This window comes from Muntiacus reevesi, chromosome 3 (genome assembly GCF_963930625.1).
Source record: "Muntiacus reevesi chromosome 3, mMunRee1.1, whole genome shotgun sequence".
In the NCBI taxonomy this organism is placed as follows: domain Eukaryota; kingdom Metazoa; phylum Chordata; class Mammalia; order Artiodactyla; family Cervidae; genus Muntiacus; species Muntiacus reevesi.
Genome location: NC_089251.1, coordinates 214778024 through 214850112, shown reverse-complemented (window position 1 = coordinate 214850112; position 72089 = coordinate 214778024).

Below are 72089 nucleotides of genomic sequence, written 5' to 3'. Positions count from 1 at the left end.
AACCACATGTCCCCAAAAGTGCAATGATATATCTTCAAAAGAATGATTCTCCTTTGACACTTTTTTATCAACCTTCAGCAATAACCCCAAATCTTCTTTTCTTCCTGATAAGCATAGTAAATCTTCATTAATTATAATTTATTTATAAACTATATTTATTTACACAATTTTTATATTATTCAACTTAACATAATTTTCTGTTTGCAAATATGATGTATCTTGGATTAGTAGGGAATGTACAGTAATTTCCTCATTAAAAATATATACAGGGTCTTCCCTGGCAATCCAGTTATTAAAACTTCACCTTCCAATGCAAGGGGTACAGGTTCAATCTCTGGTTAGGGAACTAAGATACCACATGCCTTGTAGCCAAAAAAACAACACATGGAACAGAAGCAATATTGTAACAAATTCAATGAATTTTACATATATATATATATATATATATATATATATGTATGTATGTACACACACACACACACATATATATATACACTCAGATATAATTTTATTATTTTTACTTAATGATTTTATTCACTTATGCACAACATTTTCAGAAACTAAATTCCTTAAGTAAGGGATAAGTGACTATAATTTATTTCCTTTGTCACTCAATAGTGTGTATGCTGTTCAAGTATAATTCTCAGAAGGTTGTAAACAAACATTTCAAAGATTTTATTTGGCTCCATAACAATAAGGGAACCAGTAAGATGTTAAAACTAGTTCAAAACACATTTTAAGAAATGGAGACTTATGTCATCTGTTAGTCACAGTAATGCTGAAAATATTTTGCAACTAGATACAAAACTGATTAATGTCATATAAGCAATCAACTCTAACATTTGCAGTTACTTTGTCTTCTGGGGAGAAATAATTTTACACTACTATTGAACAGGAGTCAGTTTTCTGACTTTCAGTCAAGAAACAATTGCGTTAATACCAGTTTTTTGCAAGCTAACCACTTTTCTTACAGATTTGAAAAGTATGTTAATAAATAGTTAAAAGACAGTTTAATGAAGATAACCACGTTTAGACAATTAGATAATCCTCAGTCAGGTTAGGTGCCCTAATCAGCGCTCAATGTGACATTGAAGGGAATTTACCCACCCCCAAAGTGAGGAATAAAAGTCTATGTTTTGAGAGTGTTTATGTTTATATGATTATAGAGGTTGGGATGACAGATGAAGGCAAGGCAGTTATTGCTTTCAATAAAAGACCCTGATACTGGGAAAAATTGAAGGCGGGAGGAGAAGGGGACGATAGAGGTTGAGTGGATGGCATCACCAACTCAATGGGTATGAGTTTGAGTATACTCCGGGAGTAGGTGATGGACAAGGAGGCCTGGTCTGCTGCAGTCCATGAGGTCACAAAGAGTCAGACACAACTGAGCGACTGAACTGAACTGAACTGAAGGATTATCACACCTCAGAGTCAAAATTAAAGGCAATTTTGTCATGCAAAAAGGTATTTTCAAGAATGTAACAAGACTAAAAACATTTGGAAACAAGAGAGGTGTTCTTGTATCTATTCATTTAACCTATTGAAGAGAAGTCTAGAGAACAGGGTTGTTGCATTTCATCTAAGGAACATCCCAAAGAAGATAAATGGAATAATAGCCACTGCCACCTACAGCCCTGGTGGATTAAGGAGGTGACGGCGGACAGCATGGAGGAGGCAGGCAGTCAGGTGTATGTAGTGGCAGATGAGCTCTTTCCATTCAGGGGAAAGCCAAGACCTCAGGATCTTCTGCCTAATTTTTCTTCTGGTGTCCTGATAGAGTCAGCATGGTAGAATATCCCCATGCATCCCTAAAGACAGCAAGCCACATAGGAAAATCTGGGCTGTATAATCTATTCAGGCAGAGAGTGTCTGGATTCTTCTCAGTTAATGCTGTTTTACCGTTTTTGTGGACAGTGGTGGGATCCAAAAGTTCTCACCCACCATTGTAGGGTATCAGTCAGGTACAGGCAAAAAAAATCTCTGTAACTTACTTGGGTCAAGGGCAGAATGGGACTCACACTCAGGTCTCAGTATGCTCACTTCGTAAACAGAGAGCGCCAAGATGTGCTTGGTTTATTTTAATTGTCCTTTAAACTTTTGGGGGCCATACACCATGTGGGATTTTAGTTCCCCGGTCAGGGATGGAATCTACGCTCCCTGCAGTAAACGTGCAGAGTCTTAACCACTGGACTGCCAGGGAAGCCCTGAGATGTGTTTGATTAAAAGGAGGGCTGCCAGCACCCTGACTAGGCTGAGAAGGACTGACTGTCCCCTAGCCACAGATTTCAGCAGAAGGAATCAGCAGGTGGCTTTGTGATGGGGGGCCAAGAGAACTTAGACGACAACAGGCAGTGCTTCAGATGAAGGACCAGGTCAGCCATGCTGCAGGGAAATCCAGGGATGAGGAGGACTCCAAGGAGGGCTGGGGATAAAGGTTAAAAAAAAAAGCTACAGGACTTAGAACTTGTCTCTTTTCTAAAGCTCAGGCCTCCATATGCTCAGATACCATCTAGGAGAAGAAGATTGGAATAAAATTCTGAAATTTTATCCAACATTGTCTATACACTTACCTAAAAAGAGTTTTAAATATAAATCAGACTAATTTTACTGAATTAGAGGGTTTTTCTTCCCCTTTCCTTCTCTAGCTCAGATGGATCAGAACATGTGAAAAAAATCAGATTGCTATGGCGATTAATTGATATTATTTTTTAGATTAATTTTCTTTGGAGTATTTTCAGTGTTGTGTTAGTTTCTGCTGTTCAACAAAGTGAACCAATCATATGTATACATATATCTACTCTTAAGATTATTTTCCCATATAGGTCATTACAGAATATTGAGTAGAGTTCCTTGTGCTATATACTAGGTTCTTAGTAGCTTCTATTTTGTATATAGTAGTATGTATGTGACAATTCCAATCTCCCAATTTATCTCCCTCTCCCCCCTTTGTAACTATAATTTTGTTCTCAACATCTGTGACTATTTCTATTTTGTAAATAGGTTCATTTGTGCCATATTTTTAGATTTCTCATATAAGCAATATCACATATGTCTTTCTATGTCTGACTTATTTCACTCAGTATGATCATATTTAGGTCCATTCATGTCACTGAAAATAGCATTATTTCACTCTTTTTATATCTGAGTAATATTCCATTGCATATATGTGCTACATCTGCTTTATCTATTCCTCTGTCGATGGATATTTAGATTGCTTCCATGTCTTATTTATATTCCTTTATATATTTGAACATGCTTAATTAAACATACAGTCCTGCTACTAATCTATTCAGTTTTCTCCAGTGCCTTACACTTTACTTTTTCCTTAAAAAAAAAAAAAACGGAGGTGGGGTGGGGGAGGAACAGAAGAACAAAGGAAGAAGGGAGAAAAGGACTAAGGAAAGAAGGAAAATGAAGGGAGGAAGGGAGAGAGAGAGGGAGTGAGAAGGAGAGGGAGATGGGGAGAAGGAAAGGAGGAATGAAGGAAAGGAAGGAAGGGAAGTTCTGGGCAGTTTTAGTTAGTTGGGGCTTAGTTGGGAGCAGTCTTCCTAACTGTTTTCAAAGCAAACCGTTGCCTATATATACACATACTGCTCATTCAAACTGAGTAATCTACATGTCCTCTTCATATTCGAGTATGATGCAAGTTTGGAAGTACAGTATAGTTCCTTCTGAAGTTTGAGAAATTAGAGGAGGTGACGCTGTACCAAGCATCTTGGTTGAGATTTCCAAATGGGACATGTGTTCAGAAGGACAAGTCCCTTGTCCTTGCACTGCCACATGTAGTGTGAGCAAGCAATAGGAGGAGCCTAGACTCACTGTGAAATTGGAGAGGACTCTGAATGCTCACAGCCTTTATGGCCTCACATGGACGCTGAGGCTACTGAGGGAAGAGTCAGTTACTTGTTCAGCTGTGGCTCAATTAGGCAAATGTATTGTCAAAAAAAAAAAAAAAAAAAAAAAACCTAGTGTGGGTTGGATCATTAGATCCCTACTAGGGCCTTCTGGAGGTAAAGCTGCTTCCCTTAGGGTGGAGCACATTCCAGGGAGACTTCACCCATGCCATTCATAGGTAGGGCCTCTACTGAGCAGACAAGATGAGCACATCATTAGTGCCAGAATTAAAGAAGGAATGCAGAGACCAGCAGAAATGTAAAGCAATCCAGAAGCAAAGGAAAAGAGGGAGAATGAGAAAAAAACTCAAAACCTGGGAAAGAATTTTAAACTAGAATAAGACTGAACTACAGACTTGAATGAGAATTCAATCCCTGCATTATATAGAAATTAAGCCCAGAAATGCCTAAATTAAATTACCACAATAAGCAAGCATATAACTCTGAATCAGAGTTTTTAAATAAAAAATAATACCCTTTTTCCCCCAGTACTCAAATTGTCATCAGAGTTGTAATTATTAGCTATCATATACTTGCATTTCTTATCTAACTATATGAAATAAAACCCAAATTCTACTTCAGCTGCTTATATCACTATACCCACCTTTGTGTATGTGATATTCTTCACAAGCATTAAGAATGTAGTGAAGGAGTCTGAACCTAATAAAGCATCACTATCTGTTAAATATTTTAACTTGAAGTATTTGAAGGGTTTTTTCTTTTTCAAATTTTAATAGTAATGCACAGCAGTGTGTGAGAACCATTGACCACAAAGTAAATTAAAACACTATAACTGAGAGATAATTGTATTTGTACTAAACCATAAAAAAAATCCAGTATCTACCTGAGAAATAAAAATTATATTTCAGTTCAGTTCAGTCACTCAGTAGCGTCCGACTCTTTGCGACCCCATGAACCACAGCACGCCAGGCCTCCCTGTCCATCACCAACACCCAGAGTTTACCCAAACTCATGTCCATTGAGTCAGTGACGCCATCCAACCATCTCATCCTCTGTTGTCCCCTCTTCCTCTTGCCCTCAATCTTTCCCAGCATCAGGGTCTTTTCAAATGAGTCAGCTCTTTGCATCAAGTGGCCAAAGTATTGGAGTTTCAGCTTCAACATCAGTCCTTCCAATGAACACCTTGGACTGATCTCCTTTAAGATGGACTGGTTGGATCTCCTTGCAGTCCAAGGGACTCTCAAGAGTCTTTTCCAACACCACAGTTCAAAAGCATCAATTCTTTGGTGCTCAGCTTTCTTTATAGTCCAACTCTCACATCCATACATGACTACTGGAAAAACCATAGTTTTGACTAGATGGACCTTTGTTGACAAAGTAATGTCTCTGCTTTTTAATATGCTGTCTAATTTGGTCATAACTTTCTTTCCAAGGAGTAAGTGTCTTTTAATTTCGTGGCTAAAATCACCATCTGCACTGATTTTGGGGCCAAAAAGAAAATAAAGTCAGCCACTGTTTCCCCATCTATTTGCCATGAAGTGATGGGAGTGGATGCCATGATCTTAGTTTTCTGAAGGCTGAGCTATTTAGGACAGGGGAAAAAAAGGAAAACAAGAGAGGGGACAACTTGACAAAACAAAGCAGCATATAACTAAATGCGAAAGATTTGATTTGCTGAAGATCAGCAACTCATCCCTGTTTTGAAAATTAATAACCCAGAGCCTCATTTTTTATTAAGACTACACATGCTGTATCTTTACACAAAACTATACAATCAGTAATTCCCTTTTTAGCTGCTGCCAATAGCTGGTAAGAATAGAATTTCTTTTCCCACACACAGTAGGCTATCTTACATTAATAGAAGGACGCTACTTTGTATAAATCAAATCGTGGCTTGTTTATTTTGTATTAAAATAGATTGAGGTCAGGAGGAGAAGGGGACGACAGAGGATGAGATGGTTGAATGGCATCACCGACTCAATGGACATGAGTTTGGGTAAACTCCAGGAGTTGATGATGGACAGGGAGGCCTGGCATGCTGCGGTTCATGGGGTCGCAAAGAATCAGACATGACTGAGCGACTGAACTGAACTGACACTGTAGCATGTTTTAGTACTTCATTGTTTTTTATGGTGTAATGATATTCTGTTGTACAGATATATACATTTTGCTTTTTCCATGTGTCTGTTGATGGGCGATTGAGTTGTTTCTGCCTTTGGCTGTTGTGAATAGAATGTCCGTAAAAATTATGTGTGCCAGTTTTTATTTGAGTACCTATTTTCAATTTTTGGATGTACACATTGAAATGGAATTTCTATGTTATATGACAATTCTGTGTTTATCTTCTTGAGGAACTACCAGAGGCTGTGTCATTTAACATTCCTACCAGCAATGTAGGAGGGATCTGATTTCTTCACATCCTCACCAAAGTTTTATTTTCTGTCTTAAAAAAAATTATGTTCATCTTAGTAGGCGTGAAGTGGTATCTTATTGCTGTTTTGATTTGCGTTTCACTAATGACCAATGATGCTAAAAATCTTTTCATAAGCTTACTAGTCATCTAATATATCTTATTTGGAGAAGTACCTATTCAAGTCTTTTGCTCATACTTTAGTTGAATTGGTTGCTTTCTGCTGTTATTGTTGTTGAGCCATACAACTTTGAACTTGAAAGTAAATTAGAAATCATCTTGATAAACATGCTAGTGTTGCAAATAGGAAACTATATGACTTGACCAGATTCACCTGTTATTAGTGAACCTGGAACTCAGATACAGGTGTCCTGTCCCCTACATGATAAAGCCCTCTCTAGCCATATGCTTCTGTTCGCAATATCGTAAAATTAACATAGGTTTTTAAGATGGTTGACTGGGATTAGGAGCACAGTACATAATGTTGAAAGAATGATGACCACCTGAAGCGATCTAAATATTTTACAATTATGAGCACATATTTTGGCTTAGAAACAAGATTTAATGTTTAATTAAGGAGTTAAAGGAGTACATGTAAAACACAACATCTGGATCCTTCAAATATGTAAACTATGTAGTTTATCATTTTGCGATTGAGGCAGTTACCAAAAAAATGCAAATCACACAAATTTTAATGATTACAGCCTAAGTCTAGAGTTTAAAATATCTAACACAAAAACAAAATAAAAATGGGAGATTAATTTATGCTATAACATATAAATAATTAAAAATTAGTTAATTCTTGTCACTTTTAATTTGCCATTAAGCCTTTTTATTCTGTTTCTAAAAATTTTTTCAATTAGTTCTAAAGCAGTGAAGAAAGGCACAAAATAAAGGAACAGCTTAAATTCACTCTTTAAAAAAATGGTTGATAGCTCTCTTGAGTTCAGACTTCTTTTGGTAAAGTATTAAGTGTAGTCCAAGGAGGCCAGGCCTATCCCACTCAGGGCTCTAAAGCCAACTCTGCTGCTTTGTATCCATCAGAGTGTGGAGGGAACATTAGAAACATTCAGGCCAAAGGTCTAAAGCCACTGAGATGGGAGATAAAAGATGGAGCTAATCAGATGCTTAGATGGTCCAGGAACCAAAGCATGGATTTAGGATGAAAGCAGTCGGCTATTTCAGCCACAGAAAACAGAAGAGAGCATGACCTTGGGGCTGGCAAGGGAATGCACCAAGCCCAGAATTTCTCAGAGGTCAGGGATTACAACCGTGGACCATTGATAAAAATAAGGACAGGAGTAAATTGCCTTAGTGCTTTGTGACCTGAAAGGTATATTTGCTGAGCTATTCTTCCCTGTATAAGAGAGATCATAGTTTATCTCAGCTATGAAAAAGCATTCTTACATTTTCTCCTGGAGTCTTCTTTCATTTTTCCATAACTTGAACATAATCAAAATTTGTTCTTACGTTTATGTGAGAAAGTCTTATTAATTATCAGCAGTTATTCTTCATCTTGGATTTTTTCATAATTTGAACAGTATAAATAGAATTTGGGGGCTGTTCATGCATTCACAGTGGTATCTTCTTTTTGAGGGATAGAGGGAAGAGGAGCAGCAAGAGAAATTAGCGATGCTACCTGTGAACTGGAGTTCAATGGGAATCATATTTCTTCTAGTTAGATAGTTCATTTGCTTTGAAGACAAGGGAGTAAACTGTGTAGAAACTCAATGTACCATTGAGCTCTTATAAATCTCTCCCCATAGATTATGTAGACTATTAGTTTTAAACAGTGGCTCTGCCTTCTAAATACAAAATATGTTTCCATTTGATATCTGGCTGTATGACAATAAAATCATGTATTTGGTTGCCGGAATTAAACTATGAACACATTTGTTTTACTATGGCGGGTAGTATAATTCATTCATATATTTTCTCTGCTACCTTTGCAGGCATTATTTTACTTTTACATTTAAGTAGTTGTCTTGTGTCCAATTTATAGATAATTAATTCATAGATTTTATTACATAAATCTCCCTACCACTTCTCTCTTTGTCAGCTAAAATGTAGTGCAGAAGGAAGGAGTATAAAATATGCAAACCTGGGATGTATCCATTTTTGCTCCCCCCAAAATGATGGTATGTTACATGTGCAAATCCAATATTGAGATATTTCTTGCTGTATAGAAACAGTTTGTTTAGACTTGTTGTTCAGTCACTCTGTCATGTCTGACTCTTTGCGACCCCATGGACTGCAGCACCCCAGGTTTCGCTATATGTCCTTCACCATCTCCCAGAGCTTGTGCAAACTCATGTCCATTAAGTCACTGATGCCATCCAACCATCTCATCCTCTATCATCCCCTTCTGCCTTCAATCTTTCCCAGCATCAGGATCTTTTCTAATGAGTCAGCACTTTTCACATCAGGTAACCAAAGTATTGGAGCTTCAACTTCATCATCTGTCCTTGCAATGAATATTCAGGGTTGATTTCCTTTAGGATTGACTGGTTTGATCTCCTTGCAGTCCAAGGGACTCTCAAGAGTCTTCTCCAATACTACAGTTCAAAAGCATCAATTCTTCAGCACTTAGCTTTCTTTATAGTCCAACTCGTACATCCATACATGACTACTGAAAAAACCAAAACTTTGACTAGACGGACCTTTGTCAGCATAGTAATGTCTCTGCTCTTTAATACGCTATCTAGGTTTGTCATAGCTTTTATCCCAAGGTCAAGTGTCTTTTAATTTCATGGCTGCAGTCACCATCTACAGTGATTTTGGAGCTCCTCAAAATAAAATCTCACTGTTTCCGTTGTTTCCCCATCCATTTGCCATGAAGTGATGGAAACAGTTGTCATGATCTTAGTCTTTTGAATGTTGAGTTTTAAGCCAGTGTTTTCACTCCCCACTTTCATCTTCATTAAGAAACTCTTTACTTCCTGTTTGCTTTCTGCCATGAGGTGGTTTCCTATGCATATCTGAGGTTATTGATATTTCTCCTGGCAATCTTGATTCCAGCTTGTGCTTCATCCAGCCTGATATTTGTTCAGAATGTCCACTTTCAAAGAAGATGAGCCTTTCTCTGGTTCATAGGTAAATTCTGATTTTCCTAAAGTTTCAGCCCTTTCTGATAGGAATTTCTGTGATGACAGAGCATTCCATTTCCACACTGTGCAATATAGCAGCCATTAGCCTCATGGGGCTATTGAGTACTTGAAATGTGACCAGTAAACCAGCAACTCTGTATTCTGAATTTTATTAAATTTTGATTAATATGAACTTAAATTTAAATAGACACATTCAGCTATTTAAATCTTAGCCAACAGATGGAAAGAGAGCATTGCTGGCAAGTGAAATGGTCTGTTCTCCCACTAGACAATGTCCTACCTAGCATGGGTGCATGAAACTTGGACACTAAAATTCTCTCACCATCAGTAGTAATATGTTAGAGCAAGGCTCCAGCATGACTTTGAGTTTTCTGGTAAATGAGATAATGAATTTTTCATATTGTTTAAGCCACTTAAAATGTGTGTCTTATTTGCAGAGGAAATCACCATAGTTAATATAAACATCTTTTTTATTTGATTGTCAGAAGTATATACTGGGTTGGTCAAATATTTGTTCAAGGTTTTCTATAAGATGGTATGGAAACACCTGAACAAACTTTTTGGCCAACCCAATATCTTTCTTATGGTAGGGGTAGAGTACTTATGTAGTAATGACAATAATAGTAAATATCATATTCGTAAATATACTCATAAATGTTTCCTAAACTTAAATTGATCTTAAGATCTTACGAATAGGTAACACAAATGAAAATATACCATTTTGTAGATGAATAAATTAAAATTAGGGGAGGTTAATGAGTTCAAACAACTCTTTAAGTAATGGGGATGTATCTCAATCTTGGGTCTTATTTTTTTTTTTCAAGATAATACTCTTTTTAATTAGGTTAATTATCTCTGTAATTATCCTCTGTGTAAGTGGATTTTAAGAATAGAACACATATCATTTAGATATTTGTGTATTTAATGGCCTAATTGTTTTTGTATACAGCATATCTCTAGTTATTCATAAAAACAGGACTTTTTTGCCTCTTGAATAATCTTGCACAGGCCACAATCTATGCAACAAGATGTGACAGTTTGAACTTTGAATTAAAAAAAAAAATTTACTTGAAAACTTTACACTGTAAATTGATGGGACAAAAAATGTGTACCACTGAGAAACTAATTAGCATTTTAATTTAATCAACCAAGTAAAAAATATTTAAAACAAGTGAATATATATAGCATCTATAATCCTATCATCTTCTCACAACTGTATGTTTCACATATTATATTACAAAATATTTTGTATACATTCCAATGTACATACATTTGTTTTATTTTCCTTAATTTTTCTACATCTATGGGAATGTTTCATACAAACTTTTAAATTCTTCCTTTTGACTCATTAGTAGCATTTCATTATATGTAGATAATTTGTGGTATTTTATGATTTGATTTTCTTTCTGAGTTTTCAGAATCTCATTCTCAACAATCACCTTTTACACTGTGATCTCAAATTGCTGGTATTTCAGTACGATTATCAAGATTTGTCTCTATGAATATTTCATGTGTTCTCTGTCTCATTTTGTCCCTCTGATGCTCATATTTTTCTAGCTGATCCTCCTTATCCACCATGTCCTATCTTAGAGGTTAGCTCCTTTGGTAGACACTGTGACTTACTCAGTAGCCAAATCCTACTTGATTTTACTTAAGAGTAGAAGTTCCTTGATTTCAGAAGTGATATACAATTTGCTAGTACTTTCCACTAGTACAGGGGTATAATCATTATGAAATTAAGCTAATCATGAAAATCCCATTCCCTTATGTTAGAACCTCACTTTATCATCCTCTCACTGATGAGACCTAAGACATTATTCTGGCAAAAGCACTAGAGTATTCCCCTGATGAAAAAACAGAATCAGCAGAGGAAATCAGAAATCTGTGGTCCCACTCCATTCTTTTTTTTCTTGATTATTATGGCTTTGACATGCAGTAACCATCCTTACCAGGACTGAAAAGCCAGCGTGCTGGAGATGGCAGAGTAGGAAACAGAATGATATGTTTTATATCACTGGCTTCTTGCTAATATCACTGAGCTTTGGTTCCAAATCTGGTATTGCCTACCGTTTATTTTCTGGTTAATTAAGTTTATTTTAAATTGTTATTTTGTCTAATGACTAAATATCTTTATTTGTAAAATCATTAATGCCTTTATAGTCAATTTTATTCTGATCTGTTCATTACATTTGAATAAACTACTCTGGATTCTCAGGTCTGGGCTGGGTATCACTCCAATGTAATTCAATGGCAGAAGTCTGTTCTTTATAAAGGAAGTCATCTTAGAATATTAAAATTGTCTATTTGTCTAAATGAATGACATACTATTTCCTGTTACTGTTAGAGTACATGGAATTTATCTTTTTCAATATTCTCTCCTTGAGCATCTAACCTAGTTCCTAAGCCACAAGAAATATCAATTAAAATATTGATGTGGGAAAAAAGTTGAATTATTTGGTCATTTTCTTTCATTTTTTATTGTTATAGATTATTGTATAATAAAGGTTATATATCTATAACCTAGGACAAACTTTTAGTATTAGAATTACTATATAAAAGTTATACACATTGTACATGTTTACCTTAGGACTCTTATTTGACACCTTGTGCTACCCAGAATTAGATCAAACTCAAGATTAAGGATATAATCCTCCAGACTGCCAAGTGTAACATCATTCACAAATGTGGGGGTTCCCATAGCAACCCTTATATTTGATCATTTTGCTCACAGTACTTAGGAAAGCACTGTACTTACCATTAATTTTATTTGGGAGAAGAATAAGAAGTAGAAACCCACTTGGGGCAGAATATGGAACTGGGAGGAAGGTGCTAGAGACAAAGTTACTGTGTCTGAAGGGATATGTCACCCTCCTGACACTGAAGTATAGCAAAATGTGAACGATGCAGCCAAACCGGGATGTTCATTTAGCTTTGGGGTCCAGAGATTTTATCCAGGGTCCTTTAGTCAGGCATGATGGATTGAGTTGCAGCACCCATGGTTGAACTAAATCTCTAGCCACAGCTCCTGGACATCAGGCTGATTTCACTTGACCCAAAACCTCAACTATTTAATTACCCAGTTAGTAATGGTGGAGTGGCCAATTCCTACAGTGGGCTATCTCTTTAGCCTAAATTAGCAGTCAGGATCTGAGGAGCCCACCACATGTCATCTTGTTAGCACCAGCTATTTGGTTTCACAGACCCACCATGACTAACACAGAGGCTCCATTCACTCAGGAAATGTCAAAGGTTTAGAAATTACCTCCCAGGAGCCAGGACCAAGACCAGAACTCTTGAGTAAACTTAATTCTTTGCGAGACATCTGTCTAATTATCTCTTTTCTTTCCCCCTTCTTTTTTCTCTAGTAACAGATGTTGAACTCTTATAAGTGACAGTTTTTCTCTCTCTGATAGTGATAGAGAAACACTAAATGACAAAGAGAACTTTCAGAAAAGAGCAGTCGAGGAAGTGGGAAGCCTACAGACTGGGTCATGATCCTGTAACCATTTCTTTCTGTCTAGTGACATGTTCAATTAATAGACTTCCAGACCATGCCCAACATCACTGTATATACCCGTGAGTGAGAAAACAGCTTAGCAATGCTAAAAGAGAGGGTATATTCCCTCTGTGGCCAAGAGGTTACAATGCAGTCAGTGCATCTGGGCTTATCCTCATGGCTTGACTCAGGACACAGAATTGTGGTCCAGAACTATGAATGGCTCTTTCCAGCTGGCTTAAAGTTTGAAAGTCCATCAGACTCGTGTGGGCTGGTCCAACAATGCTAATGCCTTGCCATTGGGGCAGTAAATAAGAACATTAGAATCTGGATACTCTGAAATGGTATCAAGAGAAAGGTCAGCCATCTGGCTACTACATCAGGTCTTAGTAGTTTTAATTGACCCTTCTTTCTGTCCTGTTTTTCCATTTATGAGCCCACAATTGACATTTCAACTGGTATAATGTGGACTATGTCTGAGAAATCACTGTCCCAAGAACTGGAAAGGGGATTTTCAAATGCTTATTTCTTTATAAAGGCATATTTTCTCATTAGCACATTTATTTTTTGGTCAATATCCTTCACAAGTCCACATAATAGAGAAAACAGGTTTTATTTTCTTTTATCTAAAAGATTAATAAAAATGGTACAAAGAATAATAAAGACTGTGGACTCGTTAGTAGAATTGGTTTAAAAATATTTCTCTGGACATCTTTAATCCCTAGGTTTATGAGCCATAAAATAGGGACAAGAATAGGCTACACTTTAAAACATTGTTAGAAGTGTTAGCTAACACAGCTGAGGCCAGGGCTGATGCTGGCTTACTGATGGGTGGGCGTGGTATGTGATGTATATGTGATGTATAGTGCTTACCTTAAATTAATAGGTAGGGAAAAATATTATTGTATATCCTCAATTACATGCATCAGTTCAGTTCAGTTTGGTCGCTCAGTCATGTCTAACTCTTTCGATCCTATGGACTTGAAATATTTCAAGCCCCATCACAGTAGGCTGTGGGGGCTCTGGTTGTCCTGGAGTTGGTGTCCCCCCAGCTATGAGGCTATAATGGGCTCACTGGTGGGCGGGACTGGGACCCTGAGGATTCTGGAGCTGGTGTCTGTCCCTGATGAGCAAAGGTAGGTCCTGAGATCTTCAGCTTCACTGCTGTGGGTCTTCTGGCTACACTCTGGTGTGTAAGATCAGGTTCGGGGCCCCCCGGTGGGATGCACCCTGCCCAGAGGTTGCTGTGGGCTTGGGAGTCATAAGGTGGTCTGTCTGCTGGTGAACAGGACTATGTCCATGCACAATTAGTCACTTGGCCTCGAGCTCTCAAAATGGCAACTTCCAGTATCTTTGTCCACACTATGAGTACCAGTTGCCTCCAGCCACTCTGGAAAATTCTCCAAGATCAGCAAACAGGTGGGTCTGACCCAGTCTCCTTTCAAATTACTGCTTCTGTTCTGTGTCTCTGAACCTGTGAGATCTGGTATGTGCCCTTTAAGGGTGAGTCTCTATTTCCCACAGTTCTCTGGGACCTCCAAAAATAAGTCCCACTCCCCCCAAAGCCAAGCATACTAGGGGTTCATCTTCCTGGTACCGGACTCCCAAGCTGGGGACTATGATGTGGGCTTCAGATGCCTTGCTCCTTAGAGACAACCTCTGCAATTGTGATTATTTTCACATCTGTGGGCCATCCACCTGGGGTTATGGGACTTGACTCTCTTGTGACTCTACCCTCCCTACCTATCTTGTTGTGATTCCTTCTTTTTATCTTTGGCTATAGAAGATCTCTTCTGGTAGGCTTCAGTCTTTTTCATTGATAGTTTTTCTTTAAATAGCTGTAATTTTGGCATGCCCATGAGAAGAGGTGAACTTCGGGTCTTTCTACTCTACCATCTTGGAACTAACCCTCCACCTTAGATATTTTTGAACTCTGGTATTTCATAAATACTTTATAAAATCTTGCTAGGATACTGAGTAGTGTCTCACTGAATTTGGAGAATATTTCTGTAGACTCTTGCCACCCATGATCATTGTATATCTCTAAATTTAGGTATACTATTACGATTTCCATGGAGTTTGCATTTTTTATCTTAGAAATCTTGTAGGATTTTGTTGTGGTAGTTTATACCTAGTATCGTATAATGGTTGTTACATTGCAAATGGTGTTATTTAAATAAAATTTTTAAAAATCTGATGTTTTCTAAGGTGGAAGCAAAAGATGCATGCCACTCAGACATACTTTTAAGAATGAAGAGATGCAGAGTTGACCCCTGGGTTGGGAAGATCCCCTGGAAGAAAGCATGGCAAGCTGCTCCAGTGTTCTTGCCTGGAGAATCCTATGGACAGAGGAGCCTGATGGGCTATGAGGGCAGCAAAGGGTCAGACATGACTGAAGCAACTTAGTAGGCAAGCATGTAGCAGTCTCGAGTTGTTGCACTTTGGGGATCCATTTCAGTGACTGAGTTAAATATACACTCTCCCTAGACAGGTCCCAGTCAATGACTAAATATGATTAACATTTTAAGGCATGGTGTCCATAGCCCTTGAACTCCATGTTACGCTGCCTACAGGTTTTTTTCAGAGCTGTATCACAGTTAAAGGCTCTATATTTCCTAAAAATAGGGCTTAATTAAAACATTAACATAAAGTTATAATCTGAGGTGTTCCCATTCTGCTTCTTAAATAATCTGTATCCTCTCTGTCATCAGCACTTCTGTCATCAGAGTGCATGATATGACATCACGCTGGTTTTTACCAGAGGGAATAAAGCTTCCATGAACCACGGTCAAAAAGCATCTGACTACATTACTGTCTCAAGTCCACTTTGCCTTTCTCAACCTAGGACATATTTTTAGATCCAATTCAAATGGACGTATTCTGCCAAGGAACTTGAGTTCATACTGTTACTAAAACATAGGGAACTTACAAGAAAATGCATGAGTGATTATTGAAGTGTACTCATACATTTTCATACTGCCAAATAGAAAAATAATCCAGGTTAATAAAGCCAGTGGACAAAAATGCTGAACAAAAAATTCAGTTTACATCTAGGTTACTGATGCAAACATGTGTTCCCACATATGGCTTTAAATATTTCAAGACATTTGGGTTGATATTTACACCCTACAATGTGTGAATCTTCCATATGGTGGTCTTATATTATACATAGTATTTCAGTAATATGGTAAGAGGTTGGTAGAAGTTTTCATTTCAAATGCTAGTAGATGCATTCATGTATACATACACACACACACCAGAAACACACAAGCTTGTAAAGGTTAGCGTGAGTCTTCAAGTCCAAGAAAATAGCCCAGCTTATCAGCCTAAGTAGGTACTGAAGAGATATATTTCTCTTGGGCTATTTTATTTAAAGGATACAGTTTCATCTCTGCCACCCATACCTGTCTTCTGTGTTAATGGCAGGAAGTAGTTCAAGATTTGTCTTGTTGCCTGAAAACTAGTTAGCAATGCTTCACTGCATCGTTTTTTTCTTACTTTCCATATACTAAAGGAGAAAATATAATTAATATGACTTTTATTTAAATGAGTCAATAAGTAAGAAGCTCCACTTTGAGAGAAAGTTCTACAGAAATGGTAAAAGAGTGAAAAATGATTGGTTTGTTTAGTCAGGGGCTATAGATAAGTGCAGCGAGCAACTCACACAGAGAATAGCATTTTCTAGTTTCTTTTCCTGGTCAACGCCCCTGAGAACTACAGCATGACAATCCTTGACCATGGAGAAATGGCAAGAAATATATGATGTGTTTCAATTTTAAAGGAACTTTTCAATTAGCAAAAACATGACTAGAAGATTTTTAAAAATCAATGTCTTAAAGATTTAATGCAGAATCCATCTCAAAATCTTGCAGACGTGTTTTGAATACTCATCATCCAAATGTTCAAAAATAGATTTTTTGACTAAAATGTCCTGTCAAAATGCACACAAACATTATTTCTGATTCTTTTTGTGCTTTGTTGACCTTTGTAACCAGGAATTCTTAAAAATAAGTGGTTAGACAGAGTGCATCAGTAGATGATATACATCAAGAGAGACAGATAGAGATAGAAATATAAAGCTCTGTTTCTTCACTGATAAGTGTAATTCTAACTCATCAACACCTCTTGGGAAGCAAAAATTAGACTTCTCAGTTTACCATAATGTTAACTATTCTTCCTTGCTTGGGAAAATTATAGAAACACTTGTACCACATGTTTGACAATTAGTAAGTGACCAGGATGCAGTCACCTTTTCTGCAGAAACTCACACACATTGATTGGAATTCCTCTACACAAGAAAATGCATTGACACTGTAAGGGTCAAGACCAACTGCAAAAATTTTACATCACATGCAAAGTAATACCTCCTAATTCCCTGGTTTTTCTATAGTGATGGAAGAGGTATTGAACAGATCTTGGGAGGAGCAAAAAGCATTACCTAACTTGCCTGGAGAATTCCATGGACAGAGGAGCCTGGAAGGCTACAGTCCATGGGGTCCCAAAGAGTCAGACATGACTGAATGACTGCACATGCATGCATACTGTAGCCAGGATTCCTCACCTAATGGTAATAATTCACCTCTGGTATAAGTGACAGTACTTGACATTATTGTGTTTGCTTTTAGCAAGCCCTAAAGAAGAAAATGTAACCTAAATAGGAAATGGTGCCAGGATCATAACTAAGATAATCTCTTTTAACAAATGGGCAGGAGTTAAAAGAAAAGGACAATGTTGTTACATGTAATCTCCTTTATTTTGCCCCTGGCTAAATAAAAACAATAACAGAAATTGAGTTTAAACCTATATTAAAAATAACAAAGAAAAAATAAATTTCTCTCAGGTTAATCATTACCAAATGCTCCTATCTATAAATGGTATGGCCCAGTGCTACAGAATTTGCTACTCTAATCTGATGTTTTAATGGTTTACATAAGCTGAAGAGTTAATTCAGGATATATGAGAGATGCTAACTCCTCTTCCCAATCTGTCTTAACATTAAATTCCCATTCTTGGTAATATATTATGAATGTTTGGAAATAGCAATCATTAAACTAATTGCTATATGATATACGGTTACGATCTCACTTTCCGTTAGATCTTAATCTTGTTTTTCTATTTTTGAACATTAATGAAATAAAATCATTAATATGTTTATTTTTCTTAGGCACATTTTCACTTTTTTCCTCCATAGATATGTGATGTATAGTGCTTACCTTAAATTAATATGTAGGGGAAAATATTATTGTATATTCTCAATTACATGCATCAGTTCAGTTCAGTTCAGTCGCTCAGTCATGTCTGACTCTTTCGACCCCATGGACTGCAGCACGCCAGGCCTTGCTGTCCGTTGCCAACTCCCGGAGTTTACTCAGACTCATGTCTATTGAGTCGGTGATGCCATACAACCATCTCATCTTCTGTCATCCTCTTCTCCCGCCTTCAATCTTTCCCAGCATCAGGGTCTTTTGAAATGAGTCAGCTCTTCATATCAGGTGGCTAAAGTATTGGAGTTTCAGCTTCAACATCAGTCCTTCCAATGAATATTCAGGACTGATTTACTTTAGGATAGACTGGTTGGATCTCCTTGCAGTCCAAGGGACACTCAAGAGTCTTCTCCAACATCGCAGTTCAAAAGCATCAATTCTTGGGCACTCAGCTTTCTTTATAGTCCAACTCTCACATCCATACATGACCACTGGAAAAACCATAGCTTTGACTAGACAGATCTTTGTTGGCAAAGTAATGTCTTTGCTTTTTAATATGCTGTCTAGGTTGGTCATAACGTTTCTTCCAAGGAGCATAATGACACACACACACACACATATATATATATACATATATATGTATATATACATATATATATATATATATATATATATTGCTTTGGTCCTAATGCATGTTGAAAAGGTAGGGTGCAATTTGACTATGCTAAAGTTATAATACTGACAAAAAAGTTTCACATAATCTTTGATATGTGAAATGTGATGAAAGTGAAAGAGGAGAGTGAAACAATTGGCTTAAAACTCAACATTCAGAAAACTAAGATCATGGCATCTGGTCCCATCACTTCATGGTAAATAGATGGGAAAACAGTGAGAGACTTTATTTTTGGGGGCTCCAAAATCACCACAGATGGTGAACTGCAGCCATGAAATTAAAAGACCCTTGCTCCTTGGAAGAAAAGTTATGACCATCCTAGACAGCATATTAAAAAGCAGAGACATTACTCTGCCAACAAAGGTCCATCTAGTCAAAGGTGTTATTTTTCCAGTAGTCAGGTATGGATGTGAGTGTTGGACTATAAAGAAAGCCGAGCACCAAAGAATTGATGCTTTTGAACTGTGCTGTTGGAGAAGATTCTTGAGAGTCCCTTGCATAGCAACAAGATCCAACCAGTCCATCCTAAAGGAAATCAGTCCTGAATATTCATTGGAAGGACTGATGTTAAAGCTGAAACTCCAATACTTTGGCAACCTGATATGAAGAGCTGACTCATTTCAAAAGACCCTGATGTTGGGAAAGATTGAAGGTGGGAGAAGAGGACGACAGAAGATGAGATGGTTGGATGGCATCACTGAGTCGATGGACATGAGTTTGAGAAAACTCCGGGAGTTGGTGATGGACAGGGAGGCCTGGCGTGCTGCAGTCTATGGGGTCACGAAGAGTCAGACATGACTGAGCGACTGCACTGAACTGAAATTTGCAGTGTTATACTAGTTTCAGGTGTATGTCATAATAATCCAATATTTTTATAGACTATATTCTAATAGTTGTTTTAAAATATTCTCTTTTGCCTATGCTGTACATCACATCTTTGTACCATATATTTCATACATAGTAATTAGTACTTCTTAATTTCCTTCACCTATTTTAACTTTCCCTGTATGCCTCTCCCCTCTGACAACCAAGATTCTATTCTCTATAGTTCTCGTCTCTGATTTCACAATTATGTCGAAACACATAGTATTTGTCTTTCTCTGTCTTACATTTTTACTAATCATAATACCCTTTAAGTCCATTCTTGTTGAAAATTGCATAATTTCATTCTTTTATATGGATGAGTAATATTCTATCCTATATATACACATCTTCTTTATACACCTGTTGATGAACACATTCCTATCTTCCTATTTTTTTTCTCCCATTTTTAGCAAAATGACTAGAAACAGGTTTTATTTTCTATCCTCACATGTTCTCTGAAGTTCACTCTAATTATATTTTCTACCTCATCATTCTATTTAAAATACTATCATCAATATTCCCATCTAAGTGACTGAAGTCAATTCACTTGACCTGTAAGTAGGATGTGAAGTTGTTGCCCAAATCTTTCTCTTTTATATACTTTCTCACACTTCTACCAAAACTGTACATTTTTGGGGTATTTATCCTATCTCAATGGTCATTTTATCCCAGTTTTCTTTTCTGGTTCTTTCTCTTCTCCCCACTCTCTAAAGTGGACTGTTCCAAGTCTCAGTCTTTGGTCTTCTCTTCTTGACAGTCTCACCTCTTCTCTTGTCAATTCCATCTATTCTAATAGCTTTAAAAATTAGTGTATACCAGAGACTTCTAAAATTGCATCTCCCACCCAAGTGCTATACTAGCTTGCAGACCTATAAATCTGGTTGTCTACTAATATACTCTACTGGATATCCAACTGACATTTCAGACTCAGCATATTCCAAAATGAATTCTCAATTACATCTTCCCAAGTTTGTTCCAGTTATAGACCCTCCCTCACCATTTTTCCAGTACTTATGCCAGCATATGTGGACTCATCCTTGGAATCTTCATTTTCTTTCCCAACCTACAACCAATCTGTGAGAAAATCTGTTATTCCTATCTTCAAAATATATCCAAAATTCAAACACTTCCACTGCTACTGCAGCTGAACAGGACTCTGGAGGCCTTCTGGGCACTGAAGCCTTTCTGTTTCCCCCATTTCTTACAGGCAAGACTCCAGCCCTCATGACCTTCCCTTAGTTCCAAAGGGCAGATCTGAACAGTTGTTAATCAAGGAAGGAGCAGCCAAGAAACCACATGGAGCAAGATTAAAGGGACCAGGGAAGTTCATCAATATTAGGAGACCAACAACCTGAGATGCTGCACACCTCCTAACCTTGTCAACAACCCCACTCTTGAGCTGTTACTATGAACCTGCTCATCAGATCCTCCCAGGTTGGGACACAGTTTTCAGAGGCAGGAGCCTGCTGTATCCCCCTTTGCCTGGCAAAGCAATAAAGTTTTTCTTTTCTACTTCAAAATTCTGTCTCTGAGATTTGATTAGGCACTGGTGCACAGAGGCTGAACTTTTGGCATCACTACCACAAAATTTTTTCCCAGGATTACAATAGCCTCCCAACTGATTGCTTTACTCAGAGATTTGTCCATTAGAATCTAATCTCAACCCAAGAGCTACAGTTTGATAGGAAACACTTTCCAAATTAACTCTTGTTGGAGGCAAGTGATGGTGAGGAGCAATGCATCTCTGGGTAAGGGAGAAGTTGGGCTGTGCTGCAGTCTTGGGAAAAGTCACTCAATTCCATAAGAATCTCTGAAACTACAATGGGCTTTCTAAGTTTTCCCAAGGTGGTGAGGAGTGTCAGGACCTTTATCTTCCTCAATCATTCATTGAATGTAGGTTTGCTCCAGAGACAGAGTAAGATCATGGATGAAAAATTGTCTTCAGTTGAGGGCAAATACAGGAAAGTTTGGCAGCTGAAAACGACCAAAGCGCAACCAGCAACTATAGAACAAGCCCTCCAGTTCTGAAGGGGTATGTGCTGGGAACATCACTGTATACACAACACAACCAATTGAAAATCACAGTAGAGTCAGTAAGTAGAATTTATCTAAAGTCTAATTTGAGAATAGAATATTGCTTAGGATAGCTGTGTGACAAAATACAAATTCTATCCCTTCTTTATGGACTTCAACTATACTGTGTTTACAAAACTTGTGAATTCTAAGGTTCTTTCAAACAGAGCATGTGATTAATGATTCAAGACAGCATAGGTCTCTTAAAATACCAACTATGTGATGTGGATTTAATAACTTCAGTGGTTTCAGGAAAGTTCCCTTATTACCAGATATCTTTTTACACTGCTTCTTTCTGCATGAAATCACTTTCAAAAGTAGTCATTAATTTTTTAGCCTATATTTTCCTTTGTTTAAACACACACACACCCTAAAAAAGAAAACTCATTGACTTTTTTGGCTAATTTGCTTTTTCTGAACATTACCATTCAATAAAGACTATTGACCCTTTATGTACCAAGCACTGTGAGAGATTATGAGCTTACTGGGGTAAAGTGCTAAACACATAGAATTTCAAGAAACTCTGCAATTTAGTAATGAGAAAATAATGAAAAGCAGATTATTTCCCGTGCAGTCTGATATGTGCATTGACAGAAATTTGCCCAGGGACTTGGTCAAAGGTCACCAGAGAGAAATCCTGGAGGACTAGTAGGGTTAATCAGTTGAAGACCAGAGGTGGAGATAATATTTCAGACAGAAAAAGCTGTGTCTGCAAAGGTTGAGATGTCAGAGAGAACTCAGAACACATTGGAAATTGCAAGGGACCAAGAGGCCTGGGGCAGAGAGCCTGAGGGAGGCAAAACCGTGGTGAGAGGAAGGCTGGACTCAGTGGCAGGAAGAGTACAATTGTACCCAGAAAATTACTTTTCCAAATCAGAATTTCTTTAGGGGTAAGAGGTACGCTTGGAAGCAAAAGTAAGTTGGAAGATGAGAATCAGAAATGGTGGAATTGTTTTCTTTATGAATAGTTTACAGCACATTGAAAAAAGTGTGAATCTTCCTTTTCTTTATACCTGAGTTATCTTGGTGTTTAACCTTATTTGTGTGTGTATATATGACTATAGCCTATACAAAGAACTCTGTGAAAAAATAGATCTTCCCTTATAAAATGTCACATATGTGTGTATGTAAAATTGTATATACTTAATTTCAATATGTTTATAGATTTCCTGAAGCTCATCCACAGTTGCTTTAGGACACTGAATTAAGAATCCCATATCTGATAGTTCTGCATCAATTTTGTAAGACTAGAACCACTATATTTCACAACTACTCCCTTCCCCACCGCCCAAAGTACACAGTAATGTCTCCTGTTGCCAATCCATTCATTTGGTGACACCCAGAATCATGATGTATTACATTACTCGGTTTCTGGGCAGGGCCAGATGTATATCATCTTGGTCACATAGCCCCTCATCTATGAGCATATAAACTACCAGGAAGTCGTGCTTTTCCTTATGTCTGCTCTAAATCACTCAGATGGCATCATTGCTGTATTTCCACCTATTTTGTCCTCACTTGATTTGGAAGCAAACAGCTTAGAGAGTCATTTACCTGTTGTAAGTGCAGGTGTTTAAAACAGGAGCCCATAATTTATAGCTATGAGATGTCACAGTGAGTTTACTTGGGGGTGGAGGGATAGATTTTGTCAGTGTCACTGATGAAAACTCAATTTAAAAATTACTTTTACTCTTGGATTTTACTCCCGTTGGCACCTGAAATAGCTATCCTTTTATTCTTGTGCAATAGAAATCTTTTGTTAAACTGAGAAAGTTGAAGGTTTTTCTTTGTCTTTGTTTCTCCTCTGCTATTTCTATGAACTCTTCAGTGTTTGGGCTTAATTTTCACCCCTAGGTGCATAGTCATTTGATTAAGTTTTTGGTGCATTTTCCTTATCTATTTTTAATAATTTTATGAGATTATAGTTGATTTGCAGTGTTGTGTTATTAATAGTTTCAGGAGTAACCAAAGTGATTTGTGTGTGTGTATGTGTATATATATATATATATATATACATATATATATATATATATATCATTATTTTTAACTTTTTGTTTTGTATTAGGGTATAGGTGATTAACCCTGGAGTAGGAAATGGCAACCCACTCCAGTATTCTTGCTTGGAAAATTCCATAGACAGGAAAGCCTGGTGGGCTGTAATCTATGGAGGCTCAAAGAATAGGACACAACAGAGTGACTGGCACGGAGCACATAGTTGATTGACAATGTTGTGACGGTAATCATTCTTTTTCATTAGATTATTACCATGCGGTACTTAATTCTCTCTGCAGTAGAAGTGTGGAGTCCTAACCACTGGACTCCCAGGAAATTCCCAGTTATCTATCTTATACATAGTAATGTGTGTATATTAAACCCAAGCTCCTGATTTATCCCTTCCCCAATATTTCCCCTTTGGTAATAAATACCTATCTTTTAAAACAAGGATTGGATGATGTAAAATTGTAAAACTACTATTTAACATAAAAGTGAATACATATTTTCCAAATTCAAAAAAATGCCACTTCACTGACAAGTACTTTAATCACTAAAATGTAAACCAACAGTGATAGAAACTTAAGAAGTCTCCCCCATCTACAAATAACCTACTATTTTCCTCAGTGAAAGGAAGGCTGAAAAGATTTAGGAAATGAGGGAGATGTGTTCTGATGATCATGTTTGCAAACATCAGGCATAATTGGAGGGGTTTGTTGGTGGACTTCAGTTAAAAGAAAAATGTCCATTAGCTGAAATATCAGTAAGAGTAATGTGTATATATTTCATTCTGTTAGCTGGAACCAAGTGTCTGACTACGAGAAAAGTTGCTTGTATAGAGTGATTATAAAATCTCTCAGAAAACTTCTTAACCCAAAATATGCTCATCTTACCTTCTTTGTTCTAGAGATAATGCTTTCAGATAAGAATAATCCTCAGAAATTACTAGGAGATAGTTAATGTAAACCCATTCATAACCATATTGAAATTAATTTATTAGGTTTATCAGTTTCATCCTACAAAACCTGTGGACATATGAGTTAAGAGCTATCAAGAACAGTATTTTACTTGAGAAAAGACCCAGTGTGAGTTTTCTGATCCCTAAGGACATTTCAAAATGAAGGTAAAACAAGAAATAAAGAAAAACTTGATTCATACCATTTACACAAAGTGTTTTCTTATCAGACTCTTCGATATATATACATATATATATATATATATATATATACTCATATATCTGTATATTCATCTTTCTATTTATTCACTCAACATTGATTGATGACCAGCGACCTTCTTATGAGCTAAGAAAAGTCTTGTGGTGCCATGGAGCTTACACTAGGTTTTAAAGTATGCAATCACACATCATCAGAATAATCAGAATATCACAATCCTCACTTAATCATTTTAAGCTGTGTACTTACATTAACCACGGCATGTTAAGTTAGCCTGTAAACCACACTGAGGCAAGTATTCAGGTATCAAGTCATGTACATCATTATGTTTACCATTTTTAGAAATTACACCAAATGAGTGAATTAGATATTAGTAAGTCCGTCTGGTCAAGGCTATGGTTTTTCCAGTGGTCATGTATGGATGTGAGAGTTGGACTGTGAAGAAAACTGAGTGCCGAAAAATTGATGCTTTTGAACTGTGGTGTTGGAGAAGACTCTTGAGAGTCCCTTGGACTGCAAGGAGATCCAACCAGTCCATCCTAAAGGAGATCAGTCCTGGGTGTTCATTGGAAGGACTGATGCTGAAGCTGAAACTCCAATACTTTGGCCACCTCATGCGAAGAGTTGACTCATTGGAAAAGACCCTGATGCTGGGAGGGATTGGGGGCAGGAGGAGAAGGGGACGGCAGAGGATGAGATGGCTGGATGGCATCACTGACTCGACGGGCATGAGTTTGAGTAAACTCTGGGAGTTTGTGATGGACAGGGAGGCCTGGCATGCTGGGATTCATGGGGTCGCAAAGAGTCGGACATGACTGAGCGACTGAAATGAACTGAACTGAACTAATGTCTTCAATTCTGAAATAAAAAAATAAAATTTGTTCTTACACAAATTAATAATTCATGATTCCATTCCATGAGCCAAACAGAATCTTAACCACAGGCAACTTTGGATCTTTCCCTGCCAGGGCTTTGTCTAAGTTTTGAATGATGGAAGCTTACATGCCACCAAAATATTGGTAAGATGGGAAGTCAGCTGGGAACCATGTATTAGCTCAAATAACCTCTTCATTCATGCAGTTGCATCTCTCCTTCATGAGTTATAAGCTATGTTTTAGGGCATAGGAATTAATCCCAAGCTTGCTTCCTGTTCTAAGGCACAGAATCATTGTAAGGTCATCTTTGGTTCCATCAACCATGTTTTCCTGGAGAGTGATGCAGCCTAGCCTGTTTCTTGATTCTAAATGGGAAGTGAAAAAAATTTCCCCCTGATCTTGGGATCCATTTTGACCCTGTTTATGCTCCCATCAGATCCTGATTTACTCTTCCACTGTACATATAAAATGAAAAATAACAACAACAACATTGTTTTCAAACATTCTAGTAGTTCAGTTGCTCAGTCGTGTCCAACTCTTTGTGACCCCATGGACTGCAACAAGTCAGGCTTCCCTGTCCATCACCAACTCCTGGAGCTTACTCAAACTCATGCCCATCGAGTCGGTGATGCCATCCAGCCATCTCATCCCCTGTCGTCCCCTCCTCCTCCTGCCTTCATAAAAGTCTTTTCCAATGAGTCAGTTGTTTGCATCAGATCAGATGGCCAAGGTATTGGAGTTTTAGCTTCAGCATCAGTCCTTCCAGTGAATATTCAGGACTGATTTCCTTGAGGATTGACTGGTTTCATCTCCCTGCAGTCCAAGGGACTCTCAAGAGTCTTCTCCAACACCGCAGCTCAGAAGCATCAATTATTCAGCACTCAATGGCAGAAGAAGTGATATGATCCCTAAGAAAAAAGAAACAAAAAGACTAGTCCAACAGTCACCCCAACTTTCCCACTATTATTCATGATTTAAAATTGTTTAATTCCTTTAACCTTTAGATTCTTATATAGTGAAAGTTGCACAGTCAAGTCCAACTCTTTGCAATCCTATGGACTATACAGTTCATGGACTTCTCCAGGCCAGAATATTGGAGTGGGTAGCCTTTCTCTTCTCTAGGGGATCTTCCCAATCCAGGGATTGAACCTGGGTCTCCTGCCTTGCTGGTGGATTCTTTACCAACTGAGCCACAAGGGAAGTCCAGATTCTTATATAGTAGGAATAATATTAGCACCTACCTCATCAGATTGCTGTACAAATTTAATTTGATAATTTAAAAACTTATTTTAGTGTGTAGCACAAAGAAAAATTTAATAGATATTATCTCATGTCATTATCACTCTTTTAGTAGTAATAATTATTATAATTACTTATCATTATTTTCATAGCTCTTTGCTGAGTGTTGCTATATCTTGGTGATATCCAGAGATAGAATCCTTTTATAGAATGGATCCTCTTCCATTTACCCTTCACGAGTCATTCTCTCATTTGCATTTGGAATTGTTTTCTTATGAATGAAAAAGTAAAGTTTAAGAAGTTTAACTAATGGTAACACTAGAAGGGTTAAAATATCTAAATTCCCAAATTCATCTGAAAATATTGATCACCTTATATTGATAATAATAAAGTTAAATGATAAAATCACAAAACTTAGGAAAACATTGAGTAATTCTTTAGTCTACTGCATTATCTTCATGTGGAACAACATGTGAAAACATCACATTCCAGAGAAATAAGGATCAAATATATATTTAAATGTCTTTAGAAAAGGAGATGAATAATTGCCCTCAACAAACCATTCTAGCATTTTACAAAACTAACCTCTAAACTAAAGGAGCTTCTGCTACTCTTCACAGGCTATGGTTTTCCTCTCAAAATACAAGAAAACCAGCAGTTCCTTCTGTGAATGCAAGAAGACACAAAAGCAAAATCTATTGCTCCCATTAATAAATACACTTTTAACTTCTATCCAAACATTTGCAAATAATGGCAGACATATAGAGTATGACTAATTTTATTTTATTTTTTTCACTTATTTTTCTTAGTTGGAGGCTAATTACTTTACACTGTTGTAGTGGTTTTTCCATACATTGACATGAATCAGCCATGGTATTTTAATTTTAATAGTAATAAATGTTAGGTCTCTTGTATTTCTTAACTGTTAAATTTCTTAGCTCTTACATTTAGTGATTCATTCACTGCATGGAATTTTGGATATTCTTATCTTTTATTTTACAGATTATTTAGAAACCAATTTAGTTCATTTCAGTTCAGCTGCTCAGTCATGTCAAACTCTTTGCGACCCCATGGACTGCAGCATGCCAGGCTTCCCTGTCCGTCACCAACTCCCGGAGTTTACTCAAACTCATGTCCATTGAGTCAGTGATGCCATCCAACCATCTCATCCTCTGTCATCCCCTTCTCCTCCCGCCTTCAATATTTCCCAGCATCAGGGTCTTTTCAAATGAGTCAGTTCTTCATATCAGGTGGCCCAAGTATTGGAGCTTCAGCTTCAGCATCAGTCCTTCCAATGAATATTCAGGACTGATTTCCTTTAGGATGGACTGGTTGGATCTCCTTGCTGTCCAAGGGAATCTCAAGAGTGTTCTCCAACACCACAGTTCAAAAGCATCAGTTCTTCAGTGCTCAGATTTTTCTATAGTCCTATTCTTACATCCATACATGACCACTGGAAAAACCATACCTTTGACTAGATGGACCTTTGTTGGCAAAGTAATGTCTATGTTTCTTAATATGTTTTTATGGGAACTCCCACATTTGTGAATGATGTCTAAAGGCTTGGGTGCACTTGGCAGTCTAGCGGATTATACCCTTAATTTGAGTTTGACCTAACTCTGGGTAGCACATGGTATCAAATAAGAGTCCTACAGTAAACATGTACACAAATGTATATAACCTTTTATATAGTAATTCTAATGCTAAAAGTTTGTCCTAGGTTATAGATATATAATCATTATTATAAAATAATTTATAGTAATAGAATAATTTATAACAATAAAAAATGAAAGAAAATGACCAAATAATACAACTTTTTTCCCACATCAATATTTTAATTGATATTTCTTGTGGCTTAGGAACTAGGTTAGATGCTCAAGGATAGAATATCGAAAAAGATAAATTCCATATACTCTAACAGTAACATAGGAAATAGTATGTCATTCATTTAGACAAACAGACAATTTTAATATTCTAAGATGACTTCCTTTATAAAGAATAAACTTCTGCCATTGAATCACATAGGAGTGATACCCAGCCCGGACCTGGGAATCCAGAGTAAGTTATTCAAATATAATGAATAGATCAGAATAAAATTGACTATAAAGGCATTAATGATTTTACAAATAAAGATATTTAGTCATTAGATAAAACAACAATTGGTAAGGATGGTTGCTGCATGTCAAAGCCATAATAATCAAGGAAAAAAAGAATGGAGTGGGACCACAGATTTCTGATTTCTTCTGCAGATTCTGTCTTTTCATCAGGAGAATAGTGCATTTGCCAGAATGATGTATTAGGTCTCATCAGTGAGAGGATGATAAAGTGAGGTTCTGACATAAGGGAATGGGATTTTCATGATTAGCTTAATTTGATGATGATTATACCCCGGTACTAGTGAAAAGTACTAGCAAATTGTATATCACTTCTGAAATCAAGGAACCTCCACTCTTAAGTAAAATCAAGTAGGATTTGGTTACTGAGTAAGTCACAGTGTCTACCAAAGGAATTAACCTCTAAGATAGGACATGGTGGATGAGGAGGATCAGCTAGAAAAATATGAGCAGCAGAGGGACAAAATGAGACAGAAAACACATGAAATATTCGTAAAAACAAATCTTGATAATCGTACTGAAATACCAACAATTTGAGATCACATTGTAAAAGGTGATTGTTGAGAATGAGATTCTGAAAACTCAGAAAGAATCAAATCATAAAATACCACAAATTATGTACGTATAATGAAATGTTACTAATGAGTCAAAAGGAAGAATTTAAGACTGTATGAAACATGCCCATAGATGTAGATAAATTAAGGAAAATGAAACAAGTGTATGTACTTTGGAAACAAAATATTGTGCAATATATGAAACAGATACAGTTGTGAGAAGATGATAGGATTGTAGATGCTGAATATATTCACTTATTTTAAATATTTTTTACTTGGTTGATTAAATTAAATGCTAATTAGTTTCTCAGTGGTACACATTTTTTTGCCCCATCAATTTACAATGTAAAGTTTTGAAGTAAATTTTGTTTTTTAATTCAAAGTTCAAGCTGTCACATCTTGTTGTATAGATTGTGCACTGTGCAAGATCATTCAAGAGGGAAGTGGTTATTCTGCTCACTTTACTGTTTGTCTGGATTCAGGATTACAGCTGCCTGGAAAGTTTCCACTTTTAATTCCCATAATGTTATCGCATGGGTTAGCCACAGACTGCCCATGATGGAAGATCACCTTATTATTTGAAATGAGATTTGAAGATATTCATTTTCCATACTCTCATCTTTTCACTCAACTAGCGTGGCTTTTCAAAGTTAACTATAAAGCTCACAAACACACAAAATGAGTGTGCTTGAAGTCACACAAAGACAGAACAGTAGCAAAGTTCATAGCACAATATTCTTATTGGGGAATGAGAAATCTTCTAAAGGAGAAATATATGTCAGGCAACTGTGGTTCCTTGAATAACCTCCAGAGATTCCTACAGATGCTCTTCGCAGAGAGCTCTTTTTTCTGTTCATTTTAAAATTATTTCCTAAACTTCCTTAAATTCTTTATAGTGCCACTTGACCTACAAAAAAAGGTGTTGAAATAGAAGGTTTTTTTTTCCCTTCTAACTAAATGAGAAGGGCAAGATTTGTGGAAGTTTTTCAAGAAAGGAATGAACTTGGTATTATGGTGAATTATGTGAATCAAAGGACCAAAATATAATTTAGTTTCTGCTCTTCCTATTTAATCCTTTTAGTTCCAGTCTTTGCAACTCATCTTCTGCACTTTCCTTGAGCAGTCAGAATCCTTCTTTGCTTTGAGCTGGTGGCATGACTAGCTGAGTACAGTCACAACATGGAGAAAATCCTTCTTTGGGGGCTCACATAAGAAGATATGATAAAAACTTTATCAAGTAGAATGAAAAATATCCTAGAAGGTATGCACATCATTTTTTGAAGTAGATGCCTTTTCTCTCCAAGGTGATCCTTGCCTTTTAAACTGCCTCTACTGTTCCTACAGAGAAGTTTTAGTCTGAACAAGATCAACTTCATAGCTGATCTGAATTAGAAATTTTCAGATATTGGTATTTTTCTGAAAGTTGTTTAGATTCGCCTCAAAAGTTGGTAATCTAACCAACTAATAGCCTCAGTCAGTTCTGTCCCCATATGGAAAAAGTAAAATCAATAATTCTACATTTATTAAATGCTTACTAAGTGCAATGACATATTTAAGCACCTTATATATAGTTACTCACTGAATAAAACACCATATGAAGCAATATTGGCACCCACAATTTCCATATGAAAAATTGAGGCATGTAAAGGTTAAATAATGTGTCTACAGCCAACTAAAATTTAAGTGATGGAGTTAAATCCAAACCTGAAAGTTTAGCACAGAAACTGACATGTAATGACAGGTTCGCTTGATCAGACTGAATATTATATTTAAGACAAAGATTTATAGAAATTTATATATAATCAATATTAATCTTCTAACTAGTGTTTAAATTACTTCTATATTAACCCCTCCAAGCATACACTGTTTCTAGAAATTTCTTGTAAATCTGAAAGTTTCATAGAGTTGGAAAAAAGTTAACTATTTCTTGTGTTTAAACTGCCTCGTTAACTTAGGCAAGCATGAGAAAGATAGTGGACTGGTTGCGGTCTCTGTCCTTTCTAATGAAATGAAAAATGCCAGTAATGTACTATCTAAAGAGCTGCATCCACATGACATATCTCATGTAGATGCAAGGTTTTGATTTATTATTTGGTGACGCAGACGGGAAAGAATATGCCTACAATGCAGGAGACCAGGATTTGATCCCTAGGTCGGGAAGGTCTGCTGGAGAAGGGAACAGTTACTCATTCCAGTATTCTGGCCTGGAGAATTCCATGGGGTCACAAAGAGTTGGACACGACTGAGCTACTAACACTTTCACTTTTTCACTTCTTTGCTGAAAACTGTTTATTCTCAAGACTGGAGAGATCCCACATGCTTCCAGTGGCATTTGTGCAGTTTGTAGCAACACCTTCATTAAAAGATTTAGTGAAAACTCTGATTTTCAGAGGGCAAGTATAAATGATAAAACCTTAAAACGTATCTGAAATATGAGGTTACCTGTAAATTAGCAGGAATATGGTACTATCTGTAGACAAACATGTGGTACTAGTGTTTACAATTTTGTATCATAGAAAAGAGCCTTGAAGCTAAGGAGATAACTGCTGTGTTACAGAAACTGGATGGGAATGTGTCTTTACTTACAACTCTTCTCCAGAAATTATGTACAGATTCTATCAGCAGTAACTATGCTCTTTTGTAACAGATATTAGAATGAGTGGGCAAAATGAAACCCCACATAAATAAACACTCTTCTTATACACTCACGTGGCCTTATGAATTAATTTAACAATGTCCTAGTAACTCCTGTTTTCAGTCATTCTCTTCTTCCCTTGTATGTGGGCTATTGGAATAATTGAACTTTCTACCTACAATCTCTGCTTCGCATTCAGCTTCCACATATCTGCCTGTGTTGTGTCTGAATTATGTATCTTATCTGATCTTTTCAGTGCTAAAAACTGTCAATGGAAGCTTGATCGCCTTATAGGATCCCACATTTTTAATATGGAAATCAAGAAGCTTTATATGTAGCTCCAACCCCCTCCTGTCTTCAGTTTCTAAAGATTCTGTAAGTCTCTTTATTCACTTCATAATTCACCCAGCAATATTAGAACAGTACGATAAAGCTAAATGTACAGACTCTCCTGAAGAATGCCAGGTGGAGCTGTATGATCACGATGTCAGACTTTTTATAGGTAGTGAGTCATGGCCAGGATTATCAGAAAGTAGACAAGAAGTCAGATGTATTAATTGCCTTAAGGCTGTGGTTTGCTGACACTAGCAACATTCCAATCAATTATTTACTTGTTTGTCTTTCTTACTAAGTGGTGAGTTCCCCCAATGATAGAGCTGGTCTTGTTCAACTTTCTATTCTCAGTGTCTAATCTGAGCATGGCACATAGTGGGCACTTAATAAATTCTGCACAGATGAATGTGTGAATGAACAAATTAATAAAAAATAATTATAAAATTTGGGGGAAATCCCAAGATTTACAAACATAGAAACATGCCACTGAAACATACATAGTCAAAAATACTTTGAAAAGTAGACATTCTTTTTTGTGTTTTTCTTTTCATTTATTTATTTTTGGCTGTGCTAGGTCTTCGTTGCTAAGCAGGCTCCTCTCCAGCTGTGGAGAGCAGGGTCTACTCCTAGGCTTCTCATTCCAGTGACTTCTCTTATTGTGAAGAACAGGCTCTGGGAGCACAGGCTTCAGTAGTAGCAGCACGTGGGCTCAGCGGTTGCATCTCATGGACTCTAGAGCAAAGGCTTAGTAGCTCTGGTGGACAGGTTTAAGTGCTCTGTGGTATGTGGTATCTTCCTGGACCAGGGATCAAACCCATGTCTCCTGCATTGGCAGGCAGATTCTTTACCACTGAGCCATCAGGGAAGCCTTAAAATTAGACATTCTTTATGAATTAACTGACGCTACATGAAATAGGTGAAGTCAAAGAATTCTGCAAAGTTCTCATTTAAAATGCAAGTTGGAAGACATCCAAATTATGGGTTTGACAACATTTTAAATAGTTTTATCTTTTAGTTTTATCTTTCTGAAACTACAGTAATTTGTGAGAACATAAATGAGAATGAATTAATTGCCCACAGTTGCTTTATGCACTAACTCATGTAAAGATTTTTATTACTTTATTAGATTTTAATCAAATACATTTTAAACTTCAATCAGAACAAGTTTTAAAATGTCAGTGGAAAAATATATACATGAATTTTCCATTGTTTTGAAATCTTTTCATATAAGTTTATTTGAAATATCAATTGTCCTCTATAGAAAATAAATTGATTCATATCAACACCAACACTATTTAAGAGGTCCTGTTTCTACACACACACCCCAATCCCCTGAGTATAATGTATTATCAAGTGTTTTGATCTTTGCCAATCTTAGAGGTGAAAAATTATAACTCATTTTATAGCTTCATTTTAGCTTCAAATATTCCTACTGAAAATTTGAGTTGAGAATATGGGTAATATGTCTAAGATCCATTTATATTTATTTTCTCTGTGTTGTATGCTCATAGTTTGTCCCTTTTTAGAGAAGAAATTTTTATACGGTGAAGATATTAGTCTACTCTCTATGATGTGTTACAAACACATTTTCTATATAGTTTGTTATGTTCTTTTTGTTTTTATTTGTGTGTGTTGCCATGTCTTTTTTTCTTTTAATTATATGTAGTCAAGTTTATTATTCTTTTCTTTTGATATCTGAGTTTAGGATGATACTTAAAAAGTATTTTTTTACATCATTAAGAGTAGATTTTTCTCTCAAGTTTTCTTCTAGTACTTTTATGGTTTTATTATTTTACATTTAAGACTTTGATATTTCTAGCAATTTTTATGGTCTAAGGAAGGGATTGGAAAACTTCAACCATGAGCCACATGTGCCTCACAATAAGGCAGATTCAGCCATGCCAATTAATCTATGAACTATCTACAGCTGCTTTCACACTACAATGGTAGAATTGAGTGACAGAAATCTGCAAAGCCAAAATTGACAATTTGACCCTTTCAAGAAAAAAAAAGTTTGCTAACTCCTAAAATAAGTAATATAAAATACTATATATATATGCATACACACACATATATATGTATATTGAGTTAAACACTATTTCACCTTTTAACTATTTGTTTGAAAGCTACCTTTGTAATGCACTAAATCTTCAAAGATCTTTAAAAATGGAAGGCAGGCAGGCTATTCATAAACACCTACACTTCAGAAAGTCTGTTTAAATGGATCCCTTGTTTTCTCTTATGTGAATGAGTCCCTAGTCTTTCCTTCCAGGGAGGGACTCTGGCCTGAGTGCCAAAGAATGTGAAAAAAGTCACATTTTACTGATTCCTTTCCCTATGTTAGTCAGATCCCAAATGACTGTCATGGAGTGATATTTTCCTTCATCCCATGAGTAGAGTAATGCTGAATTTATGTGCAGCACAGACACAATTATCTCTTTTATATATATATATATATATATATATATATATATATATATATATACCTCTTTTCTCTCTCATATATGAGAGAAAGATTACCTCTCATATACAACCTGTCTGACTTAATACATGTCATCCTTGGTATTATCTCTGAATTGAGAGGACTGAGCAACGATTAGGAAACACCATCCTTTAAGAAAGTACTTTTAATTATTTTGTCATTCACCTGATTAGATCAATAAGAATTTTTAGGGGGCCTCTCTCTCACTCCTCTTAATATCCATGGCATCTACTGATGACTGTGACTTGGATACCTGATTTGGAGATAGTCTGTGATAGATGATCATTTTTCTCAATGCAAAGATGTTTCTCATTAGATGCTCCAGAAAATGTTATGTCACCATTTCTGGTTACTAGGAGACTGCAGTATATCTAAGGAATATATGATTAATCCATGGACATGGGTCCGCAGTAATTTAGGTGCATTCTAAATCCAAAATCTATGACCTTTTTATCACCAAGGTTTCAAGCACAAATAAAGATGACAGCCAAATGAGACGTCACTTGCCAGTAATTGATGCACCTTCTCTTATTCATGAATCAGAGTCTTTTTTATTTTCAATTCCCTAAAATATTTAAGTGAAATATACTTTAGGGCCTCTAGGACTTTTATATATGACAAACTCACAAGCAATTCACTCATGTGTAGAATAATCCTCACTTCCAGGGAAAATAAATGACTACATGACGCCCAGGTTTCCACTAAATGTTCAACATGGAGAGAAAGCAGAAGATTAGTAAGTGAACTGACACTGTAAGGAAAAGAAAGAAGACTTTATGCGTCAAATGAAAGTTCTTTAAAGGAACTGTTAAAGCTGTAGCTTTCAGATAGCCTAGGAAGTTTTAAATGGCCGCTCATTGTGAGTAACTCATTTCGAGTACATTTGAAAGGCAGAACATCTAAACGTGCGGTGGCCTTTCCACCTCTCAGGAACTTTGATTGGTCCCTGACTGCGAAGGAGAATGCACAGAACTGAGTCACCAGCACAGCTTCTATAGCACCCTGGGGTCCTTTGGAAACAAGTCCTCATCCAACCTCAGTCTGAGATGGGTTAGAATAGTGACTCCTCCAGGCAGGGGTCTGAGATAAACGACCTCCGGAGTCCTCGCTCAGCCTCACGAGTCTTTGATTTGGAACTGATGCAGTGCAGGCCGACTTTAAGTAGGTCATCCAGAGAGCTCACATCCTGGCATGTAGTTGGCAGTCACTAGTATGGTACAGAGGAAGCGTGTGCGAGAGTGAGACAGAGATAAAGAAAAGTAGCAATGGACATTTTTTAAAAGCGAATCTTCTTACATATTTTTATTGCCCCTAAAGATTCAGTATCCTCGTTTCTCCTCTAGGAACCAACTTCTGTGAAGAGTAGGACTGATTATCACAAGCATGAGAGTGCAAAATTATATGTGATTGTTCATGGCACCTATGTTGACAAAGTTACTGTGAAAAGCAACAGTTGATGCTTCTGCCTGCTATATGGTTGGCTGAGGGCAGATAGCACTTGGATTCTTTTTATTTTTGGGGTCAAATTCTCTTCACTGCAATCTATAATTATATTTATAAATCTAATTAAATCTATATTTAAAGTTGGATTTTTAAATGCATGGATTTAATTCAATCTGGGACCTTAATGAGTGACCTATAAGTTGTCAATCATATAACCCCTTTGCAACTAATTTTCTCTTTCAACTTACAACAAAGCCTCTTAATATACTACCATCTACATTATATACTATAATATATGTAGAAGAAAAGTCAGATGTTACTGTAAGTTATTTATATCTTTGTAACTTTTGTGAATTATACAATTATGCTTCTTTAATAACTTACATAACACCTCATGGGATTTTCACATTACAAGAAATCTTTGTGGTCATCTAATTCAGTGCTTTCATCAGTAGAAAATGGGAAATTTCCTGTCTTTTTGTGTCACTTTTTGCATCCTGTGTACCAAAGCTATTGTCTTTCTCTTAATAGTAAAATGTATTTTTCACCATTATTTCCAATGAATTATTTTACCAACACAATTTCTTATCAAACCAGAGGATTAGGGAAACTTTTCTTTTAAAATGTTCTTCTTCATAAAAGACAAAATGCTCACCCATCTTGTATCAATACAGAGTTATTTGAGTTTGTTCTTTTACTCTAGAAATAATTTCAAAAGGATACATCTATTCTGAATTTTCCTTACTCTTTGTTATACCTTAGTTTGAGTTGGCTTGGGTTGGGTTGCGCTCTGAGGTTCTTTCTGATAAAAGAGCAAGCTCATTGCTCTGAGTATAAAACTCATGTCCTTGACCTCATTAATAAAGTCATCTAAAGAATTATAGACCCTAGATACTTTTTTTCTCTCACTGACCAGTTTTACTGTGGTGATTTTTCTAAGTACTTCACTAGCATGGCTGACTTATAGCTTATATAGTGAAGACAGAAGTCACTATTTGCCTCCCGAACAACTTGATTCAGTATGTATGTTTATTGGATGGAATAGAGAAAGCTCCCTTATGGCTAATGAAAAAAATATGCTACACTGAACTAAATTCATAGAAACTAATACATTCGCAAAATAATTGATTTATTTACAGAGTAAGAATATTTATTTTTATTGCAAAATATCTTTAGGGAGAAAGAAATATAACAGGTTTTTTTGTTTACTAAATCTTCACAAACTATTTCAAAAAGTTGGGAATAATGTAATTTGACAGTTTGAAGAGCATAATATAAGCAAAATAGTATTTGGATTGTCTAATATAATAGTGTGGATTAATATGTTTTTCAAAAAAATTACAAACAGATTGCATCTCCTTATTATGGTAACCCTAGTAAGGCTTTATGTTTTTCATTTTCTCTTTATAATGTGTGTATTAGTCATTCAGTTGTGTCCGACTCTGCAACTGCACAGACTGTAGCCCGCCTTGCTCCTCTGTCCATGTAATTCTCCAGGCAAGAATACTGGAGTGGATAGCCATTCCCTTTCTCCAGGGAATCTTCCCTACCCAGGGATCTAACTCAGGTCTCCTTCATTGCAGGCAGATTCTTTACTTGTCTGAGCCACCAGGAAAGCCCTTTTATAATGTACTTGTACTTAACAAAATTGTTTCTGAAGCTACATTTGAAATGTGATCAACTCAGCCTGGTTAGTAAGTCAGATACTCTGAATTAGAGGAGATTTCTGGTACATGGTCTGTCTGCTATTCATATTCCAAACATTTCTTGGATTTTTAAATCCCATTAGCCAATGATGGTGAGAAATAGTAATGTTGAAGAAAGTTGCTAACAAAAGTGGGCAAGTGAAAGTGAAACTCAGTCATGTCCGACTTTTTGTGACCCCATGGACTATACAGTCCATGGGATTCTCCAGGCCAGAATACTGGAGTGGATAGCCTTTCCCTTCTCCAGGGCATCTTCTGACCCAGAAATCGAACTGGGGTCTCCTGCATTGCAGGCAGATTCTTTACCAATTAAGCTGTCAGGCAAGCCCAGTTACAATACAGATCTACTCAGACTATTAGAATAAGTAATATAAGTCTACTGCCCATGAGATATGTAAATTCCCTTTAAATGGCTTTGACTATTTTTAAACAATTTTTGTTTTGTTTTGTTTTAACAAAATTTGTTGCTGTTGGTAAGTTTTAAGTGGAGGTTGTATAACCCATGTAAAGATTGTCTTGAGCAATATAGAGAAGCAAGTTTCCTTCTGAACAGAATAACAAAATACATATTCATCTGATCTCGGTGGGCCTCAGCCTGCAGTGGCTTGAAGAATGATTTTAGTTCTAGCTAAAGACTGAGGTCGGGCCATGGCAGTGAGAGTGCTGAATACTAGCCACTAGACCACTGGTCAGTGACAAGGCCCTGGCCCCTTGACTTTGCAGAAATGAATTCTCACAAAGTCAGAAAAGTAGTGGAACAAGAAAAGTTTTTATTAGGAGGAAAGAAGGGTATGTGTGGATAGACATACAGGCAGTCTCAGGGAGGAAGTCATGCACTCGTGGTAGTTTGAATCACATATATGAGGCATTTTTCCAGGTTTGCTTTGGCAATCATTTCACTTTTTCTGGTTCTGAGTCTCTATTTGGCATATCTCAGGATCCTCCCGTGTGTAAGCATGCATCTCTTAGCCAAGATGTATTCCAGCGAAGAGACCTGTGAGTAGATTGACATTACTCCCCTTTTGACCTCCAAGGAGCCTTTCTGTGCATGTATAGTTAGGAAGGTCTCCTTAACATTGAAAATGAGAAATAGATGGTCTCTATCTTTCATCTGGGCAGAGCTCAGCCTCTCTTATCTTCAACTTGGAATATCTATCCACAAGGGACAGCTACAGCTGTTCAGACTGGGGCTCATCTATCTCCCGCCTCTCATACAAAGGTTATTTTGTTTGTTAGATTTTTTAAAATTCATAGGTGGCAAAGACATGCTGTTTAAAATTAGGATCTCTGTAATAACCTGTAATGACAGGCTCACAGAGAAGACCATTTTCCACCTTATCAAAAGTGTGAAGACCCCCCAAAGAAATACCACATGGGCATAGGGAAACTGCTAACAGAAATCAAAATTATATTGTTATTATTTTAATTATAAAATGCAGTGGAAACACTTGAACAAATGAATGCAAACATTTGAATATTCAAAATGAATCATTACCATGTGTATAGGCAAGACATTTGGCAAATGCAGAAAAATTGAACACTGAGGATTTGTGATAAACTACGGTTACAACAAAGCTGTTGGAATTAATGTTTTAATTCGTGCTTGGGAATATGAAGCCATAGCTTATCATCCTGGCCAGGCAGACTTGTTGAGTGTTTCTGTTTCTGAACTCTTTCATTAACATTTTAAAAGCTGTTCCAATATGACAATATAGTTTCTCCTTCTTCTATTTGTTGCATGCTTAAGTAGTGAGAAGAACTCCTAGGATAGAATGATCAACACATTGATTCACAGCACACAATCTGAAGGGGACAGAAACCAAACAAAAATATTTTAGACAATGGATTAGAACAAACACACAAATAAATAGAACATTTTTTAAAGGTAATTATACTGTTGCTCAGAATACACTAAAAATCTCAAAGGGAAGACATAAGCCATTCTATATTTCGTGAATGCTTTGGTTTTTCCACTCCAGGAATGATAACACCTGGAGAAAAAATTCTGCTCTCATTCTACAAGAGACATTTGTTCAATGCATGTGCTTAAAACTTACTGTGTGTGAGGTCCTTATTAGGCACTGGGGTAAACATAGTCTTCAAGGAGCTTACATTTTAAATGCAGTAGAGGCAAATTTCAGTGAAAAATAATGCAGTACAGACATCAATCAATCTAACAGCCAATGGCTTTCTCTAGTGAATAAAATGTAAGGGATCTTCAAAATGAGTAGCAGCTTTCCCAGGTGGTGCTAGTGGTAAAAAACAAACAAACAAACAAACAAAAAAACACCTGCCTGTCAATGCAGGAGTCTTTAAGAGATGTAGCTTCCACCCCTGGGTTGGGAAGATCCCCTGGAGAAGGGTGTGGCAACCAACTCTAGTATTCTTGCCTGGAGAACCCCAAGGACAGAGGAGCCTGGAGGGCTATGGTCCATGCGGTCACAAAGAGTTGAACACGACTGAAGCGGCTTAGCAGCAACAACACCACCAACACAAGCTCTTGGAAGAAATGGGGCTGTGCCTTGTCTTTGAATTCTGCTTTCCTAGCAGAGGCACTCTATGATGTTTGCTGAACTGAAATTAACAGAAAGCATAATGGTGAAAGATAGGTATCATGTTTTTTGTTTGGATAATAGGATATGAAATATTTTAAGAAAATATTTATACATATTTGACTAATCAGGCTTCATAGGGTTTTCTAGAACTCGATACTATTTTTGTGAAGTCAGAGCTAGAGGTAAGAGTATTGAACGAGATTCAAATGCAGTTGGAAGGGCATGTTATACAAGCTCAAGAGAAAATCACAGCTCAATGTTGGGCCATTAAAAAGTTGACTTCTCACTTATTCCACAAATCTGGGAAAACTAGTTTTTATGTTATTTTTTGCCCAAGTCTCCAACATGGTAGCAGACTTGATTTTTAGAATCAGCAGCCAGGTAAAGAATCATTTCAAATAGCTTGGAAATATTGCTCAAATTCACTAATCTTGGATGAACTCTGAATACATTTGATTCAGACTCGTTAATTAAATTATCTAAAAGTAACTGCTCTAGAGATACACATTCTCAGTAGGAGAAACAACAGAAATTAATTTACATCACAATGTAGCCCTCTGGGCTAGAGAATCAAAACACCTTAGTTCATTTTGCTATTACTCTAGGAAGACAACACTTGAAGATGTATGTTTAGTTGAGATTACTGGCCAGAAAAAAACTTGCTGTCATTACTCTTCCCTTTTTCATTCTTAGAGAAGCAGAATAGGATAATCAATAATTATAATTAAAATTTTCTTTTTATCAACTCCTCAAATGCCTTCTGATATGTCATCATTACCTTTAAAGATTACAGCCTTCTCAAATCCATGAGGCTTTTTCCTTTCTTTTCCTGACAAAGAATTTATCATTGATTCTGGTACTTAAATGCTACACAAATTAGTGAAATGGTGACAGTAGTTATAAATGGGGTTTTAATAGTCAGTGAAAGAAAATAATTTTATGTAAGGTAAGGTAAGGATGCTTTTCTAAATGTAGTAAAGATGAAAGAATTCAACATAAAGATGAAATTTTCTCTGTTGCTGCGTTATTAGAAATGACACATGAATTCTTATTGTTAACAGTTCATTATGCAATTTCTTATTCCTCAAGTTCTATTTCCTAAACTCTTACTGAGAATAGGTAAGATAGACAATGCAAAGCATAACACCTGGCATCACAAAAAAGACACTAAAAATGTATTACTTGTCTTTTATTGATTTTGCTTCAATTTCTTCCACCTAATGTGAAGATTTACTCATTTATCCATTTATCTAGTATTTGCTGATAGAGTCTATCTGTCAAGTATTCTGCAGGTACTTGAGCTACAGTAGTGAGCAAAAGGAAATTTTTCATAGCATCTGCCAACCAAATTGACATCCACACTGTGAAAAGGAACTCAGATGTTGAAACTTAATGGAGTCTGATGTTATTATATAATTGTAATATTTGCCAGTGATGATACAATATACCAAAATTATTGTTGGGATGTTTATTAATGAAAATCATTTTCTTAATGTCATTTAAATATAATTTTTAATTACTTGAATCAGCTATTTTGTTATTCCTGACTGGAAATGTGATGGTTTGGGAATAATACATTGTGCAGTGTATTGTTGCTGCTAAATAGCTCTGTAGATTAATTATTCTAGGGAGTCTGTATTCTCTATGTAAGGAAAAGGGACTTATTAGAAAATAGAATGTTATAGATGAGACAGCCCCAGAAAACACTTGTCCAAATGTAGACCGATGCCTAAGGTATTTGAAGTGAATATCCCTTGTGATCAAGTCAATTATTAACAAGAGCAAGCAAAACTGTTCTGCACTGCTTATCTATTTCTGTGTCAATTAGTTGCTAATTCTGAAAAAATATATATTTGCTATTGCATTCATCTTACAGATTCTCCATAGATAATTCATTTTTTATGCCTTTCAAATTAAATATGGACCAGAATATCTAAATGGGATTGCTACATATTAATCAGAATTTTGTAGGCCTCCTAGTCAGAGATTTTTTTTACTTAGAGGAATTTTTTTCTTTTGAGATATATTTTTTAAAGCACAGGTTTTGGATAACTTTTTAAATGTTTGGTTTTGAAACTATCAGGTTTCTAAACAAACTTGTTCTTAGAAATGAAGTGCTAGGAATTCCTGTTAAGTGGAATATTTTTACTAGACTACTCACAGATCTACCACTGTTCCCATAGTAACTCATTCTTAGATGAGCAAGTAAGCAAAGAGACTGATTTCTATATTAATAAATATGGCCCAATGATATTTGATAAATACCTACTCATACCTAGGATATAGTAGAAGAGTAGGTTTTTGTCAGGGACTATAAGCATACTGAACAGTTGTCCAAAACAAGGCAAAAAAATGATGGTGAGTTGTGCTTTTCTGCCTGGTGTCTGAATTTTCACTAGATTACTTCTCTAGTGGTGTCAAGAAAAGTTACGGTTTTGAATTAAATAAGGAGAAAAATTCCTCTGGAGTATCTTTTGAAGAAATCTTCAGGATTTTGGTAATACCTAGGAAAACTTCCACATATTGGTACAATTTTACAAGTATTCATTATATACCTGGAATGATAGTTAAAGATATTATGGATCTATACCAACAGTTGATGCTTTCATTAAGACTGGAATCCTTAGAGAAATAAATGAACCTGTTACAAAACAGATACTTATTTATCTGTTGAAAAATTAGATAGATAATTGTCATCTACAATTTAAAGATACATTTTAACAAATATAAGTAATTAAAATGTATTGTTTCTGAAGTTTGCCTTGCAAACAACCTTAAAGACATTCTCACATCTGTAAATGTCTAGAAGTTTGTGCCTTCATTTCCTAAAACTGTTTTTATTCATTGCTCTTCTTTCTTAGAACCTGGAACAGGAAATGCAGCATTTAAAAATATTCACTATCTTACCCCAAACCATAACTCCCCTATATTCTTTCTTTTGTTCCCCTATTGGACACAGAGTATGGTTTCTTCCCTGGTGGCTCAGTGGTAAAGAATCTGCCTGCCAATGCAGGAGACGTGGGTTTGATCCCTGGATTAGGCAGACCCCCTGGAGAAGGAAATGGCCACCCACTCCAATATTCTTGCCTGGGAAACCCCACTGACAGAGATGACTGGCGAGCTACAGCCCATAGGGTTGCAAAGAGTTGGATATGGCTTAGGGACTGAACTGAACTGAATGGTTTCTATCATCAGATAGGATACATTTAAATTGTATCACTACTTGTAAATTCCCTCAGTCTCAGTTCTTTACTTATACTATCATAATAACCTGTCCCATACTTATTTGTGTAAAAGCTTCCACTCCAGTAGATTTGGAACTCCAAGTAATCAGGAACTGTATTCTTAAATCCCTCATCATAACACCTAAAATTCAGTAGACATTCAATCTGATTTTTGATGGGGAGCTAGGAGGTGGGAAGTAGGTTCTAGACTACTGTACACAGAATGTTTTTCAATGAAGGTTAGTGAGTGTCAGCTATGAATCACCATAAATTTTGCCATTTTATATACAAATATGGATTTTTGCAAGACAATAAATTTTAAATTTATTTTGATGCTTATTTTTCTTTTCCCCAAAGGGCATTTAGAATATGTCATTATTTATTTAGTATGGTGGAAAGCTTATATTACTGTATCTGAAGATAAGGAGACAGAGTACATCAGTGAATTCAAGTCTTTGGATATAATTAAGTAAATTAAAGAATTTAGAGAACTAGAATCTAACAAAGTTGCTCTGTGTGTGTGTGTGTGTATACATATATATATATATATATATATATATATATATATATATATATATATATTTCTAAGATGTACTGAAATATACTAATACCAACAAAATAAGAAGGGTCTAGCAAATTTAGTGGGGCTTCTCTGATGGCTCAATGAGTAAAGAATCTGTCTGCATCGCAGGAGACTCAGGATACATGGGTTCGATCCCTGATTTGGGAGGGAATGGCAACCCACTCCAGTATTCTTGCCTGAAAAATCCCATGGACAGAGCAACCTGGTGGGCCACAGCCCAAAGGGTCACCAAGAGTTGGACATGACTACGCATAGGCACACGAAAGCTTAGTACTTAATTTTGATACTTTGAACTTCATGTAAAGTTCATTTTCCTTATTTTTCTTATGTCCTTTTGGATGGGTAAAACTTTAAAGAAAAATGCAAAGTGAAGTGTGAGTACCACAAATTCTTGCCTCTCATTAAGAAAAATAACTTTCTTTATATTTTATAAACTGTATTTAATTTTTTATATTGTGTATCATAACCTTATGGTCAAATTGTATATTAAACTCTATACTTTCAAGATAGAAATCAATAGACCAAAGGCATCTCAACCAACTTCTATTGATAAATACCTGATCTCAAAACCAGACCAGAGTGCCAAATGTGTGACAAAAGTGAAAGTGTTAGTCACTCAGTCACGTCTGACTCTTCTCAACTCCATAGACTGTAGCCCTCCAGGCTCTTCTGTCCATGGAATTTTCCAGGCAAGAATACTGGAGTGAGTAGCCATTCCTTTTTCCAGGGCATCTTCCTGACCCAGAGATGGAACCTGGGTCTCCTGCTTTGCAGGCAGATTCTTTACTGTCTGAGACACTTGTACTTACACACAGAGTAAGAACTATATCATTAAGAGAAGAATCTTAAAATAGATCCTGAATAAAGCCTAGAGAACTTCAAATGAAAAGCAGGCATGAGTGTGCGTCCAAGATAAAGGCAAACCTTCAAATTCCAGGGTATGTGAGCGAAGCAGTGCGCAACAATGGGCTCGATTGTGAGTACTGGACCTGTTTTTGCTCATTAGCACTGGAGCTGTCTGGAATCTGTTCTGGTCCCTGTATGTGACACCAAAATGTTGATCTAAAACAAATAGACTCCTACGTATTTCTTCAGCAATGACGGACTTATATTTAGGATCAGCTGAGAGTTGCAATTCAGGATATAGACCATGGAGAACCACATGCAAGTCCCCATATGCAAAGGAAGGAGAAGGCTTCTGTAGAAAGAAAAGAACAGGTTCCTTTATGGTCAGTAAAGAGTCCATAACTTTTCATTGACTGAGTCATTGCAAGGAAAGAGTCTTTCTTCCCGTTGGGCTCTGCTATTGTTGTAGGATGTGAAAGCTCCTCATTCGGATTTCCTGAGTTTATTTAATTGAACTTGCTGTTCATTATCATTATTATCATTATTTGTTTTTGCAGTAGCAGTGGCCTGGAGTGCTGCAGTCCATGGTGTGACTGAGCAACAACAGTCCAAAAGTTAAATAGATGGCTCTGCTGCTGCTGCTGCTAAGTCACTTCAGTCCTGTCTGACTCTTTGCGACTCCATGGACTGCAGCCTACCAGGCTCCTCCGTCCATGGGATTTTCCAGGCAAGAGTACTGGAGTGGGGTGCCATTGCCTTCTCCAAATAGATGACTCTAGGGTCTGTTAATTGGATTTAGAACCCAGCTCAGCCATTTCATACTATCATTTATTTTTGTAATTTTTGACTGTGCCCATGGGCTTTTCCCTAGCTGCGGTGAGCTTCCTTGCAGTGCGCGGGCTTCCCATTGCAGTGGCTTCTCTTGCTGCGGAGCGTGGACTCTAGAACACAGGCTCAGTTGTTGCCAGGCAGGTGGGATCCTCCCAGACCAGGAACAGAACCTGTGTCTCCTGCACTGGCAGGCCGATTCTTTACCACTGAGCCACCAGGAGATGGAAATAATAATATTTTTGGTAGATGAGAATCATATAAGCTAAAGTATGAGGAATCTTAGAAGAGTGATTGGCATATAGTAACTGTTTAATAACTTTAAAGATATTAGTGTTACTAATAATGGTAACCTTGTACTTATGCTAAGTAGTTTTACTTCTCCATTCCTACTTCTTTTTCTAGAAAATAAGGATATTGCTATTACCTGCTTACAAATGCGTTATGAAGTTAAGTTAAACAATACATATAGAGTGCTTAGTACGTTGCCTGACATATGTAATCAACAAATGTTAAGTCTGTTACCATCAGTTTTTAAATTCTTCCCTACCACCCTGCTACTCCTCCAGTCATGAGCTACTTTTCTGTGGCTCTGGGGTATTTTTCCCCCTCTTTTTTATTTTCAGAAAAAATGTTCAGTCCAATCCATGTTCAGCTATATAAAAATGATGGGGGAGGGAATCTACCATGTGATTGATTTGCTCACGTTTTCAGATCCCTCTGGGGAAAGCCCTGTGCATTGGAAACAGCATTTTTCTCACCAAAAACCATGTCCCTCATCCCCCAGCCTTATTTTTCATACACAATCCTCTGCCAACTGTTGCTACTATTTGGCTCATGTTTAGGATAAACATTCTTATCAATTCAGAAACCTCTTTCTGATATTTGAAAAGATAGAAGCATTCCAATCTCACTGTGTCAGTTTATTATTTTTAAGACAAAAGTACCTTGTATTATGCACCGCCTCAACTATTTACCTTATAATTTTCAATGTCTTTCTTTCTTAGACAATAATTACTCATCCGTCCATGCAGTCATTGACGGATTGGGTACTGCTATTTATTCTACATAAACCTTGGGGGTTCTGCTGCTTTATTTTTTTTTCTTCATTTTATTTATAAAATAAAAGTTAATGCTTTCCCTTTCCTTGGAGGAGTGATGTTCTATTATTAGTTTCTTCTAAGAAAGATAATTTGTTCTTTGTGTATCCCCATTCTCTGAGGTATTTCTACTCTAATTTGTAAAAGTTTTTTGTTGTTTTATTTTGTAGTGGGCAAACTTAGGCAAGTCCTAAATCTGCCATAATTAAGAAAATAAAGGTATCTATCTGGTAAAAAAAAATTTGGAGGGAGAATAAATATAGGTCTAGAAGAAAAAATTTATTTAACTTAAACAAATATAGTTCCACTAAAATTAACTCTTTTTATTTTCCTATGTAGATTTCCTATGTAGAATACCATTTATCTCATTTTAGATTTATTTATTGCACTTTTGTCTTAGGCATGAAAACAGTAAATACTTGTTTTCATCTTTTCATGTACAGATCCTGTTAAGGTGATGGACCCTAGACAACAAAAGAAACACCAAAATGTAATGCCAGTTGGTCAGCATTCCCTGTGCCTTGGATGTTCACTGACTCCATGAATTTCATCAGACATCAGTGCTTTATTGACTCCCTCATCCAAACAATCTCATAACAGTTATGATTTCCTCCCATCCTGTTGATTACATAGTTATACATGTGACCTGTTAGTTTCATTATATGCTTATACAGTTAGTTAAATTTACATAGTAACTACATGTATGTACATATGTATACATGATGTATAACCATATACATATATACATACATGTTCATTCATCTATACATATTTATGAGCATAGCTATATATATTTATCAATATATAGTTACATTAAATTATCATCTTTTTAAGGATATATTATAAAGCTCTTAGTTATATTTCAAACATTATTTAGATCATATCACTAACAAAGAAATATCTCAAGTTAAATTCCCTTCTCCTCTATTAAAGTGATTCCCACAGAGGAAAATCATGTCTGTCTCATATTCATTATTCATAGGTTCCCTTACCACGGGCACTCCTTCATACTGCCTCTAGTCCTAAGGCTATAGCTTCTCTGGTGTCTGCAGTGACACCACGAAAAGATGGCATTTCTGCCTCCTATTCTCCTCACCCAGCAATCAACCAGAAAGCCAAATGTCCTCCCACTCTCTTAATCACAGATCTGCAGAGGAGGCAGACGTCCAAACTGCCTGATTCCTTTGTTTAGAATTCTGAGTGCTGGTCCAGCCATTTCTCTTGGCCCAAGGCTGGCTTTTGTTTTTTGTTGTTTTTTTTTTTTTGCACCTGCAGGTTTCCTGGATTGTGGCTAGACAGATGCCTGAAGTGCTACCACAAATCCAGGCTAAGCTCTCACTGTATTTGAAGTGCTGTAATCATAATCGAACACTCACTTTGTTTCCTCCCTTAAAGGGGCCTTTAAAGAAAGAACTTCAGGCTCAGGGTAAGAGGTAAGAGGAAGACTTGTCACCAGATTCTGATACGACCCCAATCTGCACACTCCAAGATAGTCAATAGGATACCCGCTGGGTGCTCTGAGAGATTCAGCCATGTCCCTCTTGACTTTCTCTAATTTTATCAAGGATTCAGTTGTATAAAGTCATATAAAGAAAAATAAAAAATGATGTGGCTGTCAGTGGGTTATCTTAACTGGGCCAGATCAGTTACTTAGATCCAGTTTCTGTTTAGCATGGTATTGATTACATTTACTGGTGTTTCTGAAACATGAGATTACTTTTATAACCTACTCTCTAGACTATTTGTCAGTGAACTGACATATGGTGTACTTTAAAAAAAAATTAGCTGTTGGAATATAAGGAATTATGTTTGGATGGAATGAGTCCATCTTTTCCCCCAAAGCATCCCCTTCACTGTCTGCAAAGACCATACAGCTTCCACCAGGCTTCCTTGTCCCTTCTGGATAAAAAGATACCCACAGTGGAAAAATGTAAAAGTTGTTACAATTTACCATCCCTCCCTCCTATATTCTCATTTCCCATAAGTGAGAGTTAAAATTCTATTCCAGGACAATCAAAATTTTTCTATAAAGGGCTCTCATGTGTTAGATAATGCTCCCCTGCAAAGCTGTGTCTAATTGGAAAATGAATGTGATATTCTTTAGAAATAAAGATTTTTTTGCATATGTAATTAAGAGACTCAAGAGGAGATCATCCTGAATTGTCCCCTCCGTCCAATGACGTGTCTGTTCTAAAGGGAAACACCCAGGAGACAGACCATGTAAAAACCAAAGCTGAGGTTGGAGTGATGCAGCCAGAAGCCAAGGAACACTTGGAGCCACCAGAAGCTGGAAGAGGCAGAGGATGGAGTCTTAAAGCCTCTGGAGGTAGCATAGCTCTGCCAAAACCTTGAGTTTGGACTTTTTAGCTTCCAGAACATTGAGAGGATAGATTTCTGTTATTTCATGCTGCTGAACTTTGTGATCATTTGTTATAGTAGTGATAGAAACCTAATGAAAGATCTGAATAGTAAATATTTTATATTTGATGAGCCATACAGTCTCTTGAACACTGTGCAGCTGTTGAATTCTGCACTGTAGTGTGAAAACAGCCACAGACAGTGTGCAAACAGGTGAGCGTGGCTGTGATCCAATGAAACTTGATCTGTGAATATTGTCTCTTTCTATGTCACAAAGTATTAATAGTATTCCTCTTTTGATCTTTTTTTTTTAACACTAAAAATGTAAACACTATCCTTGGCTCATGGGCTATGCAGAAACAAGCAGCAGGACAGATTGGGCATGCAGGCTGTAGTTTGTAGAACACCTGTTCCAGAGTGAAATAGAACACTGGCTATGTGGGGCGGGGGGTGAGGGGGGAGTACTGGGAATGCAGATTACACCCACTCTGAAAGCTGGTTTGAATGACTGATTCCCTTTTCTCCCTGGAGATGCCCTGCACCTCAAAACACAATTTCTCATTGAATCACCACAAGCAACAATATATGGACCCTTGCTAAGAGTCCAGAAAATATCTGATTGGAGCTTGACCTCAACCAGTATTTGATAAACCTTGGGCCCAGCTCTCAATTTTCATCAGCCCATATCAAACTGATATTGTTTTCTTGTTAATGTCTCAGAAATACTGTTCAAAACCTTGCTTATACATTAAAGTCAAATATACAGGCTTCCCAGGTGGCACTAGTAAAGAACCTGCCTGCCAATGTAGGAGATGTAAGAGATGTGGGTTCAGTCCCTGGGTCAGGAAGATCCCCTGAAGGAGGGCATGGCAACCCTCTCCAGTATTCTTGCCCGGAGAATCCCATGGACAGAGGAGCCTGGCAGGCTACAGTCCATGGGGTCATGCAGAGTTGACACCACTGAAGCGACTTAGCACGCACATATGATTATATGTAATAATTTTATATATATATTTATATATACACACACATACACACATCTGTGTGTGTGTGTGTGTGTGTATGAAGGTCTAGGCCCCATCTCAGAGATACTAATTTTACTATTCTAGTGAAGACCCTCAGGCACTGGAATTTTTAAACTCTTCCTGCTTAAGCCTAGTTAGACCACTCTGACACTGAGAAGCATTTGTTCCCAGACATCCTAACCCTGGGAGTCAGGCCCTTAACCATCATCCCTATATGTGCAGCTGTAGAGGAATCTGCTCTCATGCCTCTCCGGATCCTAAACTGGCTCACTAATCTCCCAACGTAATATTCCAACACGGTGTTTTTCCAGTGTTCCAGAGGGGAAGAGTTCCAGCTGTCATAAGCCTGACAGACTGTTGAAAAGGTGAAATCAGCTATGTAAATTGGGATTTACAAAACGCCATGGGACGTTTTCCTATGACAGTGTAGAAATTACAAGCTTTTTACCAGAGTTAAAAACCAAATCAAGTAGTACTCTGTGTGGTAAACGATGTAGACCTACAATGCCTCATTCAGGAGACTGGTTCCCTCTCCCAGTCATCTAGTTACACATGGAAGCAACTAGATGAGGAAGGTACCGTTCTTCCTCATGCACCCCTTTTAACAGCCTTGCCCCTGTTTCATACAAGAAAAGCCTGAAAACTATCAGGTGGAAAATTTGATTCTACTCTCTGAGGAAAAAGTTATAGCTTGTAAAGCCATCTTGTTTGTTTAATTTTTTCATTTGTTTCTCTCTCTCTGCTTCCTGTTCTCTCTACCTTTCTCCCAGCATGTATTTCTGACTTCTGTTAACTCTCTCTTGGCTGCTCTCTTGACAGGCATGGGGATGAGGAATAGTGTCTTAGACCGTAGGCCTTGGGCCCTCATGCCTGCTGTTTCTCAGGCATCCATGTAGAGGGAAATTAATAGAAGTTGAAATAAAGAACTTAGATAAGGCACTTCAAATGTATGAAAAGACTTATACAAATGAAAATTGATCATAATTATTTTGTTATTATCAGAAATCTGTTTTTCATCCTGTACTGTCTGAGCTCAGCATGTATTCTGTGCTCTTTAGTCTCTTCCTTCTTCAAATTTATTGCAGAGGCTTTTTTTAAAAAGTACCCTACAACCATATTACTGAAAGAATTGTGTTTCTAGAAATGACTTAAGTTGGTGTATCTAATAGTCATTAATACTGTAGCTGTCACAAACCAAAATAATAATGGTACATCAGTAAAAAGAATGACCCTAAGACACCTAGGTTTTTTTTCTGTGCTTAATTTATGATTACTGGCTGCACTAATGACATGAAATAGCACATAACTAGGGAGAATTCTAGACATACCATCAATATATATTATCAAACATTTGTTTATTGATTTCTTGGTAACACATGCCACTTTTTGGTAAAAAATGATTTATACTCTCAAATAAACTTTATAAATATACTCGCAATTTACTGACAGGTTGCTTTTTCTTTCACCAAAACTTTAGCCCTAGGAGTAAGCAGAAGTACTAGAATAACTTAATAGGTAAACAAATAGCTGTATTTTTCATAATATAAATATATCATCTGTTTTATATTATGCTAAATGATACGGACTGTGCTTTTACTTTTTCCTCAGGGCTTAGGACAATAGAGGTTGAATCACCCAGGAAACAAAACAGCACTGAAAGACAATAAGTTGTGAAGCCTGAAAGACATGGGTTCAAAATTTTGCCTCACCACTATTGTCTTTTTCTTTTGTAACTTAGAAAGTATTTTTTAATTTATCTGAGTATGAGTTTTCTCTGTAAAATAAGCTTAATACTCATTGTTGATAGCTGTTGAATTTTATAGGAAAGGAAATTGCATTCCATTTATTGTTGTGGGCACTTAGTAGGCCATCAAAAACCCACTAGCTAATATTATTCCCTTAATTTCCATACAGGATTCCCAGGTGACTCAGTGATAAAGAATCCGCCTGCCAATGCAGGAGACACAGGAGACGTGGGTTCAGTCCCTGAATTGGGAAGATCCCCTGCAGGAGGAAGAGGCCACCCACTCCAGTGTTCTTGCCTGAAAAATCCCATGGACAGAGGAGCCTGGTGCACACACACACAATTTCCACATACCATACACCTGGGTTTGGTAACAGTGATTAGATTCCTTCTCGTCTGTTGTTCACGTTGTTCACCAACAGTGATAAAAGTAGGGGTACCTTTCCACAACACAGATTTTTATCCCTCTCTTTTGAAAATGGGAGAAAAATTGTAACTGTGGGAAAAAAAAGCCCTAAGGGAAAAAAAAACCCTAAGATAATATAAGCACCTAACTAGGAAAAAAGATACAAGTTATTCATATCAGAAATGAAAGATGAGCCATCTCTACTTATTCAACAAACATTAAAAGGCTGATAAAGAAATATTATGAATAACTATATGCCTCCAAATTTGACAACTTGATTAACAAGTTCCAAGAAAGACACAACCTATCAAAATTCACACAAAGAAAAATAGACAATCTAAATAGTAGGACCATATCTATGAGAGAAATGGAAAAAATAACTAACAAATTTTGAGATAGAAAGAACTAGGCCCAGATTGGTTCACTGGCGAATTCTGCCAAACATTTAAGGAAGAAATTCTACCAGTCTATAATCTCTTGCAGAAGATAGAAGCAGAGGAAATACTTCCTATCTCATTCTATGAGGCCAGCCTTACTCTAATCTCAAAAGAAGATTTGGGCATAACATAAAGGAAATCTATATACAGGAAATGTGATAGCTAATAATCTAACCTAACAAAAATCCATTAATAGGAATTCATGACCATAGATGCAAAAATTTGCAACAAAATAATAGCATATTGAATTCAACAATGTGTAAAAAGAATTATACACCATGACCAAGTAGGCTTTATCTCAGATATACAAGGCTGGTTAAACATTTGAAAATCAAAGTTGACCCTTGAACAATGTGGGATCAGGGATGCTGACCGCCTGTGCAGTCAAAATTCTATGCCCAATATTTTTTTTTTTTTTTTTTTTTTTGCCATATGCATAATGTCTTTCATGATTTCCTAAATTGGCTCAGTTGTAATCCTGTGAAGTCATGTTCAACATCTGGACACAGTTTTCTCCAGTAGCAATTTATTGTTTGGGGCTTGATGGCTTCCAAGGCATTGTCTAAAACAATTACAGCATCTTCAATGGTGTAATCCTTCTAGACTTTCATGATGTTCTCTCAATTGGGGTTCTCCTCCATAGCGTTAACAATCCTTTCCATAGAATGGAGCATGCAGTGAGCCTTAAAGGTCCTCATGACCCCCTGATTTAAGAGGCTGAATTAGAGACATTATGTTTGGGAGCAAGTAGACCACTTTGACACCTTTAGTGTTGAACTCATATAGTGCTGGATGGTCAAAGGCTTTGTCCAATATCAAAAGGACTTTAAAAAGCAGTCTCTTACTGGCAAGGTACCTCCCTTCAAAGGTTGATGGAAGGTTAAAGCATTGATGGAAACAATCCAGAAAAAGTCCTGACCAGGCCTTCTTCTCGTACAAGCAGCAGACAGTGACTGCTGTTATGTTTTCCCTGCAAAAACCTAGAAAGAGAGCAGCTTTATAGATAAGGGCAGTCCTGAGCATAAGCCTAACTACAGAACTATATTTAGACTATCCTTTCCTGCTCTAAATCCTGGGGTTAACTGCTCTTCCTAATAATAAATGTTCACTGTGGTATTTTTTTCAAGAATAGGGCACTTTCATCTGCATTAAGAACCTGTTCAAGCAGATCTCCTTCTCGATGGTTTTCTTAATGTTGTCTAAAAATGCATATGCTGCCTCTTGGTGGGCAGAGGCTGCTTCTTCTGTTACCATCACATTTTTAAGCCAATACTATTTCTAACCCAGGTCTCCCACATTGCAGGTGGATTCTTTACCATCTGAGTCACTAGGGAAGCCCAAGAATACTGGAGTGGGTAGCCTGTCCCTTCTTCAGGAGATCTTCCTGACCCAGGAATCGAACTGGGGTCTCTTGCATTGCAGGTGGATTCTTTACCAGCTGAGCTACCAGGGAAGCCCCTGATATGGCATTAAGCATGATGAAAAATATGTGAGAACAGTGAGAGATCATGTTTTACTGCAATATGGCATTTACTGGAGGGAAAATGCTCACACAGAGATGATTAGTGCCACAAGGTATTTTAATAGAATACTTGCAACATTTGAGCTCACCACAACAGCAACAGGAGGTGGTTACAAAATTATTACAGTAGTAAAGTAGATACTACAATTAATTTTATGCAGTTGTGATTTAATGCTGCATATTTATGTGTTTACATTTATCTCAACTGTGAATGCTGTCATGTATGGTCTGTAAGCATTTGTGTGTGTAAGTTTTGATAGATGTTAGCTTTATATGGTAGACTTTCATGTATATAATAGTAGTAAATGACAAAATAGACTAGCATCTACAAATATTTTTTGCATCCTTGACATAAATAACTCCTTATTTTCTGATATTTCTAGGTTACTGAGTTCTTTGTTTTTCTTTCAAACTGTGACAAATCTCCAAAATATTTTTTCAATATATTTATTGAAAAATATCCTCATGTAAGGGGACCTATGCAGTTTAAATACATGTTTTAGGGTCAACTGTAATGTAACCCATCGTATCAACAGTTAAAAAAGAATATCATATAATCATATGATTCGATGCAGAAAAAGCACCTATTCATGATAAAACTCTCAGCAAACTGGACATAGAGGGTAACTTCCTCAACCTCATAAAGAACACCTACAAAAAATCTATAGCTATTATTATGCCTAGTGATACAAAAGGGATGCTTTTACTCTCAAATTGGAAACAAGCCAAGAATGTTCCTTTTCACTCTCTTATTCATCATTTTACTGGATATTCTAGCTAATGCAGTAAGAGAAGAAAAGGAAATAAAAGACATACATATTCAGAAGAAATAAACAAGACTACCTTTCTTTACGTAGACATGATGGCCTACGTAGAAAATCTGGGGGAAAAAAAATATTGACCAAAATTGCTGGAACAGCTGTGTGTCTTCATGTGGAAAAAAAAAAATCTAGACACAGATGTTTTACCCTTCCCAAAAATTGACTCAAAATAGATCATAGTTCTAGATATAAAACAGAAAAATATAAAACTTTTAGAAGATAACATAGGAAAAAATCTAGATAACCTTGGTTTGGTAGTGACTTTTTAGATACAACACCTAAAGCATGATCTATGAATAAAATAATGTTACATTTCATTAAAATGAAAACTTCTGCTCTATGAAAGACATGGTTCTGACAATACATAGCAAACCAAAGACTAGGGGAAAATATTTACAAAATATATATTTGATAAAAGACATCATTAATTGTTAAATAGATATTAATAAGGGAGAATGTGAGAGGGGAAAGAAGGGGTATACAGGAACTGTTTGTACTATTTGTTCAATTTTTTGTAAAACTAAAACTGCTCAAAAAATAGACTATTAGTTGTTTTTTTTAAAAAGCACAGGAATCCAACCAAAGGCCTGAGTTGTGAACACATCCTAGTCTCGTTTCTTCTGCAGAATATGACTTCCTCATCATGGCATTCAATTACCACAGTTAATCAATAGTCTGATGCTATGCTCATCAGAAGGGCATTACCTAATAGGAGACTGATAATTTGAAGTCAGTAGAGTATGCAAGAACCCTGACCAGAAAAAAGAAATTATAAGATTTTCATTTTTGTGAGGTTCCTGCCATGAAAGAATTTTCATTTTTTAAAGATTTAAAATCTAATAAGGCAAGGAAGTAATTTCAAGTCCACTGTAGCTTGAAATTAGTGCCAAATTATTGGTGGCAGGACTGGTCCAAAGACAAACTCTTTCTGTAGACAGACTGGATCACAGCACTGTGCACATCTCTGCTGAAAGTCCTGGAGAGCCAGGAGAGAGCAATGCAGCCTATGCTGTTAGTTCCCTGTCTTCAGGATGACATCCCTACGACCCTGATATGAAATTTAATTAGATGAGCTGTGTTACAAGATTCAAAATAGATTTGTATGCACATAAAAATCCACATACCTAGAGAGACCACTTGCTTTTCAATGTGACCCAACCTAGGAAGCATGTCTGGAAAATAGCAACAATTGATAACAAGCTCATGCACTGCTTTTTTGACTGTTCCCTAAGGCCTGAGAACAACTGTCATGTTGGAGACCTCGCCACAATGCCCTGAGTTACATTAGCGCCTGACCTCTGCCCATCAGTGATAGTGCATGAGATTCTTTTTCGTTTCATTCAAAAGGAGTCAGACTTTGGGATTTAGCAAGAAAGCTGCATATTCTGAGAGAGGAACCTCCTTAGATACAGCTCTAGCATGTGCTGTAAGTCCCACAAATATGTCTATCATCTGTAAGAAAGAGGCAGGAACTGGAATAAAGCTGATTAATTAGTTGGCCTTTCCCCAAACCCTCATTTATAAATTTTGACCTTCTTGATGCTTTTCTAGTGTTCAGAGAGGTAGCATTAGTTAAATGCATTGTATAAATGTAACTACGTTTTATAGAAATAGTCTGCAGTAGAGTTGACATCTAGCCTCTTTAGAGTATAAACTTCTACACGATTACATTTCCCTAAAGGAATCTAACATGTATTTTGAAAACAGGTAAAGCATACAAGAATAGGTGGCAGATATTTGGGACGTTTGTGTTATGTCCATTAAAAGGGAAAAAAAATTCCATAAAAATATTATCTTCTGCTTTTTTTTAAAGTAAATAAAGAAAATATATGGAGCTTCCCTGGAGGCTCAGATGGTAAAGAATCTGCCTGCAATGCAGAAGACCCAGGTTTGATCCCTGGTTCAGGACCCTAGAGAAAGGTATGGCTACCCACTCCAGTATGCTTGCCTGGAGAATTCCATGTACTGAGGAGCCTAACAGGCTACAGTCCATAGGGCCCCAAAAAGTTGAACACGACTGAGGGACTAACGCTTTTTTTTAATATGCTCCTACCTGATAACTGGCACCTTCACATAAGGTTTCATCTAGAGAAGGAAATGGCAACCCACTGCAGTATTCTTGCCTGGAGAATCCCAGGGACAGAGGAGACTGGTGGGCTGCCGTCTATAGGGTAGCACAGAGTCAGACACGACTGAAGTGACTTAGTAGCAGATCCTCATAACCATCTTGAAAAATGTCATCACCATTTTATTATCGAGGAAGCTCAAGCCCAGAGAGGTTAAACTGCATGAGGAAAGTGAATAATAATGATGATAATAACACTAAATGGAAACTAGAGCCTAACCTGATGCGAACAGCTGACTCACTGGAAAACACCCTGATGCTGGAAGACTGAAGGCAGAAGGAGATGGTGACAGAGGATGAGATGGTTGGATGGCATCAATGATTCAATGGACAAGAACTTGGACAAACTCCAGAAGATGGTGAGGGACAGGGAAGAGCCTGGAGTGCTGCAGTCCATGGGTCTTGAAGAGGAGTATAAGACTTGATGACTGAACAACAGAACCTAACCATGAAGTCCGGGTTCTGTTAGTTCAGTTCAGTCATTCAGTCGGGTCTGACTCTTTGTGACCCCATGGACTGCAGTATGACAGGCCTCCCTGTCCATTGCCAACTCCTGGAGTTTACTCAGGCTCATGTCCATTGAGTCGGTGATGCCATCCAACCATCTCATCCTCTGTCGTCCCTTTCTCCTCCTGCTCTCAATCTTTCCCAGCATGAGAGTCTTTTCAAATAAGTCAACTCTTCGAATCAGGTGGCCAAAGGATTGGAGTTTCAGCTTCAGCATCAGTCCTTCCAATGAACACCCAGGACTGATCTCCTTTAGGATGGACTGGTGGATATCCTTGCAGTCCAAGGGACTCTCAAGAGTCTTCTCCAACACCACAGTTCAAAAACATCAATTCTTTGGTGCTCAGCTTTCTTTATAGTCCAACTCTCATATCCATACATGACTACTGGAAAAATCATAGCTTTGACTAGACGGGCCATTGTTGGCAAAGTAATATCTCTGCTTTTTAATATGCTGTCTAGGTTAGTCATAACTTTTTTTCCAAGGAGCAAGTGTCTTTTAATTTCATGGCTGCAGTCACCATCTGCAGTGATTTTGGAGTCCCCAAAAATAAAGTCTCTCACTGTTTCCACTGTTTCCCCATCTATTTCCCCAGGTTCTCTATCTTTTGAATAAACCACTCTCTCTGATAGTCAGTGAATTCAGTCTTCCTTCCTTTATATTTCTTCATGATCTGTTTCTCTTCCCTTATCAGCCATTTCCTTTGGTTTTAATTCTCTCTTTCCCCACATTCTTACATCTTTTATTCACAGGAAGATGGTTTTGAGCCAGTTATCCTCGGTACATTCATGCCCTTTAAGTAGGTGGCAGTCAAGGACAAGTTCCCAGGAGACAAAGAATTCGGGTGATCAAATCTAAGCTCCTTATCAGCTGAGCCTTCAGGTAAATTTACCTGATATTTGCTAGGGGATATTTATGTAGGAAATGCTCTTAATAGGACCTTTCTGGCTACTTATTGCCTATAGTAATAGGAAGCAGGAGCCATGGGGCAAGGCTCCAGTGAGAATGTTGTAAGAGCTCCAGGGCCCTCTTTAAGTGCTTTTTCCTGTCTAAGGAAATCCATGAGTCACACTTAGAGATCTCCTTTTATCTGGACCTGAAGCACATGTCTGACACAAGAAGGAAAATCTGGGGATCTGCCTTGAAAATTCAAGGCTTCTTTCTGCTTTGTGTGAGCCTCTTCGTCCGTCAGTATTTTGACATTTTTTAAGTAAAGCTTAATGTATACTTCTGATTTGTGTCTCAGTTGACAGCCTGAACCTGTGTGCCAGCTTACTCTTTAAATTAATGATGGTCTGCCTATTGCTATAGTTGATGAAGTATGCTTAGCAAGAACTAGCGGACAAGGATTTCTAGAGTAGTTGTACAGATTCTTTATTTATGGGTGACTGGCATGTCTGCATCACTGTGTCCGTGTATCTCCTGAGACCAAGGCCAGGTCTCTGGAAATGTTTTCATGCAGTTCTGTAAGGCAGAAACTACTGATTGCAGGCTAGTAGCCTCAGAGACTGGTAGTACATTGCTATCAACAGATGGTGGGAGAAAATGAGCATTATGAGTTAAGCTCCAAGGGAATTTTAGGCAGGAAGGTTAGAGCTATTCAATTATATTGTAGTGGGAATTGAGTTCTGACAGATATGATGTGAGTAGACTGCTTACTACTTCGCTCACCTTCAACAACTCATTTCTGAAAGTCTGGTCCTCATATCTCTTGCAGAAAGTTTTCAGTTTTCTAAGCCAGAGAGGACAGCAATGGCCTTGATAATTCAAAACAGCAAATACACTATATATTTCATCTTAGAGCAGCTAAACTGTCTTTTAAAAATATATATATCAGATTTATTCATTTGACATTTTTTCCAAAGTTGCATTAAAATTAGCTCAACATTCTTGGTCTCTTTTATATGAGGCTCCAAAAAAAAAGCATAAAGATAGCTTTAATATGTATTACACTGTGTCCTTTGGATTCTTTATAAATAGATGCCCATGAAAAAAGTGAAAGTGTTAGTCACTCAGTCATGTCTGACTCTTTAAGACCACAATGTACTGTAGTCTGCCAGGCTCCTCTGTCCATGGAATTCTCCAGGCAAGAATACTGGAGAGGGTAGCCATTCCCTTCTCCAGGGTATCTTCTCAACCTAGGGATCAAACCCAGGTCTCATGCATTGCAGGCAGATTCTTTACCATCTGAACCACCAGGGAAGCCCTTCAGATTCTCTGATAAATAGATGCCAAGACAGAATTAAATATACAAGATATTTATTGTTGGAGACACAAGAGTAAACAGGGAGAGTCTCAAGGATGCTTTGACTCCTGTAAATGAAGAAAAGGAAGGGTCATCGCTCTGGACTGAATTGTGTCCTCTAAAATTCATATGTTGAAGTCCCAATACTCAGTGTGATGTTATTTGAAGGTGGGGCCTTTAGAAGGTAATTAGGTTTAGTTGAGATCATCAGGGTTTGGCCCCCATGATAGAATTTGTGTCTTTCTAAGAAGAGAAAGAGAGGTCAGAGCTTTTTCCTCTCCATCATGTGAGGATATCATGAGAAGGAATCTATCTATAAGACAAGAACGTTCTTACAAATTGGAAAGTCTCTCACAAATTGGCTGGCACCTTGATCTTAAATTTCGCAGCCTCCAAAATTGTCAGAAATACATTCCTATATTTAAACTGCCTGGCCAATGGTATGCAGTATAGCAGACTGAACAGACTATTATAATCAGGTAGGTGAGTCTCAGATTGCAACTAAATTCTGAGCAAACTTCAGTCATGGTGATAATAAATGATCAAGCAGAACCTGTCCATCAGAATAAGAGGCTCTCATTGGGCAGAAATGGGCCAGTTATTGTAACCTTGCTGGACAGAGTCTTTAGCTGGGAAAAGCCAAGAAGAAATGGTTATTGATTATTTCTGTTGTTTGCTTCTCTTGATAATCAATCATAATTCCCTGCCTCCACATTTCTTTTAATATTTAGTTCTGTGCCGTATATGTGTTGAAGAGAACTGGAGATACAGTGATAGTATTATTTTCCATAAGTGGTTTCCCTGTCTCCATTAGGCAAATAAGATAATATACTGGTAACATTTTTCAACCAGGAGTTGAGCTTAAGTCAGATTACAGTTTTAGTAAAATTCTATCCACTCAGAGTTTCCACTTTTCCTCAAAAGTAGCCCTCCTAGAATTTTGGTTGTTGTAAGCCATGGTTTCTGATTCCTTTGCTGTGAATGTTGCCAGAATATTCAGTCCTGCCCTTTGGACGTTCAGTGTTTATCTCCTTATTCTCCATCCACAATACCTAAGAATCTGATACACATCTTAAAGAGAGAGAACTCATCTGTTCAAAGCAGGTCCCCTCTTCAAGTGGGCCTTTGAACCCTAAACACCACATTAGTTCAGTTCAGTGGCTCAGTCATGTATGACTCTTTGCGCCCCATGAATGGCAGCACGCCAGGCCTCCTTGTCCATCACCAAATCCCAGAGTCCACCCAAACCTATGTCTATTGAGTCAGTGATGCCATCCAACCATCACATCCTCTGTCGTCCCCTTCTCCTTCTGCCCTCAATCTTTCCCAGCATCAGTGTCTTTTCAAATGAGTCAGTCCTTAGCATCAGGTGGCCAAAGCATTGGAGTTTCATCTTCAATATCAGTCCTTCCAGTGAACACCCAGGACTGATCTCCTTTAGGATGGACTGGTTGGATCTCCTTGCAGTCCAAGGGACTCTCAAGAGTCTTCTCCAACACCACAGTTCAAAAGCATCAATTCTTTGGCACTCAGCTTTCTTTATAGTCCAACACTCACATCCATACATGACCACTGAAAAAACCATAGCCTTGACTAGACAGACCTTTGTTGGCAAAGTGATGTCTCTGCTTTTTAATAGGCCGTCTAGGTTGGTCATAACTTTCCTTCGCAGGAGTAAGCGTCTTTTAATTTCATGACTGCAGTCACCATCTGCAGTGATTTTGGAGCCCAGAAAAATAAAGTCAGCCACTGTTTCCACTGTTTCCCCATCTATTTGCCATGAAGTGATGGAACCTGATGCCATGATCTTAGTTTTCTGAATGTTGAGCTTTAAGCCAACTTTCTCACTCTCCTCTTTCACTTTCATCAAGAGGCCCTTTAGTTCTTCTTCACTTTCTGCCATAAGGGTGGTGTCATCTGCGTATGTTAAGTCACTTCAATCATGTTTGATTCAGATTTTGTGTGTGGTTCTTTGCATCCCTATGGACTGTAGCCTATCAGGCTCCTCTGTCCATGGGATTCTCCAGGCAAGAATACTGGAGCAGGTAGCCATTTCCTTCACCAGGGAATCTTCCTGGCCAGGGGTCAAACCAGCATCTCTTATGTCTCCTGCATTGGCAGGCAGGTTCTTTACCTCTAGCATAACCTGGGAAGCCCCACAAGTTCACAAGACTACACTCTGCCCTTCTAGATGCTTCAGCTCTCCAACTTTCTTCTTGGCTACAAATCTCAACAAGTTTCTCACGAGGAAAGGACTTCTGTACTTAACAATATGTCATGCCAGTTTTTTCGACCATCACAAATCCTTTTCCCTAGTAGAGTTCCTCCAATGAGGTCATGCCTCATCCTGGGTCCATGCTCAGATTGATAAATGGTAAGAAAGTAGTTGATTATTGACACTTTCCTAACAGGTTGAATTTTAACTTCTCTAGTCCCCTTTCTAGATGTGTTTTCTGACGGGCTTAAAATGTGATATTGGTAACATATCTATTTTCTAATTGTTTAAAAAAATCATGCTCTCAGTAAATTTATTAATTTATTGTTATGTTTCCTGGATTTTGAGACATAGAAAGACTTTCCCTGAAATTTTCAAAGAATTTCTTCATGCTTTATTCTAGTATTCTAAAAGATTTATTGTTTCTACATTTAAATATTTAGTCTATTTACCATTTATCCTTTTGTGTAATGTGAAGCATACATCAAAATTAGTTTCAAAAATGGCTATTCCACTTTTCTCAACACTGCTAGATAATTACTGCATTTTCCTGCCTGACTTGAGATGCCACTTTTATAAAATAAATAACTGTACAGATTCCATTCTAATCTATTTTTGAAATTTCTGTTTTCTTATGTTGGCTTTTCAGTTTGCTAATAACTCCACACACTGTGTTTTAACTTTTAAGGCATATATATATATTTGTGTGTATATATATATATATATATATATATATACACAAACATATATATAGAAGTAGTAGTCTCTTCCTATTTCTCTTCCACTTGAGATTTTCCCAAGTTTTTCTTTTTTTTTATTTCTAAGTTTTTCTTATTAGTCTATTTTCCCTTATGAACTATAGACTTGAAAGAACAAAAGTAGTATTTTATTGTGATCTCATTAAGCATAAAATAACAAGGTAAACTGAAAATTTTACAATGATGAATCTTCTTATCCAAGAATATTATGTTTATTCTATTTGTTTAAAAAGTATTTTGTGCCTTTTAATAGTGCTTGTCAAATAAAAAAACATTCCATGTATATACATGTATATATACATACAAAGTCTATGTGTGTATGTATATATATATTTTTTGTTTGTTTTTTTACTTATTTACTTCATTTCTAGAAGTTTGATTTTGACTTCTGTTGTTATGATAAATGGCAGCTTCTCTTTCATTTTGCTTTCTAAATGTTGTATATGAAAGCTATTGATGTCTGTGTCAATTTAATACCTAGTGACTAGTTTGTTGAATTTTTAGGTTTTCCTCTTAGATGTCACACGTATACAATTATAGTCTATGAAAATAGAAATTTTAACTCTTCCTTTCCACATTTAAAAAAGAAATTTTTTTATGTGCACTTTTTTTTTTTAAGTCTAAATTGAATTGGTTACTATATTGCCTCAGTTGTTTATGCTCTGGTTCTTTGGCCAAGAGGCATATGGGATCCAGGTCCCTGACCAGGGAAGGCTTAACCACTGAACCATCAGGGAAGTCTCTCTACATTTGTTTGTAATGTCCAGTTTTATTCTCCTGCCTGAATGTGTTGTGTATCATTGGTAAAGTTTATAATGTTAGGGTCTACTTTTCCTGTTTTTCTAACTTAATAGGAAATATTCTATTTTTTTTAAATTAAGCATGTTGGTTTGGCAGATGAGTTAAATGTATTTTATGGTTTTGGAAGGATTCATCTGTTTCTTTCTCAAAAATCTTTCTTTTTTGTTATTGAGTATCAGGAAGCAACAGTTAGAACTGGACATGGAACAACAGACTGGTTCCAAATAGGAAAAGGAGTACGTCAAGGCTATGTATCGTCACCCTGCTTATTTAACTTATATGCAGAGTACATCATGAGAAACGCTGGGCTGGAAGAAGCACAAGCTGGAATCAAGATTGTCGGGAGAAATATCAACAGTCTCAGATATGCAGATGACATCACCCTTATGGCAGAGAGTGAAGAGGAACTAAAAAGCCTCTTGATGAAAGTGAAAGAGGAGAGTGAAAAAGTTGGCTTAAAGCTTAACATTTGGAAAACTAAGATCATGGCATCTGGTCCCATCACCTCATGGGAAATAGATGGAGAGACAGTGGAAACAGTGACTAACTTTATTTTTGGGGGCTCCAAAATCACTGCAGATGGTGACTGCAGCCATGAAATTAAAAGATGCTTACTCCTTGGAAGGAAAGTTATGAGCAACCTGGATAGCATATTAAAAAGCAGAGACATCACTTTGTCAACAAAGGTCTGTCTAGTCAAGGCTACGGTTTTTCCAGTGGTTATGTATGGATGTGAGAGTTGGACTGTGAAGAAAGCTGAGTGCCAAAAAATTGATGCTTTTGAGCTATGGTGTTGGAGAAGACTCTTGAGAGTCCCTTGGACTGCAAGGAGATCCAACCAGTCCATCCTAAAGGAAATCAGTCCTGGGTGTTCATTAAAAGGACTGATGCTGAAGCTAAAGCTGAAACTCCAGTACTTTGGCCACCTCATGTGAAAAGTTGATTCGTTGGAAAGGACCCTGATGCTGGGAGGGATTAGGGGCAGGAGGAGAAGGGGACGACAGACGATGAGATGGCTGGATGGCATCACTGACTCGATGGACATGAGTTTGAGTAAACTCCAGGATTTGGTGATGGACAGGGAGGCCTGGCATGCTGCAGTTCATGGGGTCACAAAGAGTCGGACATGACTGAGCGACTGAACTGAACTGAACTGACTGATTACAGACATATAAGGAAGTACATAAAAACATAAGTACTAGTAAATAAATTACCACAAAACAAAACCTATATAACTATCAGCAAGGTCAAAGGAAAAGTAATGCCAACTCTTAAAACCTCTACTCATACACTCTCTCAAATGCTACTCCTCCTTTATTCTTAAAGCTGAGGAATGTTCTGCTTCTGTGTGATTAAGTATTCCTTGTAAGTAGTTTTTAGGGTTTACTTCTTTCACTTGACATGAAGTACACAGGATTCATTCTATTTTTATCACTCTATCATATTGACTGTATAAATTTACTACAGTTCATATACCTCACTTACTGTTGATGGATATTTGGGATGTTTTCAGTTTGTAGATATTATAAAAATGCCAACATGAATATTCTTCTTTACATTGCTTTAGTGAACATGTCCATGTTGAGTATACATCTGGGAGTAGAATTGCCTGATATGAAAAATACATATATTCAATTTATCTGATATATTCAAATTTGTATTTTCCCAGGGTGACTGTAAAATTTAGATTCTCATCAGTGATTTATGAGAATTTCAACTGCTTCATGTCCACAGAAAAACTTGACATTATTAAATCAAGTATGAGTTTTAAAATTAAAAAACAGGAGAAAAAAGGATTATTCAGCAATTTCTTGAACAAATTGTCCAGAATGTATATTTATTTTATATATGCAGTATGCAACAATATAGTCATAATAATAGGAAATAAAATTGGCAGAATTAATAGAAATTATAAATTAACCACCATATGTTGATATTTTAACATATCATTCATGAACTAATAGATAATGGAGCCTATAAAATTGAATAGAAGGATAGTTTTGACTATGTGGATCACAAAAAACAGTGGAAAATTCTTCAAGAGATGGGAATACCAGACCACCTTACCTGCCTCCTGAGAAACCTGTATACAGGTCAAGAAGCAACAGTTAGAACTGGACATGAAACAACAGACTGGTTCAAAATTGGGAAAGGGGTACATCAAGGCTATATATTGTCACCCTGCTTATTTAACTTATTTGCAGAGTACATCATGAGAAATGTCAGGCTGGATGAAGCACAAGCTGGAATCAAGGTTGCAAGGAGAAGTATCTATAACCTCAGATATGTATTTGACACCATCTTTATAGCAGAAAATGAAGAGGAACTAAAGAGTCTCTTGCTGAAAGTGAAAGAGGAGAGCCAAAAAGTTGGCTTAAAATTCAGCAAAGAATAAAGATCATGGCATCCGGTCCCATCACTTCATGGCAAATAGTTGGGGAACAATGGAAACAGTTACAGACTATTTTCTTGGGCTCCAAAAATCACTGCAGATGGTGACTGAAGCCATGAAATTTAAAGCTGCTTTCTCCTTGGAATAAAAGCTATGACCAACCTACACAGCATATTAAAAAGCAGAGCCATCACTTTTCTGACAAAGATCCATCTAGCCAAAGCTATGATTTTTCAAGTAGTCATGTATGGATGTGAGAGTTGAACCATAAAGAAGGCTGAGCACCAAAGAATTGATGCTGCTTGAACTGTGATGTTGGAAAAGACTCTTGAAGTTCCCTTGAGTACAAGGAGATCAAACCAATTAATTGTAAAGGAAATTAATCCTGAATATTCATTGGAAGAACTGATGCTGAAACTGAAGCTCCAATATTTTGGCTACCTGATGGGAAGAACCAACTCATTTGAAAAGCCCCTGATGCTGTGAAAGATTGAAGTCAGGAGGAGAAGGGGATGACAGAGAATGAGATGGTTGGATGGAATCACCGACTCAGTGGATGTGGGTTTGAGCAAGCTCTGGGAGATGGTGAAGGAAAGGGAAACCTGGTGAAATCCAGTCAATGGGGTCACAAAGAGTAGGACACAACCCAGTGACTGAATAACAACAAAATGGCAAATATGGATAGCATGATTCACAAGTTTGGTTAATAGACATATGTAAAATCCTATTACTGAAATATTGCCATACACATTCTTCTCAGGCACATCTTGAATTTTGAACTTGAGGCATTCCATTCACATATTTCCAATCTAAACACTGAGTAATAATAATGATGATGTAAAACAATTTTTAACTGTAAATATTTTTATCTTATCAAAATATAAAATGAAATATAGAAGAGTAAAATGTCAGTTGTAATATTTCCTGATTCTTAAATTCTGATTATTTATTGCCACTCCTCAGTGGTAACTATTATTAGTAATTCCTAGTATTTCCCAAATAATTTCCCAAAGAAAGAAAATGCCAAAGAATGCTCAAACTACTGCACAATTCATTCATCTCACACGCTGGTAAAGTAATGCTTAAAATTTTCCAAGCCAGGCTTCAGGAATATGTGAACCATGAACTTCCAGTTATTCAAGCTGGTTTTAGAAAAGGCAGAGGAACCAGAGATCAAATTGCCAACATCCCCTGGATCATTGAAAAAGCAAGAGATTTCCAGAAAAAAAAAACATCTATTTCTGCTTTATTGACTATGCCAAAGTCTTTGACTGTGGATCACAATAAACTGTTGAAAATGCTGAAACAGAAGGGAATACCAGACCACCTGACCTGCCTCTTGAGAAATCTGTATGCAGGTCAGAAAGCAACAGTTAGAACTAGACATGGAACAACAAACTATTCCAAATAGGAAAAGGAGTACGTCAAGGCTGTATATTGTCACCCTGCTTATTTAACTTATATGCAGAATATATCATGAGAAACGCTGGGCTAGAAGAAACACAAGCTAGAATTAAGATTGCCGGGAGAAATATCAATAACCTCAGATAAGCAGATGACACCACCATTATGGCAGAAAGTGAAGAAGAACTATACAGCCTCTTGATGAAAGTGAAAGAGGAGAGTGAAAGAGTTGGCTTAAAACTCAACATGCAGAAAACTAAGATCATGGCATCCGGTTCCATCACTTCATGTCAAATAGATGGGGAAACAGTGGAAACAGTGGCTGACTTTATTTTCTGGGCTCCAAAATCACTGCAGATGGTGACTGCAGCCATGAAATTAAAAGACGCTTACTCCTGGGAAGGAAAGTTATGACCAAACTAGACAGCATATTAAAAAGCAGAGACATTACTTTGCCAACAAAGGTCCGTCTAGTCAAAGCTATGGCTTTTCCAGTATTCATGTATGGATGTGAGATTTGGACTATAAAGAAAGCTGAGTGCCTAAGAATTGATGCTTTTGAACGGTGATGTTGGACAAGATTCTTGAGAGTCCCTTGGACTGCAAGGAGATCCAACCAGTCCATCCTAAAGGAGTTCAGTCCTGGGTGTTCATTGGAAGGACTGATATTGAAGCTGAAACTCCAATATTTTGGCCACCTGATGCCAAGAGCTGACTCATTAGAAAAGATCCTGATGCTGGGAAAGATCAAGGGCAGAAGAAGGGGACGACAGAGGATGAGATGGTTGGCTGGCATCACTGACTCAATGGACATGGGTTTCGGGGACTCCAAGAGTTGGTGATGGACAGGGAGGCCTGGTGTGCTGCAGTTCATTGGGTCGCAAAGAGTTGTACATGACTGAGTGACTGAAGTGAACTGAATTCCTAGTATATTCTTTCAGAAATGCAAAATATTGGATGCAATGAGAAGTGATGTAAGACATATGTTTATTGACTTCCCTATTTTTTATACAAATGAACCATATTATGCAAATAATTATTCTTATTTTTTACCTAAGGTAGAATGTATCTAATATAATTATATATGTATATATATATATTATTCATTTATATACAAATTGATATTTCAAGATATGTTAGATCTTAGAAGAAAAAAGTAAGTTTCACAGTATGTTTTACATATGTATGTTTTTTTTTTATCAATTTACGCTAGCTTTATTTGTCTTATTTAGCTAGAATATACTTGCCATTTTTATGTTTTACATATGTATGTTTAAACACACATACACAAGCATTATTCTTTTTAAAGTTCAATAGACTTTTATTATATTTTATGCCATAACCGTCTACTATAGAGTAAGGGGTGGGGAACATCTAACCCAAGCTACTTAGAAGATGGTACCTCTAATTGCACCTCTCAAAATTCAGGAGATAAATATATTAAGGCAGAAAATCAAGGGGACTGTCTTTACAAAGTATTTCTAGGGTCAGAGCCCAGATAAGCTCTTTACCTATGACTATATATAAAGAAGTGTCTATGTGACACATAGGACAGAACAAGACCACAATGTGTCTCATTAATTCCTGCTTAACATTTTTATTGAATTTCTGACACAATGTGTTAGAATGCAAACTCTGTTTTCAAAATGAACCTGGTAGAACTTTCCATCTGAGTTTGTGTGAATCCAGAACAACAGCCCTACTGAAATCATGGTATTGCCCTGGATGCCTGTGCACTTCTACCCCTCCATGACTCTGAATGTGCTTGCCTTGCAGCCCGGAATGCCTGCTGCAAAACGTTCCTCTGACGGGCTCCTTGATAGCTTTCAGGTTAATCTTGTAATGTCATCTGTGTCGACTCTCCTCACAAAGCTTGATGTCACCTCATAATTTGTCACGTCCTCTGATTTGTTCCATCTGAGATCTCCATTATGGTATCATATTATTTATCTGTTGTTTTATGCTGTCATATCTCATTATTATTTCAATTCTTATACTGTAATCTTTGTAAATAATTGCTTATTCTTCCCCCTTTGCTCTGAGTTCTCACAACATGGGAATCACCTTTGTTAGTGCCTCACACAGCACCTGTGTGCTAAAAAATGACAAGATGTATGAAATTGGAATGAATAATTGAGTTCATTTATAGTTTTGGTATGCTACTTTATATTCCTAATGTTCTGCCCTTTTCTAAGCCGGTATTGATTGGGTGGCTTCATTAACTAATCCTAAGGAAAAGAATAAATTTTCTTTAAAATGCTTCTTAAACTGTATATTTCTATCATGTTAAGAAGTCGAAACACTTCTGCAATATCTTTTCTTGTTCCTCAAAACAATCTTCACTCATCACCTTCCTTAAAATGCTGAGAGGTCCCCATATCCTGTAAATCAGAGGTTTTTTCTCACCTAACATGGAAGCTATTCACAGTTGTCTTCTAGAAGGAATATATTACCATCCTAAAGCAATTTGCTACTCATCAGTTTTCACATTCCCTGGTCCACTTATTTCATGCTGTATCTTGGAATGCCTTTTTATTTAAGAAACAGCTTACATTTCTCCATTCATTCAGATTCTTTCTCCATAATGCTTTCTTTATAAATTAAAGTACTCATTTCTCAATGCCAATAAACAAAATTCTATGAGTACATTTCATTAATTTTAAAGAATGAACCTTCATTTTGATTGCTTTATAGAATGTCACTGCTGCTTGGCAATACTTAATAAGAGTCAAAAATACTACCTTTTGAAGCAATATAAGCCCAAGAAATAAATGAGATATATGGGTACAGGCTTATGTGTTTATATGTTCAGTACAGTTCATTATAATAGTAAAATGTTTAGATACAGCTCAAGCATCCAAAATAGGACCTATTAAATACCACTACATATGAATTTATGTCAGTGTATGTCAAATAGCCACTAAAATTTATGCTCTGAAAACTGTGTATCATATAACAGACATATATAGTATGATTTAAATTTTGATATAATTAATAGATCCTTTGGAATAAAGTCAAAAGTAAGCAAATCAAAACATTGTATGCTCTTGAAACTTTACTTGGAGTTTTTATTTTCCTGCTTTTCTTTATTTCCAAATTTTCTGTAGTAAACGTATAATTTTTTAGCTATCAGAAAAAATTCATCTGCAATTTTAAAATAATATGAGAAAAAATATACCATTAGTTGAAACACTGAAAATATTCAGTCATATTCTGTTGGGCCTTAGCAGATGAATAATGCTTGCTTATTCATACTGTATGAAATATATTTTCAAAGACATGCATATCATCTGGGCTGTTTCTGGAATTTTAAGAAATTGCTTTACCTCTCACTTTCACTGTGACCTCTTTGGTGTGTAATGCCAATGAAAAAGCATCTCTAAGGTGAATTCACTCTATATTAAAATTATAAATTATTGACTCTACATTAAAGGATATTTGCCTGTTTTCTCTTTTCTCTTTTCTTTCCCATTCAAATATTGTTCAATTACTTTGTGACAATCTTTGTTAAATCTATTTTATTTTAGAAGATTCTAAATGTTTAGAGGTAATCAGTGAGTTGTGTCTATTTTAAAGATAAAAAAGAAGCAAAGGAAAGTCTGACTTGGTGTCTAGATGTTGTTGTTCATAAATTGCAGCTCCACAGTTCTGAGATTTCAGAAATTCATTCCTGTGGATTTAAGAGATTGTCTAATTTTAAAAATGTTAAGTGCCTGTATGGATTTTGCAAGCACTGTTTTTACTCTGGTAACTAAAACTCTCATCTTGAGGAATACTATTACTGCATTATAACTGAGAGTTAATGGAGGTTAATGAATTAATTGAGAGTTGTTATTTACTAAAAAATGCAAACGCCATAGTGCACCATTACAAAAATCATTGTTACTTTTCTGCATACTTATTAGTAAGGAGGATAATATGTTTCTTGTCATTAAACATAAGCTCATTTATATTTCTGTACTCTTT